This window comes from Helicoverpa zea, chromosome 19 (genome assembly GCF_022581195.2).
Source record: "Helicoverpa zea isolate HzStark_Cry1AcR chromosome 19, ilHelZeax1.1, whole genome shotgun sequence".
In the NCBI taxonomy this organism is placed as follows: Eukaryota; Metazoa; Arthropoda; class Insecta; order Lepidoptera; family Noctuidae; genus Helicoverpa; species Helicoverpa zea.
Window position 1 is genome coordinate 3,454,812 of NC_061470.1, and position 72,089 is coordinate 3,526,900.

The 72,089-nt window shown below is 39.3% G+C and overlaps 5 protein-coding genes across 5 annotated transcripts; 3 read left to right on the forward strand and 2 right to left on the reverse strand.

Moving 5' to 3' along the window:
* Positions 1-8,784: 8,784 nt before the first annotated feature.
* LOC124639477 lies at positions 8,785-21,573 on the reverse strand. Its single transcript, XM_047176857.1, has 12 exons — positions 21,360-21,573; positions 21,026-21,154; positions 20,396-20,504; positions 18,934-19,091; positions 17,996-18,073; positions 17,553-17,635; positions 17,209-17,334; positions 16,375-16,546; positions 15,986-16,104; positions 11,000-11,148; positions 10,311-10,389; positions 8,785-9,086 (listed from the first exon to the last, which is right to left on the reverse strand). The coding sequence occupies exons 1-12, from the start codon at positions 21,406-21,408 to the stop codon at positions 8,934-8,936; spliced, it is 1,404 nt and encodes a 467-aa protein (XP_047032813.1). The 5' UTR covers positions 21,409-21,573; the 3' UTR covers positions 8,785-8,933.
* Positions 21,574-22,059: 486 nt separating this feature from the next.
* LOC124639771 lies at positions 22,060-24,464 on the forward strand. The gene is made up of 3 exons (XM_047177238.1): positions 22,060-22,594; positions 22,725-22,839; positions 23,089-24,464. Exons 1-3 carry the CDS (start codon positions 22,245-22,247, stop codon positions 23,401-23,403), a joined length of 780 nt encoding a protein of 259 aa, XP_047033194.1. The 5' UTR covers positions 22,060-22,244; the 3' UTR covers positions 23,404-24,464.
* A 564-nt stretch (positions 24,465-25,028) lies between these two features.
* LOC124639585 (bleomycin hydrolase) lies at positions 25,029-38,242 on the reverse strand. Its single transcript, XM_047177021.1, has 12 exons — positions 38,085-38,242; positions 36,723-36,880; positions 36,202-36,332; positions 34,011-34,125; positions 30,713-30,850; positions 30,058-30,178; positions 29,503-29,630; positions 28,364-28,491; positions 27,794-27,892; positions 27,434-27,554; positions 26,929-27,039; positions 25,029-26,475 (listed from the first exon to the last, which is right to left on the reverse strand). The coding sequence occupies exons 1-12, from the start codon at positions 38,167-38,169 to the stop codon at positions 26,353-26,355; spliced, it is 1,458 nt and encodes a 485-aa protein (XP_047032977.1). The 5' UTR covers positions 38,170-38,242; the 3' UTR covers positions 25,029-26,352.
* A 601-nt stretch (positions 38,243-38,843) lies between these two features.
* On the forward strand, positions 38,844-42,828 carry LOC124639553. Its single transcript, XM_047176979.1, has 3 exons — positions 38,844-39,080; positions 39,683-39,784; positions 40,164-42,828. Exons 1-3 carry the CDS (start codon positions 38,940-38,942, stop codon positions 40,575-40,577), a joined length of 657 nt encoding a protein of 218 aa, XP_047032935.1. The 5' UTR covers positions 38,844-38,939; the 3' UTR covers positions 40,578-42,828.
* Positions 42,829-61,237: 18,409 nt separating this feature from the next.
* LOC124639622 lies at positions 61,238-63,013 on the forward strand. Its single transcript, XM_047177061.1, has one exon. The coding sequence runs from the start codon at positions 61,238-61,240 to the stop codon at positions 63,011-63,013; it is 1,776 nt and encodes a 591-aa protein (XP_047033017.1).
* Positions 63,014-72,089: the final 9,076 nt, after the last annotated feature.

Here is a 72,089-nt window from a genome sequence, read left to right on the forward strand (position 1 = left end):
GGACATTTTCAAAATTAAAGATTCTTAAAAACGATTTAAAATCAACCAGTGGCAAAGCGTGGGGCAAATGCTATTTAGGGGGCGGCAAAATTTAACCAATAAAATTTCAGAAAAAGGCCGCCTTAGCTTTGGTCGTCTGCTATCAATTTTGACTGTTTCACCCAGTGGCGGATTTACAAATTTGCCGCTAGTAGGCCATTCAATTTTTGCCGCCCCTAATGATTGTGAACTTAATGATATTTCTGTCAGTTACTAGATTATTTTTGCAACCCGCTATGTACCGAGGAGTTTAATGTTGACCTAACAAGTTTATCTGACAGCGACTTTAAAGCGTAAAACCTCTGTAACTTTTAAACGGCTCAATTGATTTTCATGAAACTCGCCCGTAAAACACCTGTAATACAAAAAAAATACTAAATTAAAATCGGTTCATTCGTTCGGGTAGGTACTATATCAGAGGCGCACCCATCGGGTGGCACCCCCCCAAAAAAACGACACAATATAATCACGGACTAAAATTGTAATTGAAGTACTTAAAAATTGTGTAGAAATCATTCATGGTGCTTTTTGCTAGGTTTAACATAAAGAAACCGGAGTCATACCACTGCAAAGTTATAAAGCGCTAACTAGTTTTATAGAAACCAGTGTCAAGTAAAAAAGCCGCGAGCGCAGCGAGCGCAAAATTTTTAAGATTTAGAACAGTAAAGTACCAAAACGAGTTTATAAAACCGGCCTAAAGTGAAAAAGTCGCGAGCGTAGCGAGCGCCAAATTTTTTGAGTTTTGAGGACATAAAAGCGAAATTATTTGGGACACAAAAGTCCTCCACCTCCTGAACAGCTTAGAAATCGTCAGCGTAGAGCGTCAGTTGTTTTTGCTACTTCGGTGCTTTAACTTTTTGTTAGATTGGACTCAAAGAGCGCAGAATAAACCAGAAAAGATGAAGAAACCGCGAGCGAAGCGAGCGGATTTTTCAATTTATTTTTATTGAAACGCTATTGGAATATTTTAAAATTCATGATCACATAAACCTAAGCATATATTAAATAAAATAAAAAATAAAATAAAAATAAAAATAGCCTTACATAAACCTAAGCATATATTAAATAAAATAAAAAATAAAATAAAAATAAAAATAGCCTTTATTCAGACCTTGTTTACAGTATACAATCTTAATCTAACAACTCTGACGAGTTGATGACACCAACGACCTGGTCTGTTTGCCCAACTTTGGCAAAGGCCTCCTCCATTTCCTTCCACTCTGCTCTGTATTGGGCTCTTCTAGTCCATATATTCCCTGCTATGCTTTTAATTTCGTCATCCCATCTTCGGTACTGTCTTCCTCGATTTCTTTTCTTGTCCCTAGGGTACCAAGATATTATGTTTTTGTTCCACTTGTCATTGCCTCTGACTATGTGGCCGGACCATTTCCACTTTAGTTTCCTTATTCTAGTTGTGACATTCTCAATTTTCATGCGCCTTCGGATAGTGGTGTTTCTTATTCTATCAGATTTTCTTATATTTAGCATGCTTCTTTGCATTGCCGTCTGACACGTTTCAAGTTTCTTATATTGCGCTTTGGTGAGAGCCCATGTCTCGCAGCCATATGTCAAGACTGGGAGTATACAAGTCTTATACAGTTTTGTTTTCACGTACGTTTTGATTTCTGTATTCTTCATTATTTCCTTAAACCCCCAGTAGCGTTTCCATGCATTTCCAATCCTTGTGTCGATTTCTTTTGTCATTATATCAGTGACCGAGATTTGTTGGCCCAAGTAAGTGTATTCTTTTACAAACTCTACTGGTTCGCCGTTTAAAAGAATATTGTCTTCCAATGCGTTTGTCATAGCTTTGGGTTTTGAAGTGTTCATCGTCAGACCTACCTTGCGGCTTTCTCTATCCAGATCAGTGATCATGTATTGTAGTTGGTCTTTGCTCCTTGCCAGTATTATTATGTCATCAGCGAACCTCAAGTGTGTAAGATTTTCGCCATTTATGTTAAGTCCGTAGTTGTCCCATTCCAGTCTCCGAAAGATATCTTCCAGTACAGCTGTGAATAATTTAGGTGACAGTGGATCTCCCTGGCGTACGCCTCTGTTTATGTTTATTTGTTTCCCTTGTTTCTCTAGTTTTATTCTTGCTGTACTGTTAGTGTATATGCTTTTTTTAAAATCCTAATGTATTTCTGGTCGACTCCTTGTTTCTTCAGACATTGCCAGATACTGTTGTGTTCTATTGAGTCAAATGCCTTGTTGAAATCGATGAAGCAACAGTAGAAGGGCACTTTAAACTCTTTGGCTTTTTCAAAAAGTTGTCTTACCGTTAGTATATGGTCCAATGTTGAATAGCCTGACCGGAAGCCAGCCTGTTCCTTGGGCTGGTTTTCATCAAGAGTTTTGGTTATTCGCCTTAGGACAATTTTTGCAAAAATTTTGTAATGTTCGACATTAGGCTTATTGGTCTGTAGTTGTTAATTTCTCCTTTGTCCCCCTTTTTATGGAGTAGGATTATTGTTGATGTAGTCCACTGTGCAGGAATTTCCTCGGTGTGCAATATGTCGTTGAAAATGTGTTTAAGTAGTGGTACTAGCTCGTTTTTACAATCTGTAAGTAATTCGTTGCTGATATTATCAGGGCCGGGAGCTTTATCCTTCTTCTGTGTTTCTATTGCCTTGTATATTTCTTCTATTAGTATAGGTAGAACCGCGTCGGTGTTATTTAAGTCGGTGTTTACTATTTGGTTCTTGCTGGAGTAAAGGTTTTCGTAGAATGTAGTTGCTATTGACAGTATATCATATCTTTTTGTTTTCGTTTTCGAAAGTCGGTCTTTCATATTGGGTATCCAGTTTTTCTTTTCTTTTAAAGTTTTTAGAGCTTTTTAATACCTCCGGTTTTGCTTATGTATTTTTCAAAAGTTTCACGCCTAGTGCGTTCTCTGTCTTTTCTTATTTGGTTTTTGATTTCTTTACTTATTTCGCTTATTTTGTTTCTGATAATTTTTGTTTTCTTTGTAGTATTTAACAGTTTTGATCTTGCTTCTAGGAGTGTAATTACTTTCTCTGACAAGTTTTTCTTATCCTTCGTATTATATTTAGTATCAGGTTCTGGTCTCAATGTCAATATTTCATGTATGTTGTACTTCTGCTGAGTATTTATACCCTCAAAGGATGATTCTGTCACTAATTTCAGTTTGTCTTTGATGGTGTTTAACATTTGTTTGTTATTTGGTGTTGGTCTTCTGACTTTGAAGGGTCGACTTTTAATAGTGCCCATTGACCTGCTCAGACGTGCTCTGAGGACTCGGTGGTCGCTATTAAAATTTAGATAAATGGTGCCGCAGTCGTCAATTAATTTTGGTCTATTTGTTAAGATGTAATCAATTTCGTTTTTGAAACTGCCGCCTGGCGATTCCCAAGTCCATCTTTTTGAAGTTCTTTTCTTGAATAGGCTGTTCATTATCCTCATGCTATTTTCCATCGCCATTTCTATTAGTTTTTGTCCGTTCCTTGTTCTTTTCCCTCTGATGTAAGGGCCAAGTACAATATCTTCTCCATTTCGTGGACTTCCAATCTGAGCATTGAAATCTCCCATTACTATGCAGTGTTTGTATGTGTACTTTTTTAGGGCGATGTTGAGAGTTGAGTAAAATGCATCGATTTCTAAAGTAGATGACTGCTCTGTTGGTGAGTAAGCTTGCACTATAGACCATATTTCCTGTTTTGGAGGAATTTTAATATTTAATTTGTTGAGTTTTGAGGACACAAAAGCGAAATTATTTGGGACACAAAAGTCCTCCACCTCCTGAACAGCTTAGAAATCGTCAGCGTAGAGCGTCAGTTGTTTTTGCTACTTCGGTGCTTTAACTTTTTGTTAGATTGGACTCAAAGAGCGCAGAATAAACCAGAAAAGATGAAGAAACCGCGAGCGAAGCGAGCGGATTTTTCAATTTATTTTTATTGAAACGCTATTGGAATATTTTAAAATTCATGATCACATAAACCTAAGCATATATTACAGTGAGTTTATTAATCGTTTATTTATATATGGATTGTGTACTCGTATAATTATAAAAAAAAAACTGTAAAAAAAATCGCAAAATTTGCCGCCCCTCTAAATCTGCCGCTCTAGGTACTGGCCTACTTGGCCTATTGGTAAATCCGCCACTGGTTTCACCCTTTGCATCAACAAAAAAAATCGCGCTCGCTTCGCTCGCGGCTTTTGCACTTCACTTCTGTGCATATCTTCCTTTTTGACTTTGCTTTGTTAATTTACAGTGGTTTTTATTTGTTTTGTGTCCTTAGACTAAAAAATTTTCGTGCTCGCTCCGCTCGCGATTCCTTACATATGAAATGTGCCTTATGCGTTTTTAACGGGAAACCCACCAAATAACATATTTAACTGACTTTAAACATTGTTATGTATTGCAATAGTTATTTATCCAAAAGTAGGTGGGTTTTCTGCAATCAGAGCGGTGCATGTACATATTTTTTTCTGTTGGACAAGTAAGATGGATATGAATGGGCGGGGGGGTCCGGACCCCCTGGATCCGCTCCCCCCCCCTTATATATTTTTTGTCAAAACGTATGTAGTCGTAGGGCGGCATAATCAGTTTTGCACGCGGGCAAACAAACAGCTAGCGGCGGGCCTGGTGGTAGCCAATATCGCGAGCGAAGCGAGCGCGAATTTTTTTTAGTTTTAGTACCTACACAAAATAAACAAAACCACTGCAAATTAATAAGGTCTCAAAAAGTATAATATCCACACAAAAAAGCAAATGCAAATGAATAAGAAGCAGCTAGCGAAGAAAGCGCTATTGCTTTTTCTGAACCAGAGGAATAAAAAATAAACATCAAAAGAAACCTCGACGGAAGAGCGCGGAATTTTTTCGGTGTTGGATATTTGAGCTATTAAACGAACATAAGAGCATCACCGGCAACATGGAGTCGCGAGCGGAGCGAGCGCGAAATTTTCGGATTCGCGGAGGTGCAAAAATTGGAAATAATGTCACTTTTTGATTCATGGTAAAAATAACCACTGGAAATACTCGTATGCCGTGTCATTTCACGTCCTGTCAAATGTATGAAAACGTATAATCCTGGCAATGAGATAAGCCCAAAAAATGCGGTGATTTTTGGCCAACTCGCTACCTATTTTTGCCGATTGCCGAAGACCTGGAGTTATTAAGTTAATCTACAATTTGTAAAAAACGGAATTAAATTATCTGCTGCCGTGGCCTTCCCCCGCCACTTGTCGTGAACTCGTACTTACACTCCCGAGTGGTACCCACCTACATGGTGCCTAAATGGAATTTTGGAATGCATATTTAAAACAATTTAATTGAATAATAATAATAATAATAAGCCCCGCAGGGCATCTGAGGCGGATGACGGGGAGTAGCGACCCCGCGGGGCTATATATCCGAGTGCTCCAGGGAGAGTATACTGTCCCCCACCTCCGGCTTGCCGGAGTGAAGCATGACGGGGGATAGGTCTCCCGCCTCTTGGCTTGCCTTCATCGGCCGGTCAGAGTGGAGTCGCTAGAGCAAGGTTAGTCCTGCTCGGAGGGTAGGTGCCTCGTGGTAAGTGGCGAGTGGGCCGGTGATGCTGGACCCACAGGGAGCGCGTGATCTGCGTTTAAAGTCCGCCGAGGTATCCTCACCCTTCTCAGCCGCTCATGTCCCTGTTGCCCTCTTGTTGCTTTTCAGTGACTGATTCCCGGGGGCCCAGTAAGTGAGTTGGCGAGTCTCCACCTGCCATTTTAACATGTATTTAATACATTGTCATCGGCAGGTGCCATAGTTCCCGTAGTTTCCCCATTCCTAGTCCATTAGCATCCCATCACAATAGCCTAAGTAGTTTTCATCCATAGTTAGCAATAGTTTAGCACAGAACCGGGGATTGTCCTTGGGTACATTTCTATAGTGTATACAGGGATAATCGTCGGTTTTGTGTCACCATTTCATTAAAGTTGTCTCAAAAGGGCTTCAGCGTGTTGGCTTCGGCCCCACGTTCGCATCCCAAAAATCCGGGACTCTATAGTCCCGAGGTCTGGAAGAGACATACATTTAAATAATAATAATATTTGCCCTGCAGGGCATCTGAGGCGGATGACGGGGAGTAGCGACCCCGCGGGGCTATATATCCGAGTGCTCCAGGGAGAGTATACTGTCCCCCATCTCCGGCCTGCCGGAGTGAAGCATGACGGGGGATAGGTCTCCCGCCTCTTGGCTTGCCTTCATCGGCCGGTCAGAGTGGAGTCGCTAGAGTAGGGTTAGCAGCCCGCTCGGAGGGTAGGTGCCTCGTGGTAAGTGGCGAGTGGGCCGGTGATGCTGGACCCACAGGGAGCGCGTGATCTGCGTTTAAAGTCCGCCGAGGTATCCTCACCCTTCAGCCGCTCATGTACCTGTTGCCCTCTTGTTGCTATTCAGTGACTGATTCCCGGGGGCCCAGTAAGTGAGTTGGCGAGTCTCCACCTGCCATTTTTACGTGTATTTATTACATTGTTATCGGCAGGTGCCATAGTTCCCGTAGTTTCCCCATTCCTAGTCCACTAGCATCCCATCACAATAGCCCAAGTAGTTTTCATCCATAGTTAGCAATAGTTTAGCACAGAACCGGGGATTGTCCTTGGGTACATTTCTATAGTGTATACAGGGATAATCGTCGGTTTTGTGTCACCATTTCATTAAAGTTGTCTCAAAAGGGCTTCAGCGTGTTGGCTTCGGCCCCACGTTCGCCTCCCAAAAATCCGGGACTCTATAGTCCCGAGGTCTGGTAGAGACATACAAGATAATAATAATATTTGCCCTGCAGGGCATCTGAGGCGGATGACGGGGAGTAGCGACCCCGCGGGGCTATATATCCGAGTGCTCCAGGGAGAGTATACTGTCCCCCATCTCCGGCCTGCCGGAGTGAAGCATGACGGGGGATAGGTCTCCCGCCTCTTGGCTTGCCTTCATCGGCCGGTCAGAGTGGAGTCGCTAGAGCAGGGTTAACAGCCCACTCGGAGGGTAGGTGCCTCGTGGTAAGTGGCGAGTGGGCCGGTGATGCTGGACCCACAGGGAGCGCGTGATCTGCGTTTAAAGTCCGCCGAGGTATCCTCACCCTTCAGCCGCTCATGTACCTGTTGCCCTCTTGTTGCGATTTAGCGACTGATTCCCGGGGGCCCAGTAAGTGAGTTGGCGAGTCTCCACCTGCCATTTTTACGTGTATTTATTACATTGTTATCGGCAGGTGCCATAGTTCCCGTAGTTTCCCCATTCCTAGTCCACTAGCATCCCATCACAATAGCCCAAGTAGTTTTCATCCATAGTTAGCAATAGTTTAGCACAGAACCGGGGATTGTCCTTGGGTACATTTCTATAGTGTATACAGGGATAATCGTCGGTTTTGTGTCACCATTTCATTAAAGTTGTCTCAAAAGGGCTTCAGCGTGTTGGCTTCGGCCCCACGTTCGCCTCCCAAAAATCCGGGACTCTATAGTCCCGAGGTCTGGTAGAGACATACAAAATAATAATATTTTAATATTATCAAAAGTGAAACAATTTACCATATGGAAATCTTGAATTTTCCACGGAACCCCTGAGGGCCTGTCACGGAACTCCATTTGGGAACCGCTGGTTTAAGTAACCATTGTATGTATCTGAATGTGTCCATACGTCTTCTAATGTTACAAACTCGGAATTTTATATTTAATCACTTATCCAGGGCCGCGGGTGGTAAAGTAAAGACAGCCTTGATTACATGCTCTGTATCTTGGGTGAGAACTGCAGTAAACTTCACGACTTATAATATAACATATAGGTATAGTAGCCGGCATATAACTTGGCAAGGATTTGGGACCTTTAATAAGTTTGAGCTCGCACATAGTGCACTAAATTTTACAAAAAACTGGTCCCTGTTATTGCTTGTGCATTATTCTATGGTTACTGACATCCTTTAGTGGCGATTATGTCTGCTTGAAAAAAATAGGACTTGTTTTCATCTCACGATTCTTGCCAAGTTACGTGCCGGGAACTATACGGAAGTTTTGGTTTCGATTTGGCCTAATTTGCCTCAACATTTTTATTATTGACACTGTGGGGTTATTGGTATCTGCCCTTTGTGTCCAAATCATTTAACTTTCAAATTGTTTAAGTACCCACTTATTATAATCTATACATATAATTAATTAATTGTTGTTAAGTTTACGGGTATAATTTTAATTGGGAATGGAGTCAGTTGGTCAGGTTTTTTTTTAAGTAGGCACTATGGTAACAAAAATCATCGAGTGCATCGCAATGAAATAGCTGGATTTGTCTTATTTAATATCAAAAAGGTCATTTTTAAAGTAACCTTCTCAAATTGGGTAGGTGGTACTTAAATCAATCTTAAGTAAAAGTGCAGTCTTCAATTTAATTTAGCCACACGACAATAATTGAAAAAAATATATCGAAAGCAGTTATCAATGAAATTTAAATAAAACTACTTTACGGATTTTATCGCGTTATACGAATATTATTAAATCCCGACGTTTCGGATCCTTTACAGCATCCATGGTCACGGGCAGACTAACGGCCGGTTCACACATGTCTCCGTTTTACTGTTCCGTTTTATCGTGTACGTTTTTTTTCGTCGATGGCGTATGTAGTTGTATGAGTGACTTCACACATGGCACAGTATTCTGTATACAGTAAAAACGCCATCGACGAAAAAAAAACGTACACGATAAAACGGAACAGTAAAACGGAGACATGTGTGAACCGGCCGTAACGTGTAAGAAATCAACGGGTTCGAATGAAACAGTCAATAATATTAACATTGCAAAATTTATTAGTGTTTCACAAAAGCAGAGTTTCAGCGCTTCTTGTAAAGCACTGGTACTGAGCTGAATCCGGTTAGTCTGGAAGCCGACCCCAACATAGTTGGGAAAAAGGCTCGGAGGATGATGATGATGTTTCACAAGTTGTACCACCAAAGGTTGTTAGGAGCCCAAAAATTAAACTTGAGGCCGTCAGGAGTAGGCCACCACGGTGTAGTATGTTGAGAAGACTTGAAGGGATTCGGTTTCAGTCGCATGATGGCCGTGTTCTCTCTGCCAAATAAAGCCACCTAAAACACAATTAAATGTTTAGAGAAACTCCAGATACAAAGGTATTTTTAACCGACTTCCCAAAAAGGAGGAGGTTATCAATTCGGCCGGTATATTTTTTTTTTTTTCTATGTATGTACATCGATTACTCCGAGGTTTATAGACCGATTTACGTGATTCTTTTTTTGTTCGACTCGGAATAGCTGCCAGTTGGTCCCATAGTCATCAGGTCAGGATCTGATGATGGAAACTCTGAGAAATCGAGGGCAACCTTCGAAAGTTGTAGGCATACATAGGGTAAAAACTTGACACTCAGGTGTACGCCTAAAAGCACTATTAAACAGTGAAGGTTTGGAGCTGATCTGATGATGGAAACCAGAGAGGGTCGAGGGAACTCGACAACTGAATATGTAAACTACCTCGTGTTTGGGCTTAAATTATTTGTATTGACAAGACCTTTGCAACAGTGAAGGTTTGGAGCTGACCTGATGATGGAGACCAGAGAAAGTCGAGGGAACTCGACAACTGAATATGTAAAATACCTCGTATTTGGACTTATATTCTTTGTATTGATGAGAACTTCCCACTTGTATGGATAGTGACAACTATTCGTATCACTGAAAAGCTTTAAATAAAAAACGTTTTTACAAAAAAATTAAACCGACTTCCCGAGACACTAAAAAGCAAAAAAAAAAACTATTTTTAGGTGCATCGGCCTAGAAGTCGGTGGCAAAATTAACTTAGTAACATCCATAAGACACCGAAGTCGGTTTAATTTTTTTGTAAAAAAGTTTTTTTTATTTAACAAATATACACATATTTACATAAATAAACACCTAAAAATTACCTAATATAATACATAGACAGCTTAAAACTAATAAACAGCATCAAAAAATTGGTCCTCATCGCTGTCACTCGGTCAAATGAAAGCCAGATTTCGGGTCCCGAGTCGATAAAAAGACAATATTCAAGTTAAAAATAGTAGAGCAGCATTTGGGGACGCTGGCTTTACTTGCCCTCCCAGGCACGGGGTTGTAACACCCCCTACAGACTCCGAACTGATTTTTCAAAGTTTTAAAAAACCGACGTAACCCGCTATTTACTAAGCGCACTGCTCGCTTGCGACCACTGCGGCACTCCGAGACAATTGCCAGTAGAAACAGTGAAAAGGTTTTAAGTAAGGTAAAAGCTGGGTATTGGCCACTTGAGCATTTTATTTCTAGTACATCCTGAATAGATCTTACCTCTATAACGGCCTTGAAGGAGAAATAGAAGCGAAACTCAATATACGCCGATGTCTTGTAGTATAAGAAGCATGTCATTCTGCGGGTAATCAAAAACAAGTAGGTACTTATAATCACTAATTTATATAACCTATGTATTAGCTAAGGATTCGTTTCCGAATTAGACGTTAGAGATTTTACCACAATGTGTTTAATTACTTTTGATAACAAACAAAACAGCGATCTAAATATACCTACAGGGAAATGCTCCCGCAATTTCACTTGCGTCTCATGGAAACTATTTCCCTCCCGTAACCGGATAAGATATCATCATCATCATCATCATCATCATCATCATCATCATCCTATCGCAGTCCACTGCTGGACATAGGCCTCTCCAAGTGCACGCCACTGAGATCGATTTTCGGATAAGATCATCATCCTCCGAGCCTTTTTCCCAATCATGTTGGGGTCGGCTTCCAGTCTAACCGGATTCAGCTGAGTACCAGTGCTTTACAAGAAACGACTGCCTATCTGACCTCCTCAACCCAGTTACCCGGGCAACGCGATACCCCTTGGTTAGACTGGTGTCAGACTTACTGGCTTCTGACTTTCGGATAAGATATAGCCTAGCTAAATACAAAGGTGGGCATTAACTCAGATTTAATAGATAGATGAAGGTGGGCATTAAGTTAGATTATAAGACTCACTTTTCCCTCATAGGTCTATATTCGCCTAACGACAGGCCCATGGCATCGTGGTGACAGTTGTGTTCCACCCAGATCGCGGCGTTTGTCCGTGAGTTGACGTCAAGATTGATCTCTGCGCACGTGAAGTCGGCTAAGTGGGTCACCACCAGCTGGGGAATACATTTTAAAGTCGTGGTGGCATAGTGGGTAAAAGTCGTGGTGGCCTAGTGGGTAAAGAACCAACCTCTCGAGTGTGTGGGTTCGATTCCAGGTTAGGCAAGTATCAATGCAACTTTTCTAAGTTTGTATGTACTTTCTGAGTATATCTTGGTCACCAATGGCTGATAAAAAGGTGAAGGAAAACATCTTGAGGAAACCTGGACTATAGTCTGAAATTACCAACCCGCATTGAGCAAGCGTGGTGATTAATGCTCAATCTTTCTCCTTGTGAGAGGAGGCCTGTGCCCAGCAGTGGGACGATAAAAAGGCTGTAACAGTATATTATATAGTAGTGCCATAATACGTCCGAGGCCGATTTCGGCCAGGCGGCTGTTCTCATCTTAGATGAAGAGAGCTGAGATCAGCCAACTGCGCAGGACATATTATAGTGCACAAGCGTTTTGTGCAGACACAAGTGGTAATCTGACAAGACCGGAAAGAGATCAGGCGCAAGCACGACATTAACCACCACTAGACCAACAAGGCAGGCAAATAAGAAGGAGTGCCATACTGCTATCTATACATATAATAAATCTGTAAAAAAACTGTGTCTGTACATTGAATATATTAAAAAAATATTAATTGGGTGGGGTTTAGAAACAGTAATGGAGCACAAATCCAAAAAAAAAATTCTGTCTGTATGTCTGTATGTCTGTATGTCTGTATGTCTGTATGTCTGTTTGTTTGTACACGCTAATCTTCGGAACTACTGGACGGATTTCAATGATTTTTTCTTTGTTGTATCAGTATTAAGCCTGGTCAACATATAGGCTATAATTTATCTTCAAAACTTGAAGACCTGATGCAGAACACCAACAGACCAACAAAACTATAAGAGATAACAAAATGGTGCCATAGCAAAAATTGTTTCATGTGATGAGCATTTTCAGCTGAGATAATAAATTTTAAGATCTGGAACACCTGATGTGGAACCCCAAGAGCCCAGCTTCTCTGTACCATATACAGGTATGACGTTTTAGCAAAAGTTGTTCAACTTGATAAGCACTTTCTATTGACTTATACAAATTGAAGATCTAAAACACCTGATGTGGAACTCCAGGGGCCCAGCTAGACTATAGCATATAGAGGTGTGACGTTTTAGCAAAAGTTGTTCAATCTGATAAGCACTCTCTGTTGACTTATAAAAATTGAAGATGTAAAACACCTGATGTTGAACCCCAGGAGCCCAGCTATACTATAGCATATAAAGATATGACGTTTTTGCAAAAGTGGTTCAATCTAATAAGCACTCTCTATTGACGTATACAAGCTGTTGATTTGCATTCGTGCCATATTCAAGGACGTAATTATGCTACTGATTCTCGACCCAAATCAACAAAAAAATTGGTACGTAATATTTTTTTTTTTCGGAATTCCGCCAATGTCATCTAGCCGTATTTAAACTTCGCGCGTGTGTTACTGGCCTTAAAACCGTGCTGCGCCCTCACACAAACGCAAACACAAAGCATACGCAACGATTATTCATAGATTTCATTCATAAAATTGGATTATTTCTGAAATACTACGACATTACAATGACAAAAAAAGCAGTGCATATTAGCTATTTCCCGTCTACTGTAATTCCAATCGATTATTAACGTATTGTATGTCCTCATCCTGAAGTATGGCACAAATGCAAATCAACACCTTGTATACATCGAAGATCTGGAACACCTGATGTGGAACTTCAAGAGCAATACTACACTTGAAATGTATAGAAACGAATGTTATGAAATAGGTATGGTGACACAAAACCGACGATTATCCCTTTATACACTATAGAAATATGAACTCAAGGACAATCCCCGGTGGACGTCGTTAAAAAAAGACAATCCCCGGTTCTGTGCTATACCATTGCTAACTGTGGATGAAAACTACTTGGGCTATTGTGATGGGATGCTAATGGACTAGGAATGGGGAAACTACGGGAACTATGGCACCTGCCGATGACAATGTATTAGATACATGTAAAAATTGCAGGTGGAGACTTCGCCAGCTCACTTACTGTACAGATCAGTCACTGAATAGCAACAAGAGGGCAACAGGGACATGAGCGGCTGAAGTGTGAGAATACCTCGGCGGATTTTAAATGCAGATTACGCGCTCCCTGTGGGTCACTTACCACGAGGCATCCTGCGAGCAGGGCTACTAACCCTGCTCTAGCGACTCCACTCTGGACGGCTAAGCCAAGCCAGAGGCTTGAGACCTACCCCCGTCATGGTTCACTCCGACCGGCCGGAGATGGGGGCAGTATACTCTCCCTGGAGAACTCAGTATATATAGCCCCGCGGGGTAGCTACTCCCCGTCATCAGCCTCAGATGTCCTGCGGTGCTTATAGCTCATTATTATTGTCGTTATTATCTCAAGAGCCTTTATCCCAATTATGTTAGAGTCGACTTCCAGTCACGATGCAACTGAGTACCAGTGTTTTACAAGGAGCGACTGCCTATCTGACCTCCACAACCCGGTTACCCGCTCAACCCAACACCCCTTGGTAAAACTGGTCAGACTTACTGGTCTGACTACCCATAACGACTGCCAAGAATGTTCAATGACAGCCGGAACCTACAGTTTAACATGCCTTCCAAATAACGGTCATTGGTATCCAAAATATACGTAGAAAGTACATACGAACTTAGAAAAGTTGCATTGGCAGGTACTTGCCAGACCTGGAATCAAAGACGTTCTCTGCCCTATAAACCACCACGACTTCCACTAAGTCACCACGACTTTGTTATCTATTTAATGTTTTTTACGTAATAATACGTGTAATATTTTTGCCACACACAACTTAAATGCGGACTAATTAGAATCACTACTTTTATCCCTATGGTCGCGTCTATTGCGGTTCAGTTCTCAGCGTTTTGTTTAGTCTGCTGTGCTTTTGCTGTTGAAGTACAAAAATAAAATATATGTAACGTTTCTAATGCGTATTCCGTTGTTTTCAAGTCAACGGGCTCTTAAAATTTAATATCAGACGATTAAGATCTTTGATTTTGCTGACCCCGTAGTCGCTGGCATAAGGGACAGGATCCGCGTACGAAGTCGCGGGCAGAAGCTAGTTGCAAATATGTATAAGAATTATATTTGATCTCGATTCATATAATATTTCGGATTCGCCCTTAGGCTACACTTAGGCCCTTAAAACCACACCGATAGATAGATAGAAACATACGTTATTAGGTACACCAATTTACATTTTTGATACACAGTTGAATGGTTACAGGAACAACATTGCGAAGTATACGATTCCTCTGAAAATATATGGCAGCTGTCTACTGGTCAAAACATCCGATACTCCTAACTTTATATTTCTGCTTTACAAATGTTGTTGTAAGTAAATTATGAAAATAAAAAATGACTCCTGCGGGCAAACCACTGAATGAATTAGGTTATTTTTTTACAATTCGCCATAGAATATCATGAAGTTTATGTGATAGGATATAATGTGATTAGGTACGACACAACGATATACTCTCTTATGTACTCCCCTTATGTACTCTCTCATGTACTCCCGTTATGTACTCCCCTTATGTACTCTCTTATGTACTCCCCTTATGTACTCCCCTTTATCTACCCTCTTATGTACTCTCTTATGTACTCCCCTTATGTACTCTCTTATTTACTCTCGTATGTACTCCCCTTATGTACTCTCTTCTGTACTCTCTTATGTACTCCCCTTATGTACTCCCCTTATATACTCCCCTTATGTACTACCCTTATGTGCTCTCTTATGTACTCCCCTTATGTACTCCCCTTATGTACTCTCTTATGTACTCCCCTTATGTACTCCCCTTATGTACTCCCCTTATGTACTCTCTTATGTACTCCCCTTATGTACTCCCCTTATGTACTACCCTTATGTACTCTCTTATGTACTCTCTTATGTACTCCCCTTATGTACTCTCTTATGTACTCCCCTTATATATTCTCTTATTTACTCTCTTATGTACTCCTTTATGTACTCCCCTTATGTACTCTCTTATGTACTCCCCTTATGTACTCCCCTTTATCTACTCCCCTTATATACTCTCTTATTTACTCTCTTATGTACTCCTTTATGTACTCCCCTTATGTACTCTCTTATGTACTCCCCTTATGTACTCCCCTTTATCTACTCTCTTATGTACTCTCTTATGTACTCCCCTTTATCTACTCTCTTATGTACTCTCTTATGTACTCCCCTTATGTACTATCTTATTTACTCTCGTATGTACTCCCCTTATGTGCTCTCTTATGTACTCCCCTTATGTACTCCTGTTATGTACTCCTCTTATGTACTCCCCTTATATACTCTCTTATTTACTCTCTTATGTACTCCCCTTATATACTCTCTTATTTACTCTCTTATGTACTTCTCTTATGGTATGTATGGTCTCTTATGTACTCTCTTATGTACTCCCCTTATGTACTCTCTTATGTACTCCCCTTATGTACTCCTGTTGTGTACTCCTCTTATGTACTCCTCTTATATACTCTCTTATGTACTCTCTTATGTACTCCCCTTATGTACTATCTTATGTACTCTCTTATGTACTCCCCTTATGTACTCTCTTATGTACTCCCCTTATATAGGTACTCTCTTATGTACTCCCCTTATTTACTCCTCATATGTACTTTCTTATGTACTCCCCTTATGTACTCCTGTTATGTACTCCTCTTATGTACTCCTCTTATGTACTCCTCTTTATGTACAGCTGTTGTTTTTTTATTTGCTGTTGTATTTAAATTACCAGAATTGAGCCCCTGGTGTTGTGAAGAGTTATTAAAAGGTCTACAAGACTTACAAAAAAAAATCCTTGCACGAAGTTCGTATTGGTCAGGAACTCTGAGCTATCCTTGTAAATGACCCCTCCTCTTTGCCTCCTCACGCAGTTACCAGTTCCTTTGGGCATCGGCACGGACGCTGGAAATATTAAACATGAACAAGAACTTAGAGGATAAAAAATAAAACTGTTTGTAGGTAATGTAGCTTCCACCAGCGGTTCCACCCGCATCCCGTGGGAATTAGTCTTTGGGTCCTGTTAAAAGGTAGTACACGTCTTCATCATTAATTAAATGGCCTTAAAAACACTGAAAGGAATTTTTTTATCAGTCCATCAGTGAAATACGTTTAAGCAAACAAAGTCTTCAGCTTAAGTTCATTAAAAACATAACAGACAGGTTTTCTGCTTACCTTTATACATGATCAACTTGATAGGAGAAATTCTTCGCAACCCAAATGCGTATGTCTCTTCATCGTCGGTTGGGGTGCGGGTGATGACGTCATTAATCCATGGAAGGAAGTCATGTATGTTGAGGAACCTAGTTGGAGCCCCGCACCCCGGGCCTCGGACTGCGAAGCCAATCTGCGAGAGTGTCAATCAATATAACTCTCTAGCCTCTTCTTCTTTCGTGTCGATGATTTGTCTTATTCTTAGTGAGACTACACTATGAAAGCCCAATATGCCGCCACAACGAGATCACGGCCGGATGCGCTCATAAGGTCCTGCCGCGAGCAAGTTTCAGGGCTCAGTGGACATACGATGAGGTGGGACATGGTCTGCACAGCAGTCCCTCACTCGCACCCAAGGTCCGCCAGCCCGTGAAACCCCTCTTTTTAGCTCAACGTCAAATTGTATTTTCTAGGAGTTAATTTACTAAGATATACTACGTTTAGCGATGATAGGTAATTAGTTATTCTATAATTCTATATGCTTCTATTCGTAATTTAAAAAGAGTGCCTATGAAATTTCTCATGGCACAATATCAAAAGAAAATAGGTATCGAGATTAAGTGCGTGTTTTTGAAATAAAAATTACACAAGCAATATTACTCCAGAACAGGTGTGGCCAGCCGGTGGAGCGACTAGTCGAACGTGGTAAGACACCGTACAATAATTTTAAGAGATATAAGTAAATAGTAGATCTTGGGTCTTACTAAGTTGGCCACCCCTTCTATAGATGCTAATTAATTTAACCACTTATGTACATATCTTTAATTTTGTTTTTGTCTTTCTTGACAGACCTACCAGCTTCCAAAACCCCCAAGTTTGTCTGGTGATGAGCGCGGTACCACCATCCCAAACGCACGGCTTTGTAGCGAATTCTGATACAGCACACAGCGGATTCACTGGGTTCATTTTGGTATACGATAACTGCGAGAAATGTTGATTAGATTCTTTATTCTTTTCAGTATTCAATCAAATTGCAGCATAAATTACAAATACAGCAAAAACAAGCGCGTACAGAGATATAGTATAAGCGTAGATGTAGTTCTGCCAAGCCCTCTTGTGCTTTCGAAAAAAAATTATGTCATACCCCATGCTGTGGGTACATAGTAAGTAGGTATGTGAAGCAATGACGGGAAAGTCACCTGAGCTTTATAATAGAACTCTTCACAATCTTGATTTCCTACGAATTTCATTTTTATTATCTCTTTTTCCATTTCTCCGGATGCTACAACAGAAGAGAAGACAAACTGAGGTTAAGCCTACCTGTAAATAAGATGGTAACTCTATCGGTTTGTCGCGCTTTCACGTCAAAAAAACAAGTAACCCGATTTAAATGCAATAGGTACCTAGGTACGATAGACAGCACATCAGTGGTAACTGTCATGCACCTTTACTCAATAGTAATAAGTACGATTTTCCTATAGAACTGTTTCTACTGACCTGAAGTTGACTGTACCTACGTAGGATCGTCGATAGTCGAAAATACAAGTGTTGGTAATTGTTCTGCCGGGACGTGCGTAAAACCACCTGGAACTGCTGGTTTGACTAAAAATTACACAAATCGTATCATTTTATTGCCACTTACCATCGTTCAATTTGACTGCGTACATATCTTCGAACACTCCTCCACCCTTGATTGGCATGCAAATTGGAAGAACAGGGGCTGTGTGAATAAAATCATTTTAGAGTCTGTGGTCCCTCCTGTCTGTGGTTTTAATCACTTAACAAGCCTAGTGGCGCAAGCAGAGGAATTGTAACAACAACTGCTATTGAGTAGCATTCGGGCGCGTGGCTTTACATGCCCTCAGATGTCGGATTGCTTTGTTAACGTTTCTAAAACCAACAAATAGCGATTTTGGACCGACCTAGGAATCGAACCCGAGAAACCGTGCAGGGGCCCGATTCTCCTAAGTTAATAATGTCAAAATCGAATAGAAATCGAATCGCAATATGATCGCAATAGCAGTTTTAACCATATCGGGCATTCTGCTACTAATAAAAGACCAATCGTATTCGATTGACATTTGATTGGTGTGCGATTGGTCTGCTGTTTTGGTGATTTTGGTCTATACGGTAGTTTGTATTACGTTTATTTCAAAGAAAAAATAGCGAAATGCCACATACGCTTCAATCGTAATCGAGTCGGGATTGGATCTCAGTCGAATCGAGTCGAACGTGAATCGTATGTTGCTTAACTAAAATTAGGAGAATCGGGCCCCAGGCAGACGCAATAACTGGACTGGATAATATGCACGTTATTCGGAATACCTTATACTTAGGTACATGAATGCAGTTTTATGAACTGTAAAAGGGGATATAATAAAGTTTACTGACGTCAAAAAAAGGATTATTCGTGCAAGTGCTTCGCCGAGTTTTTGTCGGCGCTATACCTAGGTGCTGTCAGTACTGAGTGTCGTAGGTCGAGCACATGCGTGTGTGAGTGACATTGTTACGAAAGTTAGGTTGACTGGAAGAAATCGCTATTTAGGCGATCTATCTGTCTATCATACTAAAACATCTTACCTTTCCATTCACTAGTCTCGCCCCAGCTGATAAGATCCAGCAAAGCAATGGTGGCAAAAGTCACCTTTTCTTGAAACTGCGGGTGCAGTATATAATCCTTTATATCTAGAGCATATTTCTTTTCCCTGCCGCCCCAAAGAATTAGTTTCGTGTTGTTCCTTGAATAAAAAAAAAAACAATAATTTTAGCCCTATTTTTTCTGTTAAATGAAGACTTTTCTACCTATTGTCGCAGATATAGATATTAGAAGGAATTTATATGGTCGCGGCCAACTGGTAGCCGTTCAATCAAATGGCTAGCTCTTTGACGGAGCAAAGCAATGCCATACTATAGCTTGTTTAGAAGACTTGTTGACTGCAACGTTCAAAACGATGCCTAACCAACTTCAAGTAATTTCTACATAAAGAACAGACGCTAACACATCAAGCTGACACAATCTGGGGCCCGATTCGCCTAAGTTTCTATCGCTCTAAGGTTTGCTGTCAGAGAACCCAACTCTGGGTTAAGCTCGCCTTTGTACATAACTTTTCTGTATTGTGTGTGTATTAAAATATGTGTGTGTACAATAAAGAATAATAATAGAAGTTAATAATGTCAAAATCGAATAGAAATCGAATCGCAATATGATCGCAATAGCAGTTTCAACCATATCGGGCATTCTGGGGCTCGATTCTCCTAAGTTAATATTGTCAAAATCGAATAGAAATCGAATCGAATATGATCGCAATAGCAGTTTTAACCATATCGGGCATTCTGCTACTAATAAAAGACCAATCGTATTCGATTGACATTTGATTGGTGTGCGATTGGTCTGCTATTTTGGTGATTTTGGTCTATACGGTAGTTTGCTGTACAATCATTTTGCAATCGTAAATCATTTGCAGACAAAATGATTCATTATTGAATGACAGAAAAGGATAAAAACGTTTATTTCAAAGAAAAAATAGCGGAATGCCACATACGCTTCAATCGTAATCGAGTCGGGATTGGACCTCAGTCGAATCGAGTCGAACGTGAATCGTATGACGCTTAAGTAAAATTAGGAGAATCGGGGCCCTACTAATATAAGACCCATCGTATTCCAACGACATTCGATTGGTTTGCGATTGGTCTGCTATTTTGGTGATTTTGGTCTATACGGTAGTTTGCTGTACAATCATTTTGCAATCGTAAATCATTTGCAGACAAAATGATTCATTATTGAATGACAGAAAAGGATAAAAACGTTTATTTCAAAGAAAAAATAGCGGAATGCCACATACGTTTCAATCGTAATCGAGTCGGGATTGGATCGCAGTCGAACGTGAATCGTATGTTGCTTAAGTAAAATTAGGAGAATCGGGCCCCTAACTCTCTTCAATAGATTTTCAACAACATTTCTTTAAACTATAAGGTTAATTGTTGATTAGAAACTACAGATTAGCATCTGTAAAACCTACTTGTAAAAAGGCTATTGGCTTACACGAGTTGAGCAGGATTGATCTTGGAGATATCTTCGGCCGCAGCAATGGCGAACACAGGATGGATCAGCACAGCACCCGTCACCGCAAAGTGTGTCCTGCCGGCTATGTCTATAGTAGCACATATGTAAATAACGTTATTTATGGTGGAACTACACGGTGCAAGTAGCTTGCGCATGTTGAGGCACGTGCGCAGGTTACATGCATTTTAAAAACGTGCGGGTCCAGCGACTCGCGCATGTACCAAAGCAAAATACCCACCCGCGTGCTCTTGTCACTTGCGCACGTTAACTTGCTCCAGCTACATGCACCGTGTAGACGCACCCTTAGGCTGCCCGCCCACGTCATACTTGTTGTGGGACAGATAATCAGTCAAATTTTTATAGGACTATCCGACTAGGATTTTCTAACAGACTTTTTGCAAGGAGTATGCAATAGAGAGTTTCGGGATTTTGGTAACTTTCCATTATGTAGGTAGCATTTTTTTGACAATGAATCAATGTAAGAACTGTTAATTGCTGACGATGAAATAGATAAAAAACATTTTTACTATCAAATGTTTGTTGATTATATACCTACAGCAGGTATTAGGTATATAATAAGTAGTTACAGTTATATAACTATGTACTAACAGAAGCTATGCTGCACGACGCCTAGCCATGGAAACCGTCCTATGTCCGCCACTTTGCCTTCTGGCATCTTCTGTGTAGCGTCAGAGGAGCAACGCAGACGGTCCCAGTAGATAGAGGATCCGGGATGCACTGCAAACATAGTTTGTATGGGTCTAAGATTTTATATTTGTTTGCAGTAAAAACGCAGAACATTTGGTCAAGTAGTTCATAACAACCGTTAGATTTGAACGAAATAGAAATTAAAAAAAAAATGTCGGTAAGCATTTGCAAAATGCATTTTGCACTGCAGTTTGGTGATTTTAATTACAGGTTTATAACAAAAACACAAACTTACGCTGAATTGCTATCCATAATAGTAAAACGTTACTCCAAAATCCCGTCATAATTAAATCTTCTATCAAAAAAAGCAAAATTAATCAGCTCATCTTCACAAGCTAACAAAACGATCAAATTATAACTGAAACCGTTTAAAGACCGCGCCGACTCTATATTGAGTAGAAAAGTGCACGAATTTCCATGTTTACAGTAAAATGGATCATTTTCCCACCGATTTGTTTGTTGCTTACGCTACTATGAGTTTGTTAGTTTGTTTTGAGTTAAGTTAGACACACACACCCATTGTATAGAACGGGATAAGCATTGCGTGAGTGTAGTGGGAACTAATCTGACTCAGAAGTAAAGTTGCTAAATAAGTTGTGGACGTGATTTGGGCTAGGATAAGATATAGGTCTTTTTTTACGTTAGGTACGTTACAATCACCACCCAAATAATTAATTGATTCACCATCAACATTCTTAAATGGTAATGGTGTAATAGTATTAATTTATATTGCAAGGATAGTATTTCAGTGTAGCTGAATTGAGTTTGTCCTCGTCACATAACTGATTGTGTTGGTCATGTTATAATCCATGTCTACAACTCTGCCTACGTCAAAATCTTATCCTTCATGGAGTGTCGTGGTCACAATGTTTAAATTGCCATCATTAAAAATGTCGTTATCAAATGAATTGACAATGTCATTGTCATCAAATGAAATGAGCAATGACATGACAGTTGTATTTTCTATCCTTGATGATGGACCGCAAAATTTTGTGAATATTTACAAAAATAACACGTGATATTCTATTAAATTACCAAGGACCTGTTAATTTGTAGTTGATTACGCCATATACGTAGTCAAGATTGTTTATTAGTTAAATATAACCTAGCAAATGCCGATATGCAGGTGGTAACTAAAGTTCGTCTTTTTAGAAGTCCTTATACCATCTTCTTTATTACTGAGGATCTGAGCGTGTTACCTGATGAACAACATTACAAGTCCATTGGTGTGAAGACTGGAGACTGCTGTGAACTAGAGTTAGACGGCGAGGACGAAGTCAAAAAGAAGCTCAAGTTCAGAACAAATGCTCTATTCCTACAGCCGTTTGTAAAGGAATGTGTGAATTCTGATGTCTACAGATCGAAAGTGGTATCACATTTGAATCGCTTGGGCGGATATCCGGAGTGTGGGACTGTATTTTTGAAATTGATTCTAGAACCTCCAGACACTGAAATTATTGACTACGCTTGGTAAATATATGACTTATTCATAATTACACATAATTTAGTTGTAAACTCATCTTACTGTAAGAAATTGTCCAGTATCCCCAGTATCAATTTGCTTTATAAGATAGTTACTAGTGTCCTTTACAAATTTCAGGAATGATAGAATTCTACGACTGATTTGGACCAGAGTTGAAATAGAGAATGCATTTTCATGGCTATCGACACTTGGCGGAGCTTATTCTGCTCTGGGAGACTACTTTGATCACTGTGTAAGTTAATAACATGCATTATGATATAACAATTATTCATAAAAACCAAAAAGATTACATAATTATGCTTGTTCTTGTAAATATGTAATATAATGCTGTAAATAAGTGATAAGATCATATAACAATAAATAATGACCCTGTGCCCGATATCAGCGGCCATTTATTTTTATATATTTCTTTGCAATTCATGTTTAAAAATGTAAAGAATATGTTGTTAAATAAATCATAAATGGAATTAAATCTTTTCAGGCAGAGGAAGCAGGAAGGATATCATTGAGACAGTACAGGCTATCCTTAATGCTTGGTGATGAAGGTTTAGCTGCTCGAAGTCGGCTTTATTCTGCTCTTTCCCAAGCTCAGAAGGGGAATCTGCACATATCTAGGAATATTGTCAGGAACGTAGCTGCGTTCGCCAGAGAAACTCATGATAAGCGCCTGATGCGAATGTGCCAAGGTGTTTGGGCCAAACTTAAGTACTTGAGGTCTTTGAAACACGAGGCAATTGCTCTGCAAAAAGACTGTGATATAAGTAATGGGAAAGTATCAAATGCTATAACAAATTGAGTCAAATACTCTTTGCATAGTTGTTGGAAATTCCTCTTGTCTATGCACCATCCATTTCATGTGATCGAAAGAGGTTGTTTAAACTTCAACCAGCAATATTGTATGTGCATTATTTTGTAGGTATTCCAGTACTGAATTGGAATTTATTATATGTATTGTTAAATAGTATACTGCCATAATTAATGAAACTGAACAAGGGTATTTAAAATATGGTTTTAATGAGAATAAGATAATTTGTTGGTGTATTATGATGTTTTTGTGGCTACAATCTTCAATAGTTTAATTTTTTTCTAATCATAGTAGAGTAGTAAAAAAAATTCAAATCAACATTCCCATGTTGCACGATATTACTAAAAAGCACGGTCAAAATTATTGTTATTATAAGTTTGTACAACAATGAAATCACCTTCAATGATGAGTATAATATATGTCTCGATTTCCATAGAATTATCTCACTTTGGCTAGGTACATGAAAGTGGAGTTTTAATACCACTGCAATAATCATAATCACATAATTCTTTGCAATACAGTTCAAGTTATTGTAAAACCATGTATTCACTGAGAAACAATTGTTTATAAACACTGTTTCAGAAACAATATCTACGTGTTTCTGAAACAAATAATTTTGTTTCAGAAACATACAATTTTGTTTCTGTGGACGATATGGACGGCAGAGTTTCCGAAACATTGTTGCTGTAAACATCTACGTGATGTTTCAGAAACTGTGTATCTGATATATTGTTTCCAAGTGAATACATGGCTTGAGTCCTAACAAACTTGACAGTAATTGGCATATGCGGTTTTTGAAACAATTGATACAGGGATTAGCAATCTATCCTAGATAGAGGGAAATATTTGAGGAGCCACAAAACCTTTGGAATTCCTCATATAAATGCCTCTTTGCTAAAAGTACAATCAAGAATTATTGAACAAAATTTTCATCAAAATATTGTAATGATTTGTTAATTAATGTGTATTATCACGCACTGTCTAGTGAAATCGTAATTGTTATTTTCTTCGTTAATTTGTTGGTGCTGTAAATAAATTTAATTTATGCCAAACATTTGTATTTTTCTTCAAAAATTACATACGTCGTGAGGTATAAATAAGATTTGGGAAGGCAGTCGCAGTCATCTAAAAATATCAAATCAATGCTATTGACTCACTTGTTAGTCTTGGAATCGATGATTAATTTTAAGGTCAATCTACAGTATAATACATATTAGAAAGAAAAAGAGTTTGTTCGCACTATTATCGGGAACTACTGGTCCGATTTGAAAAAATATTGTGTAATCTATGTTAGATAGCACATTTTTTAAAGAAGGCTACAAGACTCGGCTTTTATCTGGGTTCATGCAAAATTTCTCATGGGATGCGGTTGAAATCGCTGATAGAAGCTAGTAACAGCCAGTTTCTTCATCGAAAGTAAAAGCCAAAGTAATGTCTAAAGTAAAAGTAACGGTCAAATTCATTTTTTCTATTAGTTTTGCTGTCACTTTAGCCTTGAAAAAACGAATTTGACCGTTACTTTTACTTTAGACATTACTTTGACTTTTACTTTTGATGAAGAAACTGGCCGTTAGTGATATTGTATACCAATAGGATGATAAAATAATAACAACATAACATTTTACAAACATTTATTTATCAAATATGAATATGATTCGCGATCCTAACGACGATTTTGTCATAAATTGACATTAAAAAGTAAGGAACACGAATATGGCAATACAAAAATAAAGAAATTAATAATATTTTTTCTACATATTATAACAGCAACATGGTTTTGGTAACATACTGAACACAATTGTGATAAAAAATGGTAAAAATATACATTATTTGTTTTCATCTCCACGCATTTTTTACATTTTAGAATGTTACCCGTTCAATTTGATTTTGGTAGATACATGTCTAGTGTTGCCAGATGTTAGATAGTCCAGTAAATGGCAAAGGAAAAATAAAGGGATTTATAATCTTCTTCGTTAATTTTACCTAATAAATAGTAGAATAGTTCGAAGTTTAAATTGATAATTAAATATGATTTCATTATCGATTCAGCCATTTAAGTACTTCTTCCTTTTTTCAACTGCAAAGATTTGGCTGCCATGATTATAATTTCAATTTACAGAAACTGGCAATACAGGACAATTTGTGTTTTTGCATCTGCTATAAACTATGGAGATGAATTTCCTTTATTTCAATTCAGCTAGTAAAATTATTGAGCTAAATAAGTATAAACTACAGTTTGCTTACGATATACAAAGATACAGGCATGCTTATACATAATACTTTTGCTTTAAATATATCAAAATAAAATATTTTATTGCTTCAGTAGAAAATGCCTATACAGTCGACTATTTTGAAAAATCACATATCTGTCATATTTTTATTTAAAATGCGCGATTATATTATAAATTACGAATATTAATTGATATTTTGTAAAAGTTGCCATGGTTTTAATATAATACTAATTATTTTCTGTAGAAAATAACCCTCTATTTTAAAACAGCCCCCTTAGAATATCCGCACACTGCAAATTAAACAGTCGGCCGACAGTTTTTTTTAATAAAAATTTTGGTTCCAATCAATGTTTTCAGTCGGTCTGATACCGGCTAAATACCTGATCTCTGTAATGTGCGTACTACCATTCATCTTCATACTGATTTATGAGCCCAAACAAACTATCGGCCGACTAAAAGTTTGCAGTTTGTGGATACTCTTAACCTATGTTTAACTAAGGGGACAAACAAGTATATAGTAATTACCTATTTAAATGTGTCTGTCTTATTTTTTATATATAAAAAAATAAGGACAAGACATGTTATAAAATGCTAGTATTCAATTTTTATGTTCAAGGGGTAATTTCCTACAGTGAGCGCAAATGTTGACCATAGATAATATCACAGATATGTCACCTCTCTGGTTGGTGGTGTTGCCAGTATCGGTGGGTTATTCTTTGGCGCAGACGGGACAAGCGAGGGTGCCCATGGGGTCCCAAGCTGGCAACACTTTGGGCTCCTGTGAGAATACTTGTAACACATCTTCTGGGACGTACTTTTTGTCGACTACCACCTATACGAAGGTTTAAAGAAAAAAATTTAAAAATACATACATGAAAAAGATGACATAAATAGCAAGGTGTTATCTCAGCATTGTATAAGTTTCTCGTTTTTAGCCTCCCAACAATTTTAATAATATTATGCATTTGTATATTCCTGATTTTTTTGTTTTTTATTATTTTTATAATCTAATATTTAAAAATATAAATAATATGTTGTAAGATAAATAAATGCACTAAAAATTATACATTTGTATATTTCTGCCTTCGAAGCTCCTAAACCAACGAACAAAGAATGTTCTGGAAACCTTCCAAAGTTTAAGAGCTACCAGAATTTTAGCTAAATATAGACTTTACTTTTCATCTCTATCCAGGTATAGAAAGTAGTTGCCTTAGCAAACAAATGATCCCTGGCTTATTGCCTATATAAAAAAAGTAATAGTAGGTATACAAAAATAAGTACATACCTCAAAGACGAACTCCCTGAACCATGGCTCGGTGAGCAGCAAGTACCCCTTGTCATACTCCTTGTCGCTGTACGAATTCTCCACGCGGAACTTCAGAGGGTTGCCTTTGTCCTGTAGAAAAGGAACACAATATTTAGTAATATTATAAATGAGGAACTTGTCTGTGTATCATGCCAACTTGATCCTTAAGAGGATGAATCAACGTCATGTAAATAAATCGGCGATGCTTCGGAAGGCACGTTACATTGCTAGCTCGCGGCAGTCATTTGAACATGTTTAGCAGTCGATACGTGTAGTCAGTAATCTGACTGACTGAAAATCTGATAATCAGTCTTACCTAGGTCCAGGGTTGTGGAGGTTGTTGGGTGTGGTTGCCCCGGTAACTGGGTGGAGGAGGTCAGATGGGTAGTCGCTTCACGTAAAAGTGGCACTCAGCTATATACCGGTTACACTAAAGCCGATCATCACATTTTAATAAAATGGCTAGGCAGATGATATTACTCACATCAGTGCCGACGGCAGTGAAGACCATGGCGTGAGTCATCCAGGAGTCGCCGTACATCAGCCGGTCGGCCTTGCTCAGACCGATCTGTACCTCCGTGTTGAACACTAGGCGGTAATCTTGACTGAAATTGAAAACAAAAAAAATGTTAAAGTAGGAAAATTTAATCTCTTTTTATGTCTTACAAAGAATTTAACGGCCAAATGTCAACTATATTGGTTCCGCACATGTGTATCGAATAAATTGACCGATTTTTTGATCCGGCAGATTTACTCCGCATTTGTATTTTGAGTAAGAATGCTTAAATAAATAATGTACAACTTTAAATCCATTACCATACATTAAGGTTCAAAATGCACTTACGCATCCAAATCCTCGAAGCCGTTCTTGCGCTCGAATCTTTTGGAGACTTCACATCCAAACCACACGGCTTCACCACCAGCGATGCTGTCCTTTACAGCCCTGTGATACAATGTCATAATTTTTATACATAGATAAATATATCCTCTCCGACTTTGGGTCATTAAAGACTATATACAATGTTAAAAACTGATATTCTGATAAGACGGTTTTCGACGGTTCGTAGTTCTAATAAGAAGGATTCAACAATGTTTAGCGCGTTGGGACGGTGGATAGGTGACTACTGACCGTCTATTTTATTCAGAACTTACCATGGGGTATTGGGTGGCCCTGGTAACTGGGTTGCAGAGATCAGATAGGTGGCCGCTACTTGTAAAAAAAACACTGGTACTCAGCTGCATCCGGTTAGACTTAGACTGGAAGGTGACCCCAACATTGTTAAGAAAGCACATCTTGCACCCCCTTGTGCTTACAAAATCAGTAGTTACATATATTTTAATTTTTTAAAATGTTTTTATATCTGTAAAAAACTTGTCAAATATGTAAATAAAATTTGTAAATAACATAACTAACTTCATAAGCGTCTCAATGGGCTGGTTGTTGTACGCAGTCTGGCGGCCTCCGACCACGTTGCCCAAACATTGTAGCGTGTACAGCTGACCGAACGGGTTCGATTCCCGCGGGTCTGATACTAGGCACACCTGGAAATATAATATTTATTATAGGAAATATATTAAAAAGGTGGTGTCAAGTGGAAAATTACATAATTATAACGGGAATGGACAAATATAGCAGTAGAGAAAGATAAAGTAAATGTGCGTTATCCATCACGGGAAAAGTGTCACTTGACTTTTGAATTTCTCCAGTGACATATTTTTGGTGCTTTCATGCATTCTGAAAAGTAGATGTTAGGGCGTCCATCACGTCGCGGCAAGTTGTCGCGCAGCGGGCGGAGCTCCGGCGCGATCTCATGGTGGCCTGGAGGGAGCGACTGTCGCAACCCAGTGCAGGGCACGCCACCATCGTGGCGGTAAGTCCCCTCTTTGAGGAGTGGCTCGGGAGGAGTCACGGCGCCCTCACGTACCGCATGACGCAGGTCCTCACCGGACACGGTTGTTTCGGGAGGTACCTGCACCGCATCGGTCGTGAGGAGGCGCCCGGGTGTCACCATTGTGCGGACAGCCCCGAGGACACGCGCTCCTCAAAGAGATGTCAGCAACCCCAGCGGGGCCCAGCAGGGCCAAGGCCTGCCGGGGCTGCGGGTTGTTCGAAAGAGATACCGCGGCCCTGGTACATAAAAGGCCTATGACGGAACACGACGGTTTTTAGTCAGTAAGAGTCTGACACTCCCTCACCGCTGCTAACCCACAGCGGGAGGGGTCATTTGATGATTTTTAACGTCGGAAAAAAAAGGGCGTCCATCACAACTCGACATCTGGGTATTGTTACAAGGGCAATCTTTAATACTCTTTTTTATGGGAAATCGTGAAATGAATAGGTCATTTGTGTGCTGTGGGTTAGGGGAGTGTCAGACTCTTACTGACTAAAGCCCCATCATGTTAATTCTGAAGCACTTTAAGTACCAAGGCCGCGGTATTCGATCAATCCCGCAGCACCGACCCTTTATACTCTGAAGGTGTAAGTGCTATCCTATCACCATATGAGTTCAAAGCCTTTTAAATAGCGACAGTAATAAATATAATATTTCTAACCTTATGATTAACATCGAAGAGCGGACGGACATGTTTCTCGTAGAACTCCTGAGGAGTGAGCAACCCGAAGCTGTTGTATGCCTTCTCCTTGTTGTAGTACTCGAACGTGAACTTTTCTGGAGGGGTACCTGTAGGAACAAGGAAGGGGCATCAATATTTTATTTATTAGGGACAAAAAATAGTTACCTACATATTACAGGGTACAATCAAAATCCTTAAACTAAATTAACAAACATCCACAGTAACCGTTCACAATATTGAAGTATTTAGCAAATTAGCTTCTATATTGGCCTTCAAATTGACGCAAATTGGTAGAATCTGCGACTTCGTGGCTGGTTATAGAAACATACAGTTAATGGCGCTACCCACCCTTATAAAGTCAAAATGATAATCTGCAAAAAAGGTGATGTAAATTTTTTGATGCCAACCTGAGTACTTCATATTTTATAATTAATTAATTCATTCATGTGTATACTAAAATCAATTACCAAATCAAAAAACAGGTAAAATATAAGGTTTGATATTATAGTTATCTTCCAGGGGATTTTATCTTACCTAGGCATGTCGCAACAATGTTGTAAATGACGCCCATCTGCACTTTGATGGCGCTCTGTATCTCCGCGTCCGATGCGTTACACTCCACCTTGTCACGCAACTCCTTGGCGTATTCACGGAGCTGCAATTAAAGATAAGAATAATGTGTTAGGAAAAATAAAATAATATATGTGTAGAAAATTGGTACAGAGGTAACTTTTGTTACGGGTGTTAATACAACTGATACCACTTTATATGGATACATTTATACACTCAGACCACAGCCATCAAAAATGTTCATCACATGGTGACCGTAATGAGAATCAAACCAGGACCGCAATATGGTGACCACTGAGCCAACTAGCCATTCATGACGTGTAAAAGTGATTTAATGTCCAACTTGCAAAATAAACGATTTCTTTTCATTTCAGCTTGCCCCAGTTGTAATTTTACTCTGCCAAGCATTTACTTACTATCCACTTGATAACATATAAAGCCAAAATATTGTTTTAATAAAAAAAAATGTTTTACGACTGTTTATTGAATATTAGATACAAGTAGTAAGTATACTTGACAGAGAAAAAGCTACCACTGCTACCAGGGATATCATCACACCACGAAAAAACTATAGTTGAGATACAGCTCTTCAATACTTCAAAAAACCTCTAATTCTTACCTTAGTCTTAATAAGCGCATTCATATGCAAACTGCGTCGCGAGCTGAACGACTCCGGGAAGCACTTCTTGGGCATCACGCCGTACTTGTTCACCAAGTTCACTATCATGTCCCATTGACCGCCATCGTTGATCGGGTCCTGGGGGTGAGATATTAAGAAAAATTTGAAGAGGATGTTTAAAATAATAATTGAAATGAGCAGGGCCCAGTTCTTGTTGAAAAGGTATTTACCTACTATTAATTGAGAAAATGACTCTCGCCTCATTATATCAAACCTACTGAACCTACTATTACTGAATAATCTAAATTCTAAATGATATTCGGTACGCAGGTCTGTCTGAGAAAGGACGAAGGCTACTTTTTATCCAGGTTGGACAGCAGTTCCCTTGGGAAACGGGATTCATGGGGAACAGCTAGTCCTCATATAAATATTATATTTGAACGAGTTATTTTTTTCGAGTTTATACACACCCCGCGGGAGATGGAAATAGGATTCTATATCTATGTCCAAGTTTTTAATTTACCTCTTTACATAATATTCTAATTGCAGTTGTTCTTAATTTAAAAATTAATTTAAAAATAGAGTTCAAAAACAAGATGACGTTATTCAAAAAGGCTAGTATTTATCAGCCTCATTGCCTATGTTTCATAACAGTACGTATAGTTCATTAATCGCGATAATGCATACAACAATGCAACATGCAGTTTGCCTAACATGCAATGTGTGTAACCTATATTTGCAAAGATATACGTTATCAGAGCAAATAAATGCACTCAGATATCTAATATTACATTCATCATCATCCTCCTGCCCTTATCCCAATTTTATTTGGGGTCGGCGCAGCATGTTTTCTTCTTCCATACTCTTCTATCTGCCGTCATCTCACAAGTAACATTCTTTCTTACCATATCTACTTTCACACAATCCATCCATCGTTTCTTTGGTCTTCCTCTTCCACTATATCCGTCCACGTTCATACTCATCACCTTCCTCACAACATGACTCTCATCCCTCCGCATCACATGCCCATACCACGACAGCCGGTTTCCACGCAGTTTTTCTGATACCGGCGCTACTTTCAAACTTTCTCTTATATACTCATTCCTCACTCTTTCCATATATATATACTTCGGCCGTTCAGAGAATGCGTTCCTGACACCTATCAGTTAGTCACGACTAGTGATGGGCACAACATAACACTGAGTTCGTTACCGTTCCTTCAAAATGAACCGCCGCATTATTTTAAGATTATTTTCGTTTTAAATTGGCGGAATCATTTGTTTTATATTTTAGTTATTTAAGTGGAAACCAAAAAAAGGTAATATTCATATAATAAAATTGTTTTATTTATTCTTTGTTACAAGTACATTGAATTGAATGTGCGAACAGAATATTAATCAGACTCCGATTTGCTTGAGGAGGTGGTGTCTTCATCATCATCTTCGCCTACATGTATAATTATATTATTATCAATAACAGAATCAATCCTGATATCTCGGTCTAACAAAAGCCGGGTAATCAAATAAAAACAGATCGAAAACACTTGAAAAACGTGGTCTATGCGCACGAAACGACAACGGACGACTGTTTTAGCGTCACAAAATGGCGGCCCATAACGCCATTTGGGGTTACCATTTTTAATCTAAGTATAAAAATGCGGTTTGGTCATAGTTTTATTTTTATATTTCATAAACGTTATAATTAAGTCTTATAGTCCATTATTTTCCAATTCTTAAAAAGAAAATCAAAACGTATTATTATATATTATAACTGTATAAGAACAGATTACGATACTTGCCTGTTATTTTTAGCACAGCACTACAAAATATAAACCGCTGACATAACCTTGTAATAGCGCAGTATAGATTTAGAAAAATATTGTTTACCAAGTTATTTGACACTCAGTTTGGCACAAAATTATAACATTCATTGATTATTGATATAATAATGTTGTTTTAATGCTCCTCAATTGTTAAAACGGTAAACAACCAGCAAAAATATTTTTATCGTAACTGCAACGCCATTGCAAAGTTACGTCGTCAGTTCAATCGCGACGTGTCAGGAACGCATTCTCTGAATGGCCGAACTATAATATCTAATATTAAATTATTTGCAATAATAAAGTACCTTCTCGGTCTTTCTCACGGTTTCTATATTTTGAGGTAACCAAGCATGTAATGATAAAAAAAAAATCGACCAAGTGCGAGTCGCACTCCAATACCATTTATCAACTAAAGGGCTAAAAAAATCACGTTTGTTGTATGGGAGGACCCTACAAAGTTTTCAAGGCAACAATAATAATACAACATCTTTAAAATGTTTTTACTGTCTAAATATCACGTTTTACGTGATAAAGCAGGTGACTGATTAACAGCGAAGTCTTAGTAACAGGGATCCATTTTCCTCCTTGGGTACGATACCCTGATATAATGCATCAAATATTTTAAAATTGCAACTTGCATGACCTCAATATTATATAATACACATTATTTCTTTAACATTTTTTCTTTGTTATTTTGTATGTATGTATAGTATGTTAAGTTAAATATTATAGTATTGTATTTATTGTTATAAGTAAGCATATGTATTAGTTTATATTTTTGTATTGTATTTTTGTTGCCTGAAATAAAGGAATAAATAAATAAAATAAAATAAATAAAATTATTATATCACTGCATTCAATGCAGTTAAAAACCACATCCTTTATTAGGTCAATGGTGCCCGATAAGTTATCGTTGAACTGGGATGGGAAAATAGAAACCACATTGAGGTAACTGTGCGTACGCAGATAGCATTATTTCCAGCGTTTTCCTTCGTGCTCTCGTGGGAAAATCCAAGCTTCAGGAAACAAAGAATAGGTTCGTAAACAAGAAGGAGAGATTTCTCCGCTGTGTGGCACTGTGACGCACGCAAATGTATGTCCTGGTATTCTCTCTACCAAACAGTAAAAAATTGCGTGCGAATATTTGAAAAATGTCCGTGAAACTGCAACCTTTGTGCGCGAAAAAATGACTGTACAAATGTTGTCGTCTTTTAGAAAAAAAATATGCTACTGTGAAAGCGCTGTTTCCCTTATGTTCCAGGACTCTCTCTCAAAGACTTTGTACTGCAGTCCCGTCATTTATACCCCTATATGTTATGTTGATATATTTTTAAGTACATAAAGACACAGTCACTCCTTGTGGCACACTGGTACTCAGCTGCATCCGATTAGACTGGTAGCCGACCCCAACATAGTTGGGAAAAGGCTCGGAAGAAGAAGAGATAAACACCACATCAACTTGTCTATGGAACATACCTTGAGCAAGAAGTTGACGAGTCTCCCTTCAAGGTGTTCCCCTTGCTTGGCGGTGGCCACGATGTTGTTCAGCCAGTAGTGAGCGCGCTCGATCTTATCCCAGAAGAAGAGGTAGCTGAGGAGGGAAACAGGAAATGTCTATAATATACCATTTGAGAGAATTTTCATTATGGATAATGATAGTGTTGGAGGTTGAAAACAAAGTAGGTACTCAATAACTAATTTATATTTGTAAGATTTTTCAAAGGAAAACCCTAGTATGTAATCTCAGGGTATATACAGGGTGTGTCGTTCACAATCACATTAAATCCTATCGCATATACTTTATGATATTCTATGGCGAATTGTAAAAAAATAACCTGATCCATTCAGTGGTTTAACCACAGGAGTCATTTTTCGTTTTTATAATTTACAACATCATTTGTGTAAAGCAGAGATAAAGTTAGGAGTATCGAATGTTTTGATAAGTTGACAGCTGTCAGTTTTCAAGGGAGAATTTCAGTTGTTTGTAATGACTGACTTTTATAATATGGTGTTCTAAATTTCGCACATTTTTATTCTATTTACTTTGTTTGAAAAATTCATTTTTTTTATTTTTACGTATTTTTCTTTTTTCTTTGTGTTAATCGATATATATTAACCAGTATATTAACGCATTTCATTTAATGTGATTATGAACGACACACCCGATATAAACAGTAATTACAATACACAGTATATACCTGGAGACATCGGTTTATATTTATTTATTTTCAAGTATGTAGTTACCTATGTATAGTCGTGGTGGCCTAGTGGGTAAAGGACCAATCTCTCAAGTATGAGGGCGCGGGTTCGATCCCAGGTCAGGCAAGTACCAATGCAACTTTTCTAAGTCTTTATGTACTTTCTAAGTATATCTTAGACACCATTGGCTGTGTTTCGGATGGCACGTTAAACTGTAGGTCCCGGCTGTCATTGAACATCCTTGGCAGTCGTTACGGGTAGTCAGAAGCCAGTAAGTCTGACACCAGTCTAACCAAGAGGTATCGGGTTGCCCGGGTAACTGGGTTGAGGAGGTCAGATAGGCAGTCGCTCCTTGTAAAGCACTGGTACTCAGCTGAATCCGGTTAGACTGGAAGCCGACCCCAACATGATTGGGAAAAAGGCTCGGAGGATGTAGTTACCTATAGTAGGTATGTTTTTATTCTTATTATGTTTTCTGTCATGTAATCATCACGTATGGTTGCAAGTGGCTTGGTAACCATCTACCCTCCATAGGTATATCTCATAAATACAATGGGCACTTATCAAGATAACAAAAATAAATCATCATACTTTATTACAAGGTTTGAGTTACAACTACTTCAGTATAAGATGAATAAACAAAAGCGTCGCATTTTGCACCCACTGTTTATACACAGGTAGACATAACATGATAACGTCTACGATCTGATTCCAAGTATTTACACTGTGTAAAATCTCTTTCTGGTGGGAAATCATCAAATGACCCAATTAATGAATATAGGTCAGACAAAACCACTGGAGCTATATTCCATTTGGGTATGCACTATTCTAAAGACATCACGGATGCAGCTTAATCATTTTTTATAGATGTTAAAAGGCCATATTAAATGGCCATTGATGATGATTTTAAAAATAATTATGACTTTTTATTAAAAAATTCAGTCTAAAAATCAATTTAAATACAATAATAAGAATAGCTTAGTTAGTGAATAGAATTATTATTTAAAGTAAAAGTTTATACCTATATACATTCAAAATGCATTAGTGTAAAAAGTCATGTGAACGAGGTAGGTAGGTAAATGGTTACCTAGTAGGTACCTAGGTAGGTAGGTAAATGGCTAAGTATTTATCTTAATGTAAACAATGTTCACATGACTTTTTACACTAATGCATTTTGAATGTATATAGGTATAAACTTATATACATTCAAAATTTACCTACCTACCTAGTAGGTACCTAGGTAGGTAGGTAGGTAGGTAGTAGGATACCTAGTAGGTAGTCATATCTTCTTAACAAATTTTTGCCAAATGTATATAATATATGCCTATTCAGTAGGTCTGAGAATCGGCTTCTGGCTCTTTTTCAAACCCCTAAATGATAAGGGTTGTTCACCCTTAACAGAAATAATTTATAAGGCAAAACAACTGGGTCAGCTAGTAAGAAATATAATCATTATGAAAATTCATACCTCTGCGAGAACTCAAATTCCTCGATGTTATACTTCTCCATGAAGGGCAGTCGCATCACATTGAGCGCAGCAAACAGCCAGCAGCGACCCGAGTTCTCTTGGTGCGTCACCGGTTTGGCTTCAGACTTGATCTGTTAATTCATATTGGACTTTATTTGTATGGGCATAAGGTATACTTTATTGTGTAAATAGGTTCTTTTTAGGTTTTTAGGCAAACCAATATTCAAAGAAACTTCTTTATAATTTTTCCTGCAGTCAAATCTTAAATCAATTTTGTTTCTCTGCATCATAAATCTATTCAGTAAGAACTGTTTCTCTAGCTTTGGAGGGCATTATAGCATATATAAAGGTTGCAAAATTATTATAAATAACAGTAACAATTCAGCCTAGCAATTATAACTATAGGCACAGTATAAAACTTGAGATTCTACTTATAAATTACCTCTACGTTAGAATTAAGAGGAAAATTAACAATTTATGCATAGAAAAACAATTTTTCTTTGATTTTTTCAATATCTTACTTTGATATTGTAGACATGTAGCGTGGTGTCAGTCTTCCTTCTACTTATAGCAACCTCGAAGGGGTCAAACCTTGTGCAAGCATTTTGAGCGAGTTCATTTTTTGGATTTGCATAGAAGTCACTTCGGAATTTGGATAAAGTGTCCAAGCTCAAGGGAACTGAAATATAAAGAAAATATGTTATTACATGAATCAATTAAGTAATTAATTTGGAAATTATAGTTTTGTCATTAAAATAGGTGATGTTGTTTTCTTCTTAAATAGTGGTCCGATGCTAGATAATTTGATTGCTGACTACTAATTTACCTATGTTTTTGCTATATTATGACAAATGCAACAATGTTGATCATAATTTGCTGAAGTTATCATTGTTTGTTGTGGTGCTTCAGCTAACATACAATTTTGATTTTCAATTTTTTTACTTAAAAAACTATAAATGTTGAGAAAATAACTGAGACCTTGAAGTTGCATGTGAGCTAGCGATAGCAACACTCTCAGTCTGTTTCTCTTGGACCACTTTAGTATCTTCTTAACAAGAACATTTTTTGCACTCATGTTTAGCTCATTTGTGGGGATACAGACTACGGCCAGCCAGTTAACAGATCTTTTTCCAAATCTACTAGGATATGTTCTCATCTTTGTCCCAGTAGATCCAATGGTATTCCATTTTTAAACCAACCCGCCACTAAAGTACTCCCCTTCATTTTAAAACGTCCAGTGCAGACTTTTAAATACAAAATACATTTTTAAATTTTGTCATAGAAATCAAACTCACTTTTGTGTTCTAGTTGTGTGCTATATCTTAGAAATTTTACGATTACACCATTGTTTACCGGTAACTTGATTATATTATTCATTTCATGGTGAGGGGATTATTGAAAAAAATTACATAATTTAGATTTTTCAATAAATATTCACTTTAAACGTTAAAATTACATACAAGAATTTGGCAAATGAGATGACATATTATTTTTTATTTCTGAGTCCTGTGGGTATTTCAGAAAAAAAGGTTTTAATTCTCTTAGCTTTTTTGTGGAATGTGCAAAATGAGGTTTTATACCATGATTTTGCTACAAACCATAAAACGAATCCTCACTGGATAAAATAAAGAACACTCATAGAGTTATTTTTATGTGGCCAGCGAAAATGACACAGCAATATTCAATTTACTCATCTCACATAATGGATTCCAAGCTTTAATTATGGTATAAAAACACAACGAGGAAAATAAATACAGGTAATAAAAAAACAAGTTTAGAAACAAAAAAAATGTCCCGGAATATTGAAATAATTTGCCTACAGCAAGAAGGTTATGTTTGAAATTCTAAATTTAAAAATACAATGTATTTATAGTGATGCGTACCTGAGGACATGGCTGCAGAAGTATTTCGTAACAAACTAAACGTCCGACACTTAAATATCACTGATGTAAGTGATTTTACTAGCATTTATTATTGAAATGAAATAAAAGATGACAAGGGATTTCCCGATGCCGGGTGGCAATAGAAACATAAACAAAATAATCTTTATGCTAACACAGATAAGGGTCAAGTACGATGCTACATTCCTATTGGTTGCGACTAGGAGTGGGAAAATGTTGCTATCCCTTACAAACTCATTCATTAACCTGTTCTAAGTGGTTCAAAAGTGCATTCTTTCGGTCATTGACCCTGGAAGCAGCTGATCTGCAGATGTCCGCAGCCTTTTAATTTTATAATAATTAAATATTCATAAAGAAACCTGGTTAAATATAAGACTTTATTTAAATTAAATGTTATTTATCATAGATTTATTTTCTTAAACTATAAGCCTTTTTATTTCATTTCTTGGAAAATAAAACGTGTTCTAAAACTTTCGCTACACTGGCAACATTGTAATTTAAGCGGGAAATTCGAAATGTTAAACGTGCAAGGTCACAAATAATATGAATAAATATTGGGAACGTAGATATACACTACTATCGATGGTTAAATTTTATAATGGCACATTAATTGATTATAATGAAATTATTATGCCAAGAAAACGACAAAATCAAACGTAATAAAGCAGCAAGTCGAAAAATCAATAACTGCGCCAAAGAATCTAATTTTACGTCTACACTTGCGCGAAAGTAAAACCTGCTGTCATAGAGGTTTTCTTCCTCAAATTATTTTATTCATTTAAAAAAGAGGTTCTTCTTATAAAAAGTGCCGGCTGTAATTCGTTAGTGATTGTAAAAATGTCGTTAAAAGCTTACGAGGATGCGTGTACTAGGGCTGAATTGTTCGGCCAGCCTTTGCCTGATAGAGAAGACTTTTTATCAAAACATAAACATTTGGATGTCGTCGAATTTGAGGAAGTTGAAATTAGAACGGCAGAGGTAATCAATGACCTTTTTTTGAACTTTATTTACAATAGATACATAACTTAATTCATTCATTGCAGTATTGGTACCTACTTACTTTTATATTCCTGTAATAATTTGTGAACTGCTTTTAATTAAGTTCATTTTACTTTTAATAATTTTATGTCATAGAATAGAATATAATAGAATAGAATATATATTTATTTGCTTGAAATATGGTTAGGTACAATATAGGTCTTACAATACAATTATGTTTCTCATATCTCGCCTCATATTCAGTATGCAAATTTTATAGGTATGAAATGGCATAGTTCTCAATTACTCAAAAATGGTAAGTTACTCAGTTACTAGAATATTAAAAAAGAAAAATAGATTGAAAGAAACGATTAATTCAGTCAGATTTTAAAGTGTAGGTATCAGTTATTATAATGTCAATGTGATCTCGAGCCAAAAGTGCTAAATTGATCGAAAATGCTCTTCCACAAAATTAGAGGAAGGGTTTGCTACGAAGATTTTTTATTAAGACCATGACCTTATGGTAATATATTTTTGGTAGGTCTTCAATACTGTATAAAACGGGATGGGTATAAAAGTAGGTAACTACTTCTGTTTTGCAGAATACTGCTATGTTGGACGACCAGATAAAGGAAGGCAGTGGAGGCCTCACAGAGTTGAATACAATTCTGGATTCTACGCAGACCAAAATCAATAAATTGAAGGTAATTAAAATCTCTTCAATTTAGGTATCTACGAAACATGGTAGATCATACTGGGCCTTTTGTTCCACGCTCTCCTCAAAGAGCAGTTAGCAAGGCTTTCAGGGCTCTTCCCTCAGGGCCGAAATCTGCTGGGGCTGCGGGATTGTTCGAAAGAGTTACCGGCTCCAGATGAATGGTTTTGGTTGGTAAATTCTGATAATCCTTCTCGTTGCACTCACAGGGTCGGCAGCTTCCTGGACTCCTTCGACTTTGCGGTAGTATACTCTTGTCCCCAAATAAGTTTTATTGAAATTGAACGATATTGAATCTCCTGACCTAATTTACTATGCACACATAAATTCTCTATTTTTTCAAAACGAAATCTTTGTATATTTTCCAGGGCGTCTGCGGCACTATAACGAACTTCTTCCGCGTGAAAATGTCAGCCAAAGACAACTTATCATACTCCAGCGAGCCCAGCTATGTAGGCCAGACAAATTACGACAAAGACTACATCCCACCAAGTTCCGACATAGGCTCTATCAACCAGGGCCTTGGTCCCGATGACAACGAAATGACGCCACGCGCGGGAAAATCAAAACAAAATGGCGGAGACATCAACACGGCTTTGGATGATTTAAAAAAGATGGAAGACCAAGAAAATTCGGCCTTGTTAGGTAAGGCAGCGGTTAAAGATATTGGAAAACAAGTAAATTCGCAAATTAGTAAGTTGGATCAGTTAATTAATCAGGCGGATAGGGCTCAGGCATCGTTGAATAGCCAAAACAAGCAAATGAGAACTTTCTTACGATAATTTTTGTTGGAGACAAATGTTCAATTTTTCGTCTTGAGCTTTGAATTGCTTGTGGTATGAAAGGAGTCCGTAATTAATCAAGTAAGTTTGGTTTTAGTAGGTAATTGCTTCATTGCCACAGTACATTTTATTTCAGATGAACGTAGATTTAACTTGAAACGCAAAAAGGGGTGTTATTTTTCTTCTCAAACAAAAAATCGTGCATTATCAGCCTAATTTCGCGCATCAACAAAAAAACGTGTTTAGAATAGTGCGTGTTTGAGAACTTTTTTGACCGATATAAAATCGTGGGAAGATTAAAATTCAGATAGTATTCGGGGAATAAATACTAATCTTGTGATCAGCGACGGTGTTTTAGGGTTATCATAAAATTACGCAGTATATCTGGAGATGAACATCTTGAAGATAAAAGGCTATTTTGTATCTGATGGGAACGACGAAACGCATTAGGACAGTAGGTATAGCAAAAAAGATCTTCGAGCCTGTGGTTATATTACGACTACGACTTGTATGGTTTTCAGTTAATGTAACAAAAGAGGCAGATCCAGATCTTCTTTTATTTATTTTGCAATAAACCAACATTTTAGGTGACATTATTTTACGGGGGAGGGGTATGTGGGACTCCCCGGTAAAGACGTTTCCGGGATACCCACTAAAAAGGCCCAGCGGCACTCCGACCTCGCCTGAGTGGAGGGGGTCTGGGAATCTATGGCGTCCAGTGCCCCAAGGTGGCACGATTCGTCTCCAAATTAAAAGGGTTCTATGCACTCAAAGAGGAAATTAGATATTTGCTGTATTTTTTGCATAGAGCACTAAGAAAGGTTGATCTGAACAATCTGCTACAATTGTTGCAAACTTTCTGCACTGTTGCTTAAGTATAAGTGGTATTTAGTAAGCGCAATGATGAGTGACAGAACGTCTACATCCTAGAAATGAGGATAGACTTCCGTTAATTTTTAGCTTCCGAACTCCTTTTGCTAAATGTACCTCTATTATATCAGAGATAGCTAAAGGTTTCAGCCTATGGTACAAAATGAAACCTAAAAAATTGGATACCTATAAAAGACTCCTACTTAACATAGTTCTTATAAGTAGACATGTGAGTAATTATCAAATGCTCTGTGGGCGCAGGGGAAGGGAGTGTTTGACTCTTAATGGTCCAGAACCGCGGTAACTTTCGAATAATCTCGGAGTCTCAGCAGGATTGGGGCCTAAGGGACCAATTTTGCTGACACCTCTATGTACTAGGTATTTCAAGGATAAAAACATAACATTTGTACTTTTGGGCGGTAGTCGAGTACAACCTGCAGCTTCTTTTATAATAATTTAAGGTTTGATTCCGTCTAAAGTTCGAGAGGTTTGATGGCAAGATCTCTTATGAATATGCTCAAGAAATGATATTATTGTTAAAAATAAAAATGTTTTGCTTGTTCTGGTTATATCACGTGCGAGTATATTGTAATTTGTAATGTATCACTCTTATGATAAAGTTGAAAATCGTGTCTTCTTATGTGTAGACAGTAAGTTCTTAAATCTTTATTACTCTACCAAATGTGTCTGTGTATCTTCAATAGCTTGGTGTGAAGCACTTGCAATTATATATTAAAGATAAGAAATGATATTAGTGTCTCCTCACACTGCAAACTTTGAGTCGGCCGATAGTTTAATCGGGCTCGTAAATCAGTGCTCGTAAAGTTTTATTAATTTGATGATGATCCGAAATTATCGTTTTTCAGGTGATTTTGGGTAATTTTTATTAAGGAAAATACTTTTGCTGTTCAATGCCTTTTAAGTATGATAGATAAGTGATGCATGGCGATTGTTTTAAAAGTCAGTGAGAATGCTTTGCTGCCTGTTAGTTAAAACTCTTCAAATATATTTTAAAATATCTTCCATATATTTATTAAAAATAGAGTACGTACCTATGTAATTTCAATAATATTACAGACCTGTAAATTATCCATTTTAAAACCTCATTATGTTCCGTGATGCCAAATATAAAATCCGTTAATTGTAAGACGCCATTTATTTATTTAAAATAATACAGATTTTTCATCTTTAACTGTTATACCTACATAATATGTCCTCAAGTAGTGTGCTGTATTTTTTTCGCTAGACTAGAAAAATGTATGAAAATCCAAACATGATTTAAAAATTGAAACAAAAATAATCTTAAGAAATGGTGCTTTCAATGCGAGTGTGATCGAAAAAAAAAAACATGAATTTGCATTAGGTGACAATATTATATGTATGTAAATGTAACCCTTTTTAAGATAACTATATGTTAAAAATTACTGTGTAACCAATAACTTAAGTAATCCTTGTTATTGTAATGTACTTGTAATGTCAAAATCGTGGGTTTATGTGGAGCAATTATTTCTATTTCTATAGGCCGTAACGTGCTCGTCATATGAATGGCTTCATTGACATTTTCTGTGCGGATTAAATTGTTTATTGTCGTTTAAATCTAGATTTAAATTATTGTCTGATCTGGGGTTATTTTCGAAGATTATGTGAACTTATAAAATAGGCTCGGTTTTTAGTCCAGAATGTGTCTCGAGGAGAAACCCGCTCGATAAAATTCGCTTGTGAGAGAGCATTGTGTCTGGTTTTGATGCAAAGTAATTTATTGTGAGTAATTTTTATTACATGTAGATTCAATTAATTTACAAACATATCTATCGCTTATATGAAACGTAACGTTTCTATGAAAACTTTCATACTTAATTATTATTATTATTGAACCAAACCTATTATCGATTTAAATACATTATTTTTGTCAATGAACTTTATTGTTTAATAACGACCTTTAGAGTACCTTATTTACTGCATGAACCGAAAAAAGTATTTGTTAAAAATCTAGGGATATTAGTATTTTCTGTGATTGCTTTCGATTTCAATTATCGAAATAAAAGTAACTAATCTTTAAAAGATTTTATATATAGAGCTTTGTTTTTTTTTTTTAGCGACGTAAAATCATCAAATGACCCCTCCCGCTGTGGGTTAGCAGCGGTGAGGGAGTGTCAGACTCTTACTGACTAAAATCGTCGTGTTCCGTCATAGGCCTTTTATGTACCAGGGCCGCGGTATCTCTTTCGAACAACCCGCAGCCCCGGCAGGCCTTGGCCCTGCTGGGCCCCGCTGGGGTTGCTGACATCTCTTTGAGGAGCGCGTGGAACAACGCGCGCCGTCGACACGGGTCTGTCGTCTAGAAAGACAGAGGGACGATGAGCCACCCGAACTCACCGCCCACAGACCCACGCCTACGGTGGCCGGGAGTCATCTCGCGACACCCGGCGCCCATGGTGTCTACCTGGTCCAGCGCGGCGGCCGGGATGAGAGGTGCGAACTCTCTGGCGTTCCGCCTCCTCCTTCTCGAGCATGACCGCTTCGCAGAAGGAGGCGACGGCATCCCATTCCCTCTCGCCCCGGACCATGGCCTGAACCAGGGCCGGACGCGAGAGGTCGCCGCCGCCCAAAGCCTCGACGAGGACCTTTATATATAGAGCTACAATTATGTCTAGATTTATTAAAATACTTCATTTACCCACGATTTTGACAAAACATACTTTAATAAGAACTTCTCCATGTCTCTATTTAAGCTTGATCTTCAAAATTATTAGCATTGTGATAAATTATTATTAGTGTCAGACACGAAAGATGTTAATATTTTTATGATTTATAGCATTATTGAAAGAAACCAAAGCTGTGATTAATCTGTGTTTTATTTATGCCCATTTACTTTTAAAATACACCATAGTTCACACAAGTGGACATTTAGAGGTCGTTAGTGATTTGCGCCACGTTCATCTTTTGTTTTCGTCTGGTTACTGACCTACGCAAAAAAATAACAGTTTAGCTTCCTCTAAACAATCTTTAAAAACGTCGCAAATCTTCCATGTACCTATGCCCCAGAGTTTCTATCGAAAGGCTACGATGATTGTAGCTTCTTAAAAAAGTATACATAAGTAAATAGACATACCTGGGTGAGATAATGGATTGGTTATTAGCTGTTTGCTACTGTTATCAATAGAATTTTCATGAGATAAAAATATTTTACCAGTTGAACACAAAAAGCTGGTTTGAATGTAACTTTAGTAAAATTTAGTTTTCTCCTTTGAACACAGGGCATGTGATCAGAAAATAGGAATAATTGAATTAGCAACTAATTCAACTGCTAAACAAAATATGCAAGTGTAAAAAGCATCCGATAATTAGATTAACTTTTTCCTGATTCCAATTGAAGATACATTTGACATTGGAGTCGTCACGCTTGAAGCAGGGCCACACAAAAACCAGGCTGTATCAACCGTGAAACTGCTGTTATATAAGAATCTGATTATTGTACCATGACCCAACATTACAGCCCAAACAGTCGAGATGCTACTAGCATTTTTAATTTTTCATCTGCTAACACTCGCAGTCGCAAACCCGTTCCACAAGTACCCATCCGTGTTTCTACTCGATGTCGGCAACGAAGAACTTGAGAAAACCAACACCGAACAGATCAGATTATCTCTTCCCGGAGGCTCTCTAGCTATAAGATATCCAGCAATCGGAAATGGTAACATCATAGGACATATTCGAGTAAGTAGCATTGACTTCGGAACGGCACTAAAAGCAAACATAGTTGACGGTGGACCTGGTTACAAATACGTAGTTATAGTATTAATGGGTAATCAAGGCGTTCCGTACGACGCCGTTGTGACAGTGCAAACAGTGAATGACGAAACTTTCAATATAGAGAATATTGGATACGCTCCAAGTGGCGGTGGTGATGTACAAGTTGAAGAAGATGCCAATAATAGCGCAGAAGATATGAGCGATGGTTCACAAGAAAACGTTTCTGTTAATGATGTACAAAGCACTAATGCTGAAGTGATGCAGTCTTCACATAACGTTTATAATTACGTTGAGAGTGATGTGACAAACCAAGAGAGTGAAATCGATGATGACGGTAATTCTGATGATGACAATGACGTGCCAAATGCTGAACTAGTAGCTGGAGACGATGATGAAACAGAAAATGATCAGCAAGCTTCACAGAACGAGTATGCTGAAGACTTAGATCAAATTGATGATCCAAATGTACAAGTGAAAGGTATAGATACTGAGGATGAAGATGATGATGAAGAAATCAGCCCAGAATTAGCACAGTCTATACCCAACGATTTTGCAGAAGACAATGAAGGATCAAGGGATGGTGAAAGTAAAGTTATGTCGAACAATGATGTATCAAGGCCTTACTTAAGCGGTGGACAAGTTTATTACCAAGAATCTGAACAAAATGAGGAAAGATCAGGTTATCAGCAACTTCCATTGGATTATGAGAGTCCAGATGAAATAAATCAGATCTTCAATGATGGGGAAATACACCATAAGTATAAAGACTCAAACAATAATATAGATAGTGATGACAGTTATGCAGTTGCATATTAAATACATTTTACTTATTATTTGTAATCAAATTGTATGTAAGAAAGTCAAGTAAAATCTATTGTAAGTAAGGTAATTTTTATTGATGTAAGATACAATATTCATAGATCATATTGTTTAAAATTGAGTAAATTTTTGGGATTAAGTGTTTTTACTTATTTTAGGCTTAAATAAGATGTTAATGATAGTGTTCTATTTGCCAAACTTTATTAGTTAAAATCATGAAGAAAAAGCATTTTTAAGATCACAATTTGTAATATTTACACCAGACATTAAATCCAAATATGTCCTAAGGATTTTCGCAAAGACTAAAATAAATCTTTCAGTCCTTGATCAAGATTGAGTAACTTCAGTAAGTCTGCCATAGAAAACAGATTATTTTTGGTAAAATATTATTGTCTGGTAATGGCAAAATGAAAAATGATGACTAAAAATTCTGTCAATTCAAAAGACATCTGATGTACTAAAAATATTTTTCAATCTGCTAGAACTAATTCTTTTGAACTAAATTGTTGATAGTCTCAAGTGTAGTTTACAAAAACTATTAGGTACCATTTCTTTTCCAGGACCTGCCCAATTCTTTTCCTAAGAAATTAAAAACTCTGTTTTGTAAATTTAGGACCTTTAACCAGTCAATTCTAAAACATAACACATGAACTCGTAACAAAAACGTCACAACCGTAACTCATTTAAAAGCCATAACTCATTTTAAAAACAACCAACAAGCAAATAAAGTAAACCTACTCAATAAAAGTTACACGAGCTAATCAAAGATGAGGTGATCTTTTCAAAATAATTTAATAGCTCTCACGAGTCACGAGAAGGTATACTCCTGTCATCCACGTGGATCTCTCAAGGTTCAGAACAATCATCACAGCTGGTAACCGATTGATATATAAAAATAAGTTTTATTCACCAAATAGGTCCGTCCTCAATTTTTACACGTGGTTTAGCTATTATAATTTTTCTTCTTTCATGTTTGAGCGTGGTTGGATTTGTTGATATTGTAAGTATTAGAAAATTGAAATTGATTTTCTTGTTGCACTCACTTATTATAGAGGATTTCTTTTACAATATACAGGCTGCATGCGTGAGACTTTTTGTATGATAGATAATTGGGCCCATTTTCTTTAAAACACCTTTTGTAGGAAATATGTAAACTATATTTACCCTACAAAAAATTGGTCACTGATTATCGGATGTGGTCGGGCAACCTTAGCGGTAATCTGCTTGTCTTAATTTATTTGTTATCCGAGTTGATGGTTAATTAAATACTTTCAGAAAGCAGCCGCAGTAAAAATATTGTTATGATTTTGTTTGTTACGGTACAAAAAGCGTTAATTTCTAAGAATTACCATGAGTCGCTGAATTAAAGGAAAATAAATAATCGCCTGTTGTTTTCGCCTTTAAAACCATAGATAATAAAATACAAATATCTTATCCTTATTGCTGTTTAAACTGATTGATCTCCAAGCTTTATGGTTCACGGCGATTCTCAAAAATATGCGTTAGTAAATATTTTTCTTTAACTGACGAAGATGCATTGGCCATTGTCCATACTAATATAATAAAGAATAATTATTTTTTTACGATTGTTTGTTCGTTTGTACCTTAGGCACAGAAACTACAGGATTCATTTGAAAAAATCTTTGACAGTTGGAAAGCCACTCTTCCCGAGTAACATATATAGGCGATTTATTTTACCCCGGTACTGGCAGTGGTTTCCACGGTGCGTAAGTAAGTGAATCCGCGGGAAAACGGCTTGTTGTTTACAAAAGAACACACAAAGAAGTATTATTAATGGAATCAATCTATTTAATTGAAAAACTTTATGATTCATTTAACTTTGAGAAGTGAGTTTTGAGAGTAAATAAATAGGTTAATGTGTGAGGGAATTTATAATTGCTTTGGCATCAATCGACGGATGGAGTGTCTAGAAATTTATTGCAATGCAAATATTATAGATTTAGATTGATTTATATTTAATGCTTGATCATGCTATTTATTTATTGAATTCCTATGTTCTTTGTCTTGTCTGTTATGTTTGGTATTTTCTGTAATGTTCTTTGTGTTAGGTTTATTTTCTTCAAAGATTTAAGACATATAATAACGTCATCTGTCTAGCCTTTTCCTAACTATGTTGACATCCATTACTAGTGAGTCCAGTATCAGAGTAAGGCCGCGAACGCACAGGCAGGTGGCTTGCTTAGCGCCTAGTGCCTAGCGGCTTTGATCCTGGCTATTCGACTAGCTAGGCGCTAAGCGCGCAGTGCAGCCGGTCGCGTTCATTTTAGAACGTTCGTTTTACTGGGCTACTCGCTAGCTAGGTGACGCGCTAGACACTAGGCGCTAAGCAAGCCACCTGCCTGTGCGTTCGCGGCCTAAAAGTACTTGGTACTTGGAAGGTACATTAATGTATGCTAAATACTTTTTCAAAGTTAAATCCAAATTATATAAGACATGATATTCTTAATTATAAGAAACCGCCTACTCTCACGCCCGTACCCATCATTTTCATCTTCCGAGCCTTTTTCCCATTTAGGTATGTTTGTCGGCTTCCAGTCTAACCGGACTATCGGAGCTGAGAACCGGTAGCTGATTACCAGTGCTTTACAAGGAGCGTCTGCCCAATTTGACCTCCTCAACCCAGTTATCCGGGCAACCCAATACTCCTTGGTTAGACTGGTATCTGTTGTTTTGAATACTAGAAATAGAATTTTGACAGAAACCCCTTACAAGTTTAGTAACGTCAAATTCCTATCTCCAGTAAGCAAAAACAACAGATAGATAAAATATTGGAGCAGCCGTAAAGAGTTAGAATTATAATGACATATTTATGGAATCAAAATTGCGATTGAAAGAGTTCATAATAGGAGTTTGTGTGGGAAGCTGTAATGGGAATGTATTTTTTTCCATGGGGTTGTTTTTTAACCTTTGGGCACGTGTAAAGCATGTCACTACGAACTAGAGGCAAGGGTCTTTTTTTGCGAAGAGATTCCGACGGGCACATTAATATTGAATATTCTTTTCTTCTCTGATTTATTTTGTCACCTACATATTTGCTTCTGTGAGTTATATCTGCTACCCAGATACGTAATTAAAAATTTTGTATGTGGTATTTATAACCGAATTTAATACCAAGCTTATTTTAGGTACCGGCAGAAGATTAACAAAAAATTGAAGGAAATAATCATTGTGGCATCGTTCTTTATAGTTTCAATAGATCAAACAGTATTCGCGTCTACTAATGTAATCCAACAGTACATTTAATTTTACTTTCATAGATCTTTTCAGAAATTACGTCAATGCTAACTAATGACCGCATAAATAGGTTTAAACAGCTACTGCATGAAATAACAGTAAACATAATTGACTTTAAAAAGGGCTGCTATTTGCAAAATTATTGTAATTTAGTCTCCAAATCAGACAATACTGTTCTTGAAGGTTTCGAAGAAAATACTGGAACATTTTATGTAAGTCGACCAAAAATTGCATCTGGGCACGGTTAACGGTTCATATAAATTCAAATATGGAATTTTCAAGCAAACATGGCGCCGTTCTACAATTCTAAATTCGAATAGTCCGTGAAACTGATTCGAGCGCGTTCATGTGTTGGTCCAAATGCATTATTACTCTTATAAAGGATGCGTTCGTAATTTGACAATTTTGAATAACGTGTTTGGTTCTTCATCTTTTGGCTCTTCATTCCTGAAGGTAAGTGATAATTTAGGGACACCAATTACGAATAAAAGTTATTCCTACACCAAATGCTATGTAAGGATGACACATTATTGAGTTTACGTACGATAAGAGTGAACTTAGTTTCTTGAAATTATATTGAAATTGTACTCATCTTGTAAGTAATACAGAATATTACCTGTTCCATAACGTAACATCAGTGAACCGTTAACTTTATTCGGTTTCTATGATATCATACTATCATGAGTGATTCACCTTTATTTAAATTATGATTCAACAAATCGTTTATTTTGACGAAATATACAACCTCATTACTTGTGGGTCAATGTTTCCTAAAATGGCAAACAGGGTTCATAATATAGATGTGACTGAAATTACGGTAATTGTCCGGTCGTATTTAATTCCTTTTATAAAAAGGGTATTTATTATAGGGTCAGATAAAAGATTAGTAATGTTTAAATGACGACCTAGATTGGACTTTGTAATTGAATAATATGAAAAAGATTTTTAAACCAAAGGCATGCATGAGTCCAAATAAGCTGCCTTCGGGTATCTAGTGCCCAAATAAAAATGGTGCCGTGTCATTATATTTACAGGTAAACTTTATGACTGGGGGACTGGACGCCATAGATTTAGATTCCCAGACTCCCTCCACTCAGCCGAGGTCGGAGTGCCGCTGGGCCTTTTTAGTGGGTATACCGGAAACGACTTTACCGGGGAGTCCCATATACCCCTCTCCCGTCCCCCGACGGGAAGGGGATGCGTAATAGCAATTTTAGCCCAGCGACAACAAAAAAAAGGTAAACTTTATGACACCTATCTTTAAGTAGAACTACTGAGCGCCTACAGAACTTAGCTATCTTATAGTATTTAAGAAGCTCATCTCGAAATCTGTAAGGCGCTTCCCTCAATGTCATAATGGACAGTCACGTGGATATTTATCCACTTAGAACTTATTTACCATAGAATCTTCCTGTTTGTGATAGAAGACGCCATTAAAATCTGAACACGCGTATCGCAAGTTCTGTTGATAGCTAGGAGGTACATAATAATGAGGTTTTGATACCAAATTGAATAACATCCTGCTGTACATCAAAATAACTGAACAAACACCTACTTAGCATCTGCTAAATAAAACAAAAGAAAACTTTTTGGATTCATTTATACTGGCCACTGCATATTATTTAGCACAAAAACGGTAGCTGTATCCATTGGAAATTCAAATTCAAAATTTCAAAAATAGAACGTCGCTGTGGAACCGATCTTTGGGGGACCGCTAACTGAATAAGAAGGTAGACCTATTTTGTGGTACCGTTATGTTTTGGGTTACCTCTTTTTGAGGGTCGGGTAAACACATTTTTTGTACCTAGTTATGCATAAATGTGGCTTGGAAACAGGGAGTGAGAATCAATTTAAAAGTCGAATAAGTGCTGCAGATCCTTTTTGCCTTTTAAATTAGATTGCCCCTTGGTGGACTTTTGAAAATCATAATACGCTTATTGAAAAACCAAAATTTTATGGTATCAATTTGGTAGGTAAAAAAAAACTAAGGCTGACTTGCAGCATTTAACTACATATAGCCAAACCATAACCAGCCTTATAGTTGCCGTCCATTTTGGTCACATCGGGATCTGACAACCAAAAATGATTCGGTTATAGACAGTGAAATGGTGCAACAGTCAGTGTAATCAGATTCTAATCATGTTACTGATTTCAAAAGTCGACCAAATTAAAATTCCTGTTAGAAAATCCAGGGTAAAATGAAAAATCTATTTCGAATTCACAAAAGAAATTGTATATTTGTTTGTAAATCAGATCAAACTATCCATGGTTTCCTGTTTTATGCTGAAATTGCTTGATTGAGGTTAAAAGCGGCTCTTAGCCAGGTCATCTAGTATTTACTAAACAATCAGCATGGTGGCATGGTTGTTAGTGCTGTGACTAAGGTTGTATGTACTGGCGGAGAAAAAAATGATGTTTTTTTTTCAGAAAGGCAGATTTTGAGGTTATCTAAAACTGTGAGGTTTTGGTCCATGGATGGGTGGCCATCTGGCAACTTCCTTCTTGTTTTTTGGTGTCATTGGTGGATTCGATTTGAAAGCCTTTGGCAGGCGTATCAGGTTGTTTGTTAAAGACACTAAGTCTGACAACCAAGGGTTGTGACGTTGTCAAATAAGCAGTCGATCCATGTAAAACACTGGTACTCAGCTGCACCCAGTTAGACTGGAAGCCATTATTGTTTCGTGTGTTTAATAATTAACAGTGTTCCTATATGAATTGGCTGATAGAATGAATATGACGACTATATTTATAACTATATTGAACAGTTAGTTTTTCTAATCTCAATTCCTTCAGATCCCATTATAACATCAAATTATACTAAACTGCATTCATCTCTCATTTAAACCATACTCCAGTCCAATACTCCAGTACCCTTGACATTTGAGGGATCATTAATATGAGTTCAGTCCAGAGTTACGACGTCCCGTGCGCAAGAGTACAAACAAAACGCTTAAACGAGGGTAATTAAGCCGCTCTTATTAGCTACGCACGGTTACCGACTGGACCGCCGGACTTTGAATGAAACTGTGGTTTTTAGACTTTGAAAAGTGTTTGTAAACTGTGGTTCTAAACATGTACCGTCGTACCGCAAAAACTTTTAAACGTCTATTGAACACTTGTCAAAAAAAATGACATATTATGACGTTGAAATAAGGTCCGTTTTGCAGCCACAGTTTTTTTAGACAAGTGTTCAATAGAATGTTTAAGTTTTTGTGTAGTAAGGCTGGCTGGTAGCTTTTGACATTCTACCATTGTCACCCACTAGTAGGTGCCGAGTATAGTTAAATTTGGGAAGGCTCGAGTTCACGGTCAACATAAACGACCGTTTTTCTTAAAACAACTGTTTATATTGAAAATTAAACGTGTAAATCACTACATACTATCTATAATATAAAATAAAGTCACTTTTTCTGTCCCTATGTTCCCTTGTACCTACCTACGCTTAACGTTTGTTCCCTTCAAACATATTGTGTACCTAATAGGCAAATTTTTCATAACAAAAATAATAACTCGCTGTTCGTAACGAGTTCGTAACTTATAAGACTTCGCAAAAAAAGTTATCAATCATTATTCCACCAATATAATACCCACAAAATGTAACATTTACAGTTTATTGACCCCTGATATTAATATATTAGACTACACGAGCATCTGAACGACCCATTTATCTTTATTCGAGTCATCTAACCCACTTTTGTAAAAAGGTATGATGGGATAAAAAATCTTAATGGTATTTTGCTATAGGTAAGATTGTGACGATTTCTTTTGTCTACTAGACTGGATTACCTAAGTATTTAGAGTTATTTAAATCATTTCCTGGTTATACCTATGAACTTTCTTGATTTTAACTTTTTCAAATCTGTGTAATGTGATGTGGATAATATGCTTCTGCCAGCAGCTGTTTCAGCCGTGTCCCGAAGGAACTAGGTACTTTCCGCTCACCCGGAAAAAAGTAGCCTATAGCCTTAACTTAACCTAAATGAGCTGGCTCTTTTTTTCCGACGTCAAAAATCATCAAATGACCCCTCCCGCTGTGGGTTAGCAGCGGTGAGGGAGTGTCAGACTCTTACTGACTAAAAACCGTCGTGTTCCTTCATAGGCCTTTTATGCACCAGGGCCGCGGTATCTCTTTCGAACAACCCGCAGCCCAAATGAGCTGGCTCTATAACTTTCCTCGGTGAATGGGCTAACTGACACTGAAATAATTTGTCAAATCAGGTAATTAGTTCCTTAGATTAGCGCATTCAAGCAAACAAACGTGTTAATTTCTGTCACTGTACCTAGATGGCGCTACTGGTTTGTGTCATCTCTGTAAAATGTAGAAAATATTGTATCATCTTTATGTCATAATTATACTTTTCACAGGTTATTTTATTATATTTTCCAGACATATTACGTAAAAGCCCATGTGACCTATTAAAAAAGAAAACATTGTTTGTAACCGTTGCTTTCATATAAAAAGCTCCGTCTACCAATTATAAGTATATGTAGGTAAGATAATACATATTATATGTTTTGTGTTGTAAAAAACATAACCTACTTTCTTAGACATTGTTCAATAGTATTATAGAAAAGAATCTAACAATAGTCGAATTAGGACGAAAAGCGGATAATAAGAACGTGTCTCATTCAGTACAGGGTTTCATCTAACTAGTATTAAGTTCTTATAAAAAGGATTTTGTTTTGTTTAAGCCCCGAGGTACCAAAACTACTAGACCGATGAAAATAAAAACTGTAAGGCGGCCGCTAGACCTACAATAACATTGAGCAATATTATAATAGAAATATTGCACAATTTTTTTTTTCATTTAATCATTGCCAATCTTCAATATTAACCCTACACGGTCATTAGCCCAATTTGTAATATTGCGCAATTTAATTGATCGTCTGGGGACCGCCTAAGAAGCTTTACTATCATATACGACGTAGGCTATTATTTATCAGGGTGCAAGAGAAAAGGTCCCTGTACTTTGTCCGGGTACTAGCACGAGAAAAAGTTCCACCAGGACGCGAGTGAAACCGCGAAAAACAGCTCGGAAATACACATCGTTTAATGTGTAAACATTTATTTTTACTACACAAGACAAGGATCATGAAACGCCTTGCGGTCTGCCGGGCCTCTTGTTTACAGTGCCGTGAAGGTAATCACATAAACATATATGTAATGTGTGACAAATTCATTGTAATGTATGGTTTTCAACTTTTCAGTCTGTAAGGAAATATTTTATGTTATCTGCACATGATATAATTTATTGTACTTACATCAGTGTTAAAATATAATTATAATTCGGTAAATAAACAAATGTACCTATGTACATATTTACACTTCATATTTCAGACTATGTATTTGTTAATTAATCATAAGTATATTTTTCCCCATCAAAATCTATGTCTTTTTAGGAGTAAGATTTAAGATATGGACCATCCTTTATGAATAATACAAGTTATGTGTATTATTGTTTAGTAAATAGATATAATTTTGTAATTCAATGAAATTCGCATCAAAAACTATCTACATCTCTCACAATCTACAGAACTTACCACGAATAATTTTGACAAAACATATTTTCAGTATGTTATAAGAGAATTTGCAATATTTGCCCTGTATCAGGGACAAGGCCGTGCTAAATTTATCAGTCTTCATCTCAAACCAGATATTTTCATTCATTGTGATTTATTGATGTTCAAACGACCCGATTTTAATGATACATACCGTATTATTATGATTTATTTATAAGTAATTGGGTACAGATATGATAATGGTAAAATTGTGGCTGTGTGGGTGTGTAGAACCATAATGGCTTATATTAGTGTACCTACGTACATGTAGTTTTTTTTTACTGGTTGCAGACCGAAATTAGAGAAATTTTTGATAGTTAGGTATTTGTTATATAGACTGCAAAGTTATTTTTTAACTGAGTAAGCGAAGGATTCCAAAATTGAATCATAAGCAATTTAATTACATTGTGTTTCAAAAACTGAAATGGTGATGCGGGATGATAAAAATGACTCCAGCAAAATTAGAGTCTCACGCTATATTTTCTTAGAAAACATCATTATCTAAGAAACTGTTTCTAGGGCAAGGTGTGTGACTATTATAACTATAAAGTAGGCAATATAAATAATAAAACTTTTAGCCCAGTTATCTCCTATATTTCTACTGGGTACTTACAAGAAATGTGACATTAATAGTGATTTGATAGACGTACATGAATAAGCAGTTCAAAGGAAAATGAGAGAAAACGTATTACCTATAGAAATATCTTTTTAGTATTTCGTAGAAAAGTAATGTTTTCATACAATTACTAATATGTTAAAATTACATTGTGCATCATTTGGGTCATCGGAAGTAATTTTTCATTTGTTTATTGTCGCCTACGCTATTTATAAATCATAATGGCGTCCAGACCGATTGGCTACAGCCGCTGCTATCAAACTGCAAACTTTTAGTCGGCCGATAGTTCGTTTGGGCTCATAAATCTGTATAAGATGAATGGTAGTACGCACATTACAATGATCAGGTATTTAGTTGTATCAGACCGACTGAAAACATTGATTTGAATCAAGATTTTCTTTAAAAAAAACTGTTTTAATTTAGCAACCGTCAGGACAACTCTTATAGAGAACAGCTGATGTAGGTACTCCAAGGAGATCAATCGAAAATTCATCTTCAATTACGTCAGGGTACGGAAGTATTTTGACAGACGATTTAGCAAAGATACACCTAAGAGAGGCAATGCACGGATTGCTGAATACCGAGCGAAGTGACGAGTCAGGGAGGGGTTGAAAGACATTGTCCAGCAGTGGACGGCTTCTGGCTGAAACTATAACATGAGGTAGTTCCCTCGAGACGGGAGGAAATTGGTTGGTAGAAAACAACTAAAAGTTCTTCGACCTTTTATTTGAATTGATGAATTTTGTGTTCGGGAAAATCCAGCGTGCAGCAATAAATTGTGTGCTTTAATGAAGCACACAATTCTTCAGTAACGTACAGTGGGTGCGAGGGAACCCGGTTAATCATGATGCACTTGTGCATGCACTCGGCTTCTAACGTTACTTCGTTTTGTACCTACATTTGCATTAACATGTACCTACTAAGCATTTAAGAGTAAGATGATTTTATTTTATTTACCTACTCTTTCCTGACGCGAAAAGAGCGAGGTGTTAAATATAAGTTTGATGTGACAGTTTGTGTGTGTCTGTCAGTAGGTACTGTAACTCCCGCACGGTTGAAGCAATTTTGATTTTGAGGTGAAATAGTCGGATGTGTTTTTAGGTGTTTTTTTCGAAACCCTCTTAAATTAGGTGTCGAAAAGAAGCCTCGTCTTATTCTATGTTTATATTAAAGACACAATTTTATAGTGACCTAATTGTGACGACAGCAGTTCAATGAGTCCATGTAATTGTGAATCCAATCAAACTTTTAAGTCGGTTTTACACCGGCCGGATCACTGATTATTGTCATTTTCACACTACTATTCATCTCCATACTGTTTTATAAGTCCGATCAAACTATGGGTCTGCTAGAAATTTGCACTGTCCTCTCAGAGTCAGATTCAAACAGACACTCCTTCAAAAGTAACAATAAGTGGCAAGACTGCAATATATTTCACGTCAGAGCACACATTACTGAGACGTATTCAGTTCAGTGGGATAAGGAAAAGTCAGGCGTTTGTCTTCTAAATAGGCTAAAACGACTTCACACTGACATGGCACTGAGAGAGTTATTTGTTAAGCTAAGGAGAATACACTTGTTATTATTATAAGGTGATAGAGGAAAATTTCAGGACATGTAACCGACTGTCCGTAGCTTTGTCTTCTAAACTAAGCCTTAACTTGTGTACAGAAAAATAGCTAAGTACAGTAACTATAAATAGCAGAGCCGGTTTTGATGAAAGGGATCTGAGAACAACACTGCTGAAAAAGCAGATTTAAGCAAAACCGCATCCGAATCGGTTCATCCGTCTAAGATCTACGCTGCCACAGACAGACATCCAATGTCCATTCTTATGTCATCAAACGAATGAAAGAAGCTATGTTTGGGTAAAATATAACAAAGATACATTTGAAAAGACTTAGCAGTTATATAGTAGGTATAGTAAGAAGTTGTTGTTGATATATATGTTATGGACCATGTGATTAATTCGGGCATTATAAATAATGCCCGAGCATTATGAATAATGTCTAGCTTTATCGGGCCAAGTGATTAATAACTATCTTAACTTCATTATTTATCACATTGCACGGGCATTATTATATTGCTACATGACAGTTGGGCAATTTGATAATAAAGCAAAAAATTGAAGTTAGTGACGAAAACGTATCCCACGTAACGGTTGCCCGGGTAACTGGGTTGAGGAGGTCAGATAGGGCAGTCGCTCCTTGTAAAGCACTGGTACTCAGCTACATCCGGTTAGACTGGAAGCCGACCCCAACATAGTTTGGGAAAAAGGCTCGGAGGATGATGTGACGAAAACGTATCGCTGCAAAACCGACTCCACGTAGTCTTGTCTGTCCTACCCCTAGAGTGCAATTCAAAACCGCGTAAGTGTGGAGGGGCGAGGCGGCCTGCGAGCTGAGGCGCAGGTAGTTTTAACGCTCGCCGACGCGGCTGAGGCTGGCCGGCTGAGCCGGCCAGCAAGCCGAAGCTGCGGCGGTGAGCGTGAAAACCATCTGCGACGATAAGCTCGCATGGGACCGCCGGAGCCCCGCAGCACCGGAGCCGTGACAGAAGCCATGCTTGCTGCATGTTGCTTGCTTACATTTTAAACGTACTGAGTTAAAAAATTAGAAGCTAAATAAATAAATTTTATGATGTCATTTAATAGTATTTTAGAAGTTTACTGTTAGAATGCATGCTACAAATTTAGATGCTAAAAAATAACCATCATGCGGAGTTGTATTTAGAGTGGTTTACTTAGAAGATAACGAGTGGCTGAGATAGTATTATTTAGATGCTCGTTAATTGTGGCTGACTTAGTAATTAAGAAGGCAACATACATTATTCGGGGCGAATAATTATATTAAAAAGGAGCCTGTTTAATAAGCACCCTTTAAATATGACTTTCCTTAACTTTTAAATGCAAAAACTAGTGGATTTTTAAGGCAGAAGTCCTTCATAATTAATCCAAATCATGAGGCTGATTATTTAAGTGGTTTAATATTTAGTTAATTTTAAATTGAATGGCAATAACAATAAAAAATTGAATATAAATATGTTATTACGTTGCTTGTATTACTTTGCCCAAAAGGTCATGGGCAATATGTATAGTGCCCGGTCAATTTGATTATTTGAATAATTATTATCAAACTGCACTCTCATATTGGGCATTTTTCATAATGACCGGGCATTATGTATACTGCTCAATTTATCACTTGGTCCATAACATATACAGTAATTATTCATTTCACTTCCAGCAGGACGCAGTTGCGTGGAATTTAAAAACACATAATAATATATCTATCACTTCCCTGGAGACCAAACAATCACGTCAATTGTTGAAAAAAAAAAAACTGTTTATGACTGCTTACGTCAATGTTTTTAATTTTAAATTTCTTCATTCGTACGGAATACAGCGTAGGGGAATAATTTTGCAAAATTGTGGGGTCTAGTGAATGAAATGTTTCATTCAGGTAAAATCGAATTCTAAAATTGACGACCTCGATGGCGCAATGGTCATCATGCCGGACTGCCGAACCTGAGGTCCCGGGTTCGATTCCCGGCTCGGTCGACATTTGTGTGATGAGCATGCTTGTTGGCCGTGGTCTGGGTGTTACAATATGTATTTATAAATATGTATATATGTAGCTATATGTAGTTTATCAGTTGTGTTAGCACCCATAACACAAGTTAATTAATAACTTACCATGGGGCTAACCGACCGTGTGTGAAAAGGTGTCCCGACATTATTTAAAAAAAAAAAAAAAAAAAATGTGTAATTTTACAAATAATACCTATGCAAAGGAGAGTATTCATGAACTCTACATTACAATACATTTATACTTCTTGAACCGACTTTCCAAATCTTCCTAGAACTTCTACGAACATACATTTTGAGACTAAAATATGCCAAATCGTACCAGCCATTCTCGTGTCAAATGAAATTCAATTCATTTTTTTATTTAGAACACGTAATTGATCGCCTTTTGTTTTTGTTGCTCTAAATATAGATTTTTCTCTTGTCTTTGCCGCTCTAAATGTAAATAAGTATGTACTGGAAAATCTGTCGTTTCTTAATTTAAACACCAATAGCTGACAACATACTCAATTTATCATTTCGTTTGTTTTAGAGGTGTCATCTCGGATCTGTCTACAATGCACTCACTGTCAATTATTATGTTTAAATATTTTAATGTTAATGAACCACTTGAACCAGATGAAACTGTGCTGTAGACATATAGATAGAATGACCCTATTCAATTATATATTTTTGTATATATAATTGTATGTACATAGAATGTAGGTCTTGATGCACTGTATTAGTTTTAAGTTGTATATACTGAATATAAGTTTTTTTTTTATTGAATCAATATTGGATAAACAAAACTATATTTTTTAAATATTCCAGTATAAATCAATTGCTCAAAACTAATGTAAAACAATTGATTTTTGCTTTCTGGCGATCTCCTTATTTTATGCTTTAAATAGGGAAAGGGGAAAATTTTTCTGGTAATTTAACCTTTTTAATTATTTTTAAGCGCGTTAAGTATCTTTTATATCAAATTACAAAGGCCTGTTCTATTATTGCTAACCGAAAATTAAGATTTGTAAAAGGTTATCTCTAAGCAGGATAAAAACCAAGCCGAATAAGGATTCTGTTGCCAACTTTGGGGCAGATTGGAAATTACCTGAAAGTTTTGAAACCTCCCTTTAGATATTTTTATAAAATCCTTGGCTGGGCGACCATATCATGCCTCTGACTCAATGACCAGTTCCTCCTTGTTTCCGAAGCAAAGACTATAATGTGGCTACATATTTTATGTTCGAAACGCACCCTCTATGGTTGAGTCCATGTCATTAGTACATCTTTGGCGGTCATTAAGGGTTGGTCAGAAGAAAGAAATTCTGATTACCAATGTTACCGACTCACACTACTGTTAATAAGCCACGGGTCAAAACTACTGAACCCATTTTAAATTTACACACAGACAGACTATAACTTGAGAAAGCACATATGCTACTTTTTATAAGAGTGTCGGTAAGAAGTTCCTTCACGACACAGGTGTAACCACGTGTAACAGCTAGTAAAGTTATAATTACACCATACAGTTATCTGCCAACCTTGCGCATCACCTTCCACCCGTTCATTGACCACTAACTGCGGTATAAACTGTAGTCAGTTTATTTCAATATATCATCCGTTTAATTGCGAACTTGAAACGCTAACTAAACGCTCTTGTTATGAAGTTTGTGGGTGTAAGTATTTTATAATAGGTACGCAAGTTTATATTATTTTATAAGTAGGTTTTGAGGATAGATGAATCCTTAGGTACCTATATTACAAATGCGTAAATGACTCTGTCTGACAGTCTTTTTGTTGCGCCAAAACTATTGAACCGATTTAAAACTTTGGTACTTACACGCACAGATAGTCTACCTAGAGCCTGAGAAATGAGACAGGCTACCTTTTATCCAGGTGTGAGAAGGAGGGGGGTCCCCCCACAGCGTTGACTTCCACGTAGTGACCCCTGGGCAACGCCGCGCCTGATCACCGTAACGGAGTGGCAGGCCGGTGGCTAACGAACGCTGTGCGTCGAAACATCTTCAACAGTCTTGCGTTTCGATATTGTGGGTGGCAATGCCACGTCTCCCGAGGGCCGCCTCCGGGCGCTGTCTCCCCAAAGGCCCTTCTCAGGGCCAACCCAAAGGCCCTTCTCAGGGCCAACCCAAAGGCCCTTCTCAGGGCCAATCTCGAGATGCTTCGGCGTCAGAGAGCAGCCGCGCACCATCCGCGGCTAGTGTCATGAGAGGTAATGATCTCGTGTCGACCGACCTGTCCGACACGGAGTCAGAAATGAGTCGAACGAGCGGTGTCGCAACCCGCCAGTCGAGGAAGAGGGCCTTCCTCAAGCGGGGCTCCGGAGGCTCCTCGGACGCAGCCGAGAAGCCCGCCAAGCGGGCGGTATTAAAAGCCGACGACCAGCCAAGCAGAACCAGCACCAGCCACGGCGCCTCCAGTGTCCTCTACGCGGACCACTCCGTGGAGGAAATGGAGCGCATGGCTCTGGAGGATCAGATGGAGATCCTAGAGGTGGCCTCCAAGTCCTCAAATCTAAAGGGGACCTTCCAAAAGGCCCTGAAATGCCGGGCAGCGAACTTGCTCGGCATTATAAAGGAGTTGGCGCAGCGCACCACCTCCGATGAAACGCGGCGACTGCAGGCGAAGGTGGATCGCCTGCAGAAAGAGGTGACCGCGCTGCACGCGCGCGCTGCCGAGCCCACGACTCGGCCTGAGGGGACGTCGGAAGGTTCAGCAACGAGGCCCCCCTCCTCTAACCCTGAGGATATCATCCGCAAGGTGATCATGGAGGAGAGGGCCTTCATCAGGGCCTGTTTTGCCGGCATAGAAGACCGGCTCCTGCCGGAGACGCGGCTACGCCCTCCACTAGCGGCGGATAAGGCGCCCGGACGAATGCCCATTGCACCGGGGCCCTCAACGGCTCCAGCCCAGTCGGAGCCCCAGGTGCTAAAGACCACCAAGGGCAAAGGAAAGGGCAAGAAGACCTCACCAGCCCCGACTACCCAGACGGTCCCTCCCGAACCGGTAAGGGAAGACCCTCTGCTGCCCTCCACCACCCCTTCCAACCAGCCTTGGATTAAGGTGGTAGCGAGGAAGCGGAAGGGGAAAAAGTCGGCTCCTGAGCCCCCTGCGGCCAAGCCTGCAGCCTCAGTGGACAAGAGGAGGAAGCTCGCTCCTCCTCCAAGAACCGAAGCCGTGGTAGTCACGTTGACTCCAGAGGCAGCGCAACGAGGGGAGACGTACGAGTCCGTACTGCGGCGGGCTCGTACAAACGTCGACCCTGCGGAACTTGGGGCTGGCCGAGTCACGTGCCGGAAGACCCAAACGGGGGCTCGTATCTTCGAGTTCTCGGGGGCCCAACGCGGCACCAAGGCGGACCTCTTCGCGACAAAGCTCCGAGAGGCTGTCACGGACACGGCCAAGGTCGTGAGGGCCGTCAAGTGTGTGGCTCTCGAGGTGACCGACCTTGACGACTCGGTCACGCAAGAGGAGGTGGTGGCAGCGGTTGCGGCGGCGGGGGGCTGCGCCGTCGCATCTGTCAAGAGCCGAGGTATTAGACCTGGCCGCAGGGGAATGGGCACCGTGAGATTAGAGTGCCCGGTCGTAGCTGCGAAGGTGGTTCTGGCTAAGGGTCGCCTCCCGGTTGGGCTCAGCTCGGGTGGGGTCCGGGTACTTGAGGATGCGCCGATGCGCTGTTTCAAGTGCCTCGGCATTGGGCACACCCGGCCTCTCTGCCCGTCCACTGCCGAGCGATGCGAACTTTGCTTCCGCTGCGGAAAAGGGGGGCACAGGTTAGCCACCTGCGAGGCTGCCACCATGCATTGCGCAGTATGCGCTGCCAGTGGTCGTCCAGCCAACCACGTGATGACGGGCAAGGAATGCCGACCGCCACCAAAGAAGGGCAAACCGCAGGCGCCGGTGCGACCTGCCGCTGCCTCCGCCACTGAAGCTCCAGTTCCAGTGCCGGCCACCGAGGGAAGCGCGATGAACACCGACTAATGGCTGGGCATCGTAGACGTGTTCTTCAAGCGAACATCAACCACTGCAGAGCAGCCCAGAGCCTACTGGTCCAAACCTTTGCGGAGTGGTTGGTGGACGTGGCGGTTGTCGCCGAGCCGTACTCTATACCTGGCAACTGGCTGGGAGACGACAACGGCTCGGTTGCATTGGTGGCGCGATCTTCCACGGACTCCCCTCCCCTATCGCTCTTAGAGAGAGGACCGGGATACGTCGCCGCCTCGTGGGGGGATATAGCCCTTATAGGTGTGTATTTCTCTCCAAACCGCCCTCTCACGGACTTCGAGAACTTTCTCGAGGTCCTCGCCAGGGTGGCACGCGGAGTGGTGCAGCACCGGGTGTTGGTCATGGGCGACTTCAACGCAAAATCTGTGTTATGGGGTAACCCAGCCACCAATGCCCGAGGACGAGAGGTGGAAACCTGGTCCATGTCGTCCGGTCTGTCCCTCCTGAATAGGGGAACAGTTCACACATGCGTGCGGCGGCAGGGGGGCTCCATCGTGGACCTCGCTTTTGCCTCCCCTTCTTTGACGGCCTGTGTAGTGGACTGGCGGGTGGAGCTGGTGGAGACGCTGTCCGACCACCGATACGTGCGGTTCGATATTTCCACCCCGGGCTCCCAGGGGACCCAGGAGGGTCGGTCGCACTTCCCACGGTGGGCGCTCTCCCGCCTAGACCGGGAAGCCGCCGTGGAGGCGGCGTTCGTCCAGGACTGGCTGTCGCCTCCTGTAGTAGTCCGGGATGTGGACGCCACAGCGGTCCAGTTAAGAGTCTCCCTGACCGAGGTGTGCAACTCTAGCATGCCTCGGTCTCATCGTCCGCCTCCTAGGCGTGCCGTTTATTGGTGGTCGGAGGAGTTGGGGGATCTACGGGCCGCCTGTGTGGCAGCCAGGCGGGCCTACACAAGAAGCCGGCGGCGGCGCATTCGCGACCTCAACAACGAGGACCGCTTCTATGCAGTCTACATAGAGGCCAAGTCGACGCTGACGGCGCGAATGGGCACAGCCCAGGATCGCGCGAGGGCGGAAATGTTTGAGGGTCTGGACGTTGATCCCTTTGGGAGGCCGTATAAGGCGGCGTGCAACAAACTGCGCCCGTACGGTCCTCCAGTTGCCGAGACCCTCGAGCCGTCGTTGCTGGATGGGGTGGTCCAGTCCCTGTTTCCACGCAGGGACAACTTCACTCCACCAGATATGAGCGCCCCGCGGGGTGCAGCTCCGTCAGCCGAGGAAGTCCCGCCGGTTACTGAGGACGAGGTGGAGAAGGCAGCTTTCTGCCTCAGGGGGAAAAAGACGGCCCCAGGTCCGGATGGCGTCCCCGCAAAGGTGGTGGCCATCGCCACATCGCAGATGGGAGAAAGGTTTCGGGACCTCTTCAGTGCGTGCCTGACGTGCGAGAGGTTCCCGAAGCTATGGAAGGAGGGCCAATTGTGCCTTCTTCGGAAGGAAGGGCGGCCGGTGGACTCCCCATCGGCATACCGACCCATCGTTTTACTGGATGAGGTCGGCAAAATGTTCGAGAGGATCCTCGCCGCCCGAATCAACAGACATCTGAGCACAATCGGCCCGGATCTAGCGGACGCTCAGTTTGGTTTTCGAGCCGAGCGTTCGACAGTTGACGCCCTGTCCCGACTAAAAGACCAGGTGAGGGAGGCGATGGATGCGGGAGACGGACTGTTGGCTGTGTCATTCGACATAGCCAACGCCTTCAACTCCATTCCCCACTCCACCATACTGGAGGCCCTCCGCTTCCACGGGGTGCCTCCGTATTTGCGGGGACTTTTGGCGGACTACCTGAGGGACCGCACAGTCCTCCTTGTGGACAAGACGGGCCAGCTCCGAAGTTACGGCGTCGAGTCCGGTGTCCCACAGGGTTCTGTTCTAGGGCCGCTCCTGTGGAACATTGGATTCGACTGGCTTTTGCGGGGCAACCTCCCCCGTGGCACATCTGTCATTTGCTATGCAGACGACACCCTTCTGATTGCCCGGGGGAGAAATTTTGGAGAGGCGGCCAGCTTGGCCTCGGCGGGCGGTTCACTAGTGGTGGACAGAATCTCCCGCCTAGGGCTGACGGTGGCGCTGCAAAAGACCGAAGCCGTGTTCTTCCATGGGCCTCGGCAGCACCAACCGCCCGATGCTCATATACATGTGGAGGGTGTCCGCATTGGGGTACAGCCCCAGATGAAATATCTGGGCATAGTCCTCGATAGCAAGTGGCGTTTCAACGCACACTTCAGTGGCTTGTCGACGCGCTTGATGAGGACCGCGGGCGCCCTCTCATGGCTCCTCCCGAATATCGGGAGGCCCGGCGACCATTGCCGGCGTCTATACGCCGGCATACTCAAGAGTATGGCCCTGTACGGGGCCCCAATCTGGGCAGACTCACTGTGTGGTCGGAGGAACGCCGCTGCCATCCGAAGGCCACAAAGGGCCATTGCACAGCGGGTGGCGAGGGCATACCGCACAGTGAGCTTCGCGGCGGCGTGCGTTCTGGCGGGTGCCCCTCCTTGGGAACTCGAAGCTTGGGTGCTCGCCAGAGTGTACGACTGGACGGCGGCGCAAAGGGCGCTAGACCGGCACCCGGACCCGATCGAACGGCAAGAAGTGCGTGAGGAGGTGAGGGAAGCAATCACTCGACACTGGGCCGAGGACCTTGCCTCGTCAACGTTCGGCCGCCGGACGCTGGATGCCATCGGGCCTGTCCTGGATGGATGGCTCGATCGGCGGCATGGCTGCCTCTCGATGCATCTGGCGCAGGTGCTGTCCGGGCATGGCTGCTTTGGAGCATACCTGCACCGAATTGGGAGGGAGGAGACCCCAAAGTGCCACCATTGTGAAGCCGAGTTGGATACGGCAGAGCACACACTGGAGGTGTGCCCATCGTGAGCTGAACCCCGCCGCACCCTGGTGGCAGTGGTCGGGGATGACCTCTCGCTCCCCAGTGTGATTGGTGCCATGCTGGGAAGTGAGGAGGCATGGGACGCGGTAGCCTCCTTCTGTGAGGACGTCATGTCACAGAAGGAGGCGGCAGAGCGCTTGCGGGAGAACGACCCTCTCGCAGCACCGCTCCGCAGACGAAGAAGGGGTGGAAGACGGCGAACACAACGTCCGTCCCCATCCGCCCCGGGGGGTGATCAGCGGGCGACAGGCGCGGGGGTGCCACCGCCTGTATTACAAGGATCGCCCCTTGTGCTCCGGCCATCATAGGGACCCCTCCCCACTAGGGGGAGAAATGAGGGGCCTGCCGTAAGGCGGGCAATCGCCGGTGGGGGACTGGATGCCATAGATTCCCAGACCCCCTCCTCTCAGGCGAGGTCGGAGTGCCGCTGGGCCTTTTTAGTGGGTATACCGGGAACGTCGTTACCGGGGAGTCCCACATACCCCTCTCCCGTCCCCCGACGGGAAGGGCATGCGTAATAGCATTTTTTACCCAGCGACAACAAAAAAAAAAAAAAAAAAAAAAAAAAGGTGTGAGAAGGAGAACCCTTGGGACGGGGATGGAACCGAGGGGAACAGCTACTTAGTAGATAGCTACTGTGATTAATTGGTCTAGTTTTAGTTTAGAACATAAGAATTTGTAGAATAATGTGTGTTATGTTGCACTTTGTTAGTTATTTAGGTAAGTTCATAAGATTTAGAGTAATTTAATAAGTCGAGATTGAACTGTGAACACTTAAAAGACAAATACTATTTGTACCAAAAATATGATGATATTATTCAGTGAATCGCAAGAGTTAATAAAATTATCATCTCCCGAGCCTAAAAAGTATTACCCTTGACAATACATAAAGTCATAGGCGGAGCTGCATGTGGCATCAAACCTCTTCAAACATTTTTTTATTGAAAGTTTATTCCTAAACCATAGACATACTTTCACCTTTATAAACATCTGTAAGGTTTTACGGGACACTTATCCGGGACAGTTCCAGTTGTCTCAATAGTAAATAGTGTGTTCTTGACGGCCGGTATGACGCAAATTGAAGAGGGTAGTTTGATGAACACGCGGCCTGTTAAGGGGGATCTAAAATCTAATTTTTATATAGAAACATTTATCTGTCTTTGTTTCATTTTATAATTATTATTTATAATCTACAGCTCTATATCAATTTTAATCAGCTAACGAGCACTAGTGTTAGAGTTTTCTCAATTTCGCTTGACGGCCTCTGATGTGGAATTGTAACAGTAACTGCTGCTGGGTAATAATCGGGGATGTCGGTTTTTTGTGCCCTTCCCAGTCACGGTGTACTTCAAACTACCAGTCTCTGGACTGCTTTGTCGATGTTTCTGAACTATTTCTGGCAAACCAGGAATCAAAGCCTGGGCCAAGAGAATAGAATATGTGATATATCATGTCTGTAAAGCTTTTGTTTGAGAAATAAATATGTAACATTTTATATATTTAGTTTAGTTTAAATTATTTTAATGTTATCTATAGCTGGCCTACCCCTTAACACATTTTATGTTTGTGTACTACAATCCTGTATTTATTACGCTTTATAAATAAGACAATACATCTTAGATTATGTTTTGTTATGAGATATTATTTATTATGATGATGAAATATTTCAAGCACTCAACATTGACAAGGATATTGTTTTTTTATTATTTTTGAATACGATTGTTGTCCTAAGCATCTGTTGAATTTACGAAATTTCTTCGGAACGCAAATTACTAAGGGATGGAAGTATTTTATTTTATATAATTGCAAATAACTACGTATGACGGTATGTATTGTCATATTATAATTGGTACTTTAGGGTCAAAAGTTTAACTAGTTGTCTGGTAATTTTCCGACGACCGGCTGGTAATGTACCATTATACAAAAATCTTATTCTCACGGGGACAATAAACAATGACAATTATATTTTACTAACCCGGACCCTGTCAAGTATTATCTTTATAATCTGTGCAAATAAGGAAGAGACTTTATTTTCAGAGCATCATACTTTAAAGAGGTTGTATACTTTTCCGCCTCTCAAAAAATTAATGGATACGTTTTTAAAAGGTTTATTTACTGCCTCAGACTTATCAGGACAATGACACATTAAAATTTATTTTTGTGTGACATTTGTTAATGTTGAATTATTTGGCTTCGATGCTAAAGTGAATTTATTTAATGTCTCCAATTATATTTGTGGTCGTTTCGTTTGCTATCTGCGTTACTTTAAAAGGATTTCATTAAAAGCAAGGAGATAGGAAGGAGTTTATGGTTTTGTGTGATTATCATTTCTTTAGTCATAGGACGTTCACTGCTAAAAGTGGCCTGTAGTATGTATTTTATACCAAAATATATAAATACTGATAACACAAAAGGACCGTACATTTATCCTCATACAGTTAGCCGCAATTGTTTAATAGCCCAAGAAAAAAATAAACAGAAACTAAGCGAACAGTTTTCCTAAGCAACAATTTCATTTGCCACTCAAAAAACAATCAAGGCAGTACCAAGGGCTTTAAAAAAAACATTATCAAGCGGCTCGTGTAATGTTTTTGTTTTTCAATCAGCCGTGGAGACCTTGCCGTCTTCCTGAAGATACGAGATGGATTTCAGATTAACAATAAGGGTTATTTTCGTCCTTCCCGTTTATGGTGAGAGCATATCTATCGGAGTAGAACAAATCGAATTCAATGCGCACTTATAAGACACGCAATAAGTCGATTCTTTTTACTAAGTAATTTGTCGTATGTAACGACGGCGACGCATACATACATATATGCATAATGACGCTAATCGAATTCGTCTCTCATTTCTGAAATTCTTGTAGGTTCGGGCAATTCAATCGATGACACGCGCAATTGTGTGAGGTTCACGGAGGAAGGAAAAATGAGGTAGGTAAGTCAGGCGGGTTTCAAAGGCGTTTGGGGGCCAATTACGTTAGACCACCGACAATCTACATTTTCGCGACGGTACTTTCGTAGGCGAATTCAATTTGCATTATGATATCTCATCATATTGTTCGCCATGGCGAAGTTTCATAGGATTTCAAAGAAAGAATACACAAATTCGTTTCGTTCGGCGCGTTCGATTCTAATAGGTGTGCGTTCACCATTAGGTAAGGTGTGTTTTTCTTAAGGTCAGTACTTGAGAGAAATTGATTTGTTTTTTTTTTTGTTACATTTCGTTTCACGGGTCGCTGGGTTTCTATCAATTAACCGTCAAATCCGTAGCGGACCCCAATCGGGGTCTGAACATCAATGTCACCGTAAGCTCGGTTTAGACCCCAATTGGGGTCTGCGAATCAGTCATACACTTTCCTAATTATTTACGCTCATATTTATTTTCTTTCCAATCAAACCACATTTGTGAGTACTAAATAAAATAACTAAATAAATTTAAATTATTATTACGCATTCAAACCTTTCATATTTAGCATCCCGTTAGAAATATACCTTTTTAAAATCCAATCGTAATTATCGGGAATTCTGATCGAACTCGCCATGTTTGTTTACATTAGTTGTTTTTTTAAATTTGAAGACGCATAGACAAGATGGCGACGGTGATAGAAGTTTTGCATCGAATGATCCGATTCGTTAAAATAAAGAATCGATTTAATAATTTTATATTATTTGATATTATAATATTACTAAATTGCACTTTTGTATACTTACCATAATCTGAAAATAAATTAGGAAAAGTAAAATGACTTAATTTATTTTGAAAAAAATGCTAGAAAATCAGTGGTAGAAAATACGTTGTAGCCGGAATAAAAAAAATCTTCGGTTTTTAGGGTTTCTGAAGACGGCAAATGAAGCCTTATTCTTCGGGTGTTTTATGTGCAGGATTCCTGTAGATCTGCCAAACTTAATGGCGATTCGTTACTTCCAACTTTTTAACTGAGCGGCAAAGCTATTTGACGAGAGCCGTAGTTAGGTGTAGTTATCGCAAAATTTTATGACGATTTTATTGTTTGAAGGGGCAAATAGTTCGCTGTTCATCGAAAGCTGGTCCAAGATGGAAAGATGGCCGCCGCCGACTTATTTTTAACCGACTTCCCAAAAAGCGGAGGTTCTCAATTCGACCTTTTTTTTTGTATGTTTGTTACGCGATTACTCAGCCATTTATTTATCGATTTTGATGATTCTTTTTTTGTTTGATAGCGTGTACTTCCGAGGTGGTCCCATTATCATTAGGTCAGGATCTGATGATGGAACCTTGAGAAATCGAGGGCGACTTTCGAAAGTTGCAGAAATACATAGGTTGAAATCTTATCACTCAGGTGTTTGCCTGGTAGCACTATTCAACAGTGAAGGCTTTGAGCTGACCTGATGATGGAGACCAGTGAAGGTCGAGGGAACTCGACAACTGAATATTTAAACTTTCTCGTGTTTGTGCTTATATTATTCGTATTTACGAGGCCTCTGCAACAGTGAAGGAGATGGAGACGAGAGAAGTACGGTTGTCGAGTTCCCTTGACCTTCTCTGGTCTCCATCATCAGGTCAGCTCCAAACCTTTACTGTCTCATAGTGTTATCAGATATACATCTGAGTGTCAAGTTATAACCTTATCTATGCTTACAATTTTCGAGAGCTGCCCTCGATTTCTCAAGGTTTCCATCATCAGATCCTGGACCTAATAACAAATATGGGGAATATACCCTTTCGACCAAAAACAAACATCCAAATTGAGAACCACCTCCTTTTTGGGATTCGGTTAAAAATATTTGGTGACTTTAAAATCAATCAATTATTATGTCTCTAACCGACCACGGGACTACAGAGTCCCGGATTTTTGGAAGGCGAACGTGGGGCCGAAGCCAACACGCTGAAGCCCTTTTGAGACAACTTTAATGAAATGGTGACACAAAACCGACGATTATCCCTGTATACACTATAGAAATGTACCCAAGGACAATGCCCGGTTCTGTGCTAAACTATTGCTAACTATGGATGAAAACTACTTGAGCTATTGTGATGGGATGCTAGTGGACTAGGAATGGGGAAACTACGGGAACTATGGCACCTGCCGATAACAATGTAATAAATACACGTAAAAATGGCAGGTGGAGACTCGCCAACTCACTTACTGGGCCCCCGGGAATCAGTCGCTAAATCCCAACAAGAGGGCAACAGGTACATGAGCGGCTGAAGGGTGAGGATACCTCGGCGGACTTTAAACGCAGATCACGCGCTCCCTGTGGGTCCAGCATCACCGGCCCACTCGCCACTTACCACGAGGCACCTACCCTCCGAGCGGGCTGCTAACCCTACTCTAGCGACTCCACTCTGACCGGCCGGTGAAGGCAAGCCAAGAGGCGGGAGACCTCTCCCCCGTCATGCTTCACTCCGGCAAGCCGGAGATGGGGGACAGTATACTCTCCCTGGAGCACTCGGATATATAGCCCCGCGGGGTCGCTACTCCCCGTCATCCGCCTCAGATGCCCTGCGGGGCAAATCAATCAATTATTATTATTGTTTCTCATCATCAAATAAGTACATACCTTTGGTAGTTACAAATTGCATTATATTTCAGAACACCCGCATACCCTCCGCCGAAACAAAAATGTTAGAATTGTTGAGAAATAATATAAGAATAAATTAAAATTCCGTAATAGGTAATAAAAATTCAATTAAAGTTAAAAATTATTACGAATGACGCAACACCAAAATAAATAATACATATAAAAATTTAATGCTAAAAACTTAAATATCTTTTTTCTTAACAACAAAAACAAATTGAACCTATAATTTAAAATTAATAAATAAAATTGAAATAAGTTGCTATTAAAAAATAGGTATATATAAAATTGGTATTCGATTATTTATAATAAATTTCCGATTTAGGTATCGAATGCACACCGCTGATTGAAAAAAAAAAAATACTCCATTCCAAACTCTACTTGTCTGTGACTTGACTGATCTTGTAAATTGTTCATTTTTATTGTGTATTTTATGTGCTGATTTTTTAGTTATTGAACATAAATAAGTGCACGAAATGTATTGCAACGGATTGAAAATGTTATAAATATGACGTTTGTGTTCTGTTTGAGAAAGTGATGCGATTACTTATTGGTAAGTTTTCACCAAATTTGAAATGCCTAACTTTTCGATAGACTTAAAA

Coding starts and splice junctions, on each gene's coding strand:
- LOC124639477 (XM_047176857.1), bottom strand. CDS start 21,408: ATGACGGGATTTTGGAGTAACGTTTTACTATTATGGATAGCAATTCAG. Junction 19,092..20,395: donor ATCAATCCTGCTCAACTCGT/GTAAGCCAATAG, acceptor TTTTTATTCAAG/GAACAACACGAAACTAATTC. Junction 18,074..18,933: donor CGAGACTAGTGAATGGAAAG/GTAAGATGTTTT, acceptor TTATTCACACAG/CCCCTGTTCTTCCAATTTGC.
- LOC124639771 (XM_047177238.1), top strand. CDS start 22,245: ATGCAGGTGGTAACTAAAGTTCGTCTTTTTAGAAGTCCTTATACCATC. Junction 22,595..22,724: donor GAAATTATTGACTACGCTTG/GTAAATATATGA, acceptor TACAAATTTCAG/GAATGATAGAATTCTACGAC. Junction 22,840..23,088: donor GAGACTACTTTGATCACTGT/GTAAGTTAATAA, acceptor AAATCTTTTCAG/GCAGAGGAAGCAGGAAGGAT.
- LOC124639585 (XM_047177021.1), bottom strand. CDS start 38,169: ATGCTAGTAAAATCACTTACATCAGTGATATTTAAGTGTCGGACGTTT. Junction 34,126..36,201: donor GAATTTGAGTTCTCGCAGAG/GTATGAATTTTC, acceptor TTCCCTCCTCAG/CTACCTCTTCTTCTGGGATA. Junction 28,492..29,502: donor TCTTCGATGTTAATCATAAG/GTTAGAAATATT, acceptor TTATATTTCCAG/GTGTGCCTAGTATCAGACCC.
- LOC124639553 (XM_047176979.1), top strand. CDS start 38,940: ATGTCGTTAAAAGCTTACGAGGATGCGTGTACTAGGGCTGAATTGTTC. Junction 39,081..39,682: donor TTGAAATTAGAACGGCAGAG/GTAATCAATGAC, acceptor TCTGTTTTGCAG/AATACTGCTATGTTGGACGA. Junction 39,785..40,163: donor CCAAAATCAATAAATTGAAG/GTAATTAAAATC, acceptor TATATTTTCCAG/GGCGTCTGCGGCACTATAAC.
- LOC124639622 (XM_047177061.1), top strand. CDS start 61,238: ATGAGAGGTAATGATCTCGTGTCGACCGACCTGTCCGACACGGAGTCA.